Genomic DNA, 72,089 nt, shown 5'->3' on the forward strand with positions numbered 1-72,089 from the left:
GGGGTCATCTCTAGCTACCTATACTGGGAGGAGGAGTTCTACCTATACTTATGGGTGTACGTATTGCTTGGTCAGCTGGGCGAACCATATGATGTTAATATATGACAGCGCTCCTCTTCATCTGTATTGCAATCTGTGAATTTAACAAGAGCTCAACATAGTGCATTACTGTTGGACTGAAATGATTCAAGCAAACACCCCAAGTGCTTAGTGTTTCACCCGTGCTTCACTCTGTGCACAAACATAGACAAGTCCCCTTTAAAATATCAGTTCACCAGATGTCATCCACCTCAGATCCAGGTGGGTCTAGTGTATCAAATCCGCCAAAAGCTTTCCAATGGCAGGCAATTCAAATATTTAATCCAGTATCCTCATAAAAATACATAATAAAAACAATCGTAAAACCATAAAAAAATTGCAGCAGTGCCCTGCGCTATGTTGCGCATTCACGTAATCCGATGTATTGCAAGCCTATCGGGCTGATAGCTCAGCGGTGTCACCCTCAATGTGGCTGCAGCGTCCAGTATCCACTTCGGCGCATCCGCTCGTCTTTCTAGTATCCAAACCCAGCTGGCATTCAAAGTCTGTGTCCATTAGACACTGTCATTATATATTAATATTGATATCTTTGGACTTTGTGATAGCGAAGAGTCTTATCATTTTTAAGTAATCAAGCAAATTGATGTGCACAGGTGGGTGCCGTTTGTATAGATATATGTGGAACCATATGATTACCCTGCTTGATCTAAGCAGAATGTTTATAGTCTATGTTGCCCTTTGTTAAATATTGCATGTTCATTTCATACCTCTTCCTAGGCTACAATGTAACACAATAAGTTTCCCATTGCAACTTTTTTTTTAATCTTTGTCACAGGCTTTTCCTAATGCAAAGAAAAAAGTATCAACTTAGGCTAAGTTTACACTGGGCATTGTGTTGCGTAGCTGGTATAAACAGGATTGCGACAGAGGGTAAAAGGCACATTACACATGCAGCGTGAAGCATACAGTTCATGAAAAGTATGATCCACTGCAACTGTAAAAGTGCACATAGTCTAGTACTGCACAACACGCCTCACGTTATGTCAGTGGATTCCACTACACTGCATTGCACCAGTGTGAGCATGCCAATACAATATAATTGCATCGTGTTTGCTATGCTCTTTATATTGTCCAACTCTATGCACCGTAACGTATCGGTGTGAAAACAGACCTGACCTGAGGCAAAGCTACCTAAGGTTAGCACAGAGGCATGTTCATGCTGGATCCACACAGCTCTGTGTATTGTCCCTTCTTCTCCTGTTCCCCATAAACACTACTTGAAAAAAATAATTTTGGCTAAAGTCTAATTTTCAGACAGGAAGATGCAGGGTTGCTGGGATATTTCCTCCTATCACTTTCCCATTCCCATCTCTTCCCCACCCCATTCACTCTAATGGTGGCCACTAAGGATACAATTTTTCCTTATGCCTCCATGGCAGCACATTGGGTAGTGGGCCTGCCCCCCTACCCCCATAGGACCAGTGATTATTTAAATAGAGAATAGAGGAGGTGCTCGCTGTCTTTTTTGCTTGTCCTCACCTCAAGGATCAGTGCTGCAGCCATTGCAGAAAATTTTCCTTTTTTTTTTGCACCTACCTGACTGTTTTCCTGCAGTCCCCACACACAGCCTCCCTGTGTGATGATTCACCTGTTTGTCTTATAAATTAAGATTATGGTGAATGCCCCGTACTGCTGGTCTTGGGGGCATGCTATTAGTGAGTGGGCTGGCGTTTTTGTCACTAAATGTGCTTCCCATTCGGACGCTATCTGCACTCACCATAGCCCATCAGACACTAAACAAGTCGCTCTGGCGTGTGTCCAACCTTCCTTAAAGTCTCGCTGAACACGGACTGCGTGCGTTCCATCCTACTGCGCTGTGGAGCGCAGGAGAGCGTGGCATAGACGGACTGGACGTCCTATTTGCCCAGCAGTCTGTGACGTCACCGTCCGCATTCGGATTGGACGGTGACGGGCCTTGCTCCTCCCTCTCTCTCTAGCCGTCCTCCAGGAAGTATTTTTTAAGCTGGAGGCGGCGGCGGCGCGTGGCTGCCGTTTTTGTGTCCCCTTCTCCGCCAGGGTCAGGAGACAGCATGGAAACCGGACAGGCAACTGTGGGAGCTGAAGTTTCCATTGTTGCAGAGGAGTAAGTGTCATTTTTTCTTTCTAATGCCGGCTGCTCATGTATCCTTCCTCGTTTTGATGCCACATTCTGCCTTTGGGGAATGAATGCAGGAAGGGGGGATTCTTTTTGCAGCTGATGCCTTTTTTCTTTCTTCCTTATCTACTTAATCATATTCTCTCCTTTCAGCTACCCATCTTCAGCCTCATCTCATTCTGCGGACACGGATACGCCACTCACAGACCAGCGAACCAAGAATAGGTAGGTGCACAACAGGTAGGTTATCTGGAAAATGGGAGTGCAGTTTTTTTCATAGTCATATATGGCTATGTTTTTCAGCCCAGCGAGACGACGTGAGTCAATTCCTAAACCAGGAAGATCAAGGAGGAAATCTACTTCCCCATACTACTATGAAGACTATTACAGGAATTATCGCTCAAGAAGTCGCTCGCCTCCCAGGAGGGATTACCAATACAGATACCAGGATAATTATTATACCTATCATTCAAGAAGAAGTTCCCCACCTAGGGATTACAGCAGGGACTATCCAAGACACAAGGGATGTTGGGCCTGTGGAGAGGCAGTGATGCCGGGAAAGCTGGTCTGTAGAGATTGCTTCACGCAGCAAGCTGGAGAAACCGATCAATCAACAATGGATGTATCAGAACTAATAAAGAAAGCCGTTCAGGAATCAATGGAGTCATATATCTCGAACATACCGGCTACTTACGCTCAGACTAGCGCGTCAACTTCAGACACAGTACCCGAAAACTTAGCATCAGGAGGTTTTGACTTCACACTAGTACCGCCTTTTGTAAAGGCCGTAAGAGAAGCAATAGAATGGGAGTCGGATGATGAGTTGGAACAAAGCAGTAGTAAGAAAAAAGAGAAGAGATATTATCCCCATCTCAAGAAAGAAAAGGAGACCTTTCCATACCTAGTGGAAATCGAGGAGATGATTAGGGATGAATGGCAGCGGATAGAAAAGAAACCCCCCTTAGCCAATCGGCTGTCAAAGTTGTACCCATTACCGGAAGAAGAATGCAAGGTACTTGAAAACGCCCCTGTTGTGGATGCGTCAATTATGAGACTTGCCAAGCATATGACACTTCCCTTAGAAGATTGCATCTCGTTCAAGGATGTTCTGCTGAGGAAAGCTGATCAAGACTTAAAAAAGATCTATACATCCGCAGGAGGGGCTTGTAAGCCTGCTATCACCTTAGCGGCAGTAGGCAAGGCAGTAAGAGCATGGATTGAGAATCTAGAAGCAGCCATCAAAGCGGAGGCTGACAAAGATACACTAATTGCAGCTCTGGAGGATTTGAAAATATCATCAGACTTCATTGGAGAAGCATCATTTGATGTCGTAAGAGGAGCAGCTAGAGCCATGCTCTACTCAGTTACAGCTAAAAGAGCGCTCTGGCTCAGATCGTGGTCGGCAGACTTAAACTCAAGACAGGCTTGGTGCAGAATTCCCTTCGACGGTTCAACCTTATTTGGTGAAAAGATGGATGCGGCCATAACAAGGGTCACGGGAGGAAAGTCCGGCCTTCTACCACAGGATAGAAGATCAACCAAGCAAGGTCTCCCACCTACACAACAGCAAAACAGGTACAGAAATGCAAGAGCATACCGCCCAGGCAAAAACTTTAGAAGAGATTGGAAGGGTGCGCAGGTAGCTCCACCTAGAAACACTAAACAGAAGACTACAGAGACCCCATCCAGCCTCAAGAAGTCTTTTTGACGGTGTCCTAGTCCAGGATGTACCTGTAGGTGCCAGACTGAAGTCTTTCAGCCAGACTTGGAAGGAAAAGATAGACTCACAATGGGTAAACCGCACAATCCTGACAGGACACTCCTGGACGTTCAAACACATTCCGGAGTACCGTTTTATAACAACAAAGATTCCACTGACGCAAGAAAAAAGAGACCTCTTATTCTCTTAGGTCGAGGAGTTGATCAAAAAACAGGCAATATCTCCGGTACCCTCTTCTCAGAGAAACGAGGGGTTCTATTCCCCCCTCTTTCTGGTAATGAAGAAATCGGGAAAACTTCGCCCAGTCCTAGACTTAAGGAAGATAAATCAACACATCAATCTAGAGAGTTTCAAAATGGAATCATTACAATCGATAACTCAATCAATAGTCAGACGACTGGATGCTGTCGGCGGACTTACAGGACGCCTATCTACACATTCCCATCCAAAAGGACTTTCAAAAATTCCTGAGGTTTGCGATAGAAGAACAACATTTCCAATTCACGTGCCTCCCTTTCGGCATTTCGACAGCGCCAAGAACATTCACAAAGGTGCTGGTAGCGGTGATCGCTATCCTCAGAGTCCAAGGATTAAGAGTCTTTCACTAATTGGACGACATCCTACTATTGGGATCAAACCAAGGGTTAATTCTACAACACAGACAGATCCTGTTGGACACTCTGAAGGAATTCGGTTGGTTCATCAACCAGGAAAAGTCAGTTGACACCGACACAAGACCTGGTATTTCTGGGAGCTCGTTTTCAAACACATCTCAATGCCATTTCAATCCCACCAGAAAAGGTACCCATCATTCAGCAGAGAGTAAACAACATCAGAGCCGCCACCTCGGCCTTAGCCAGAAACTGTCTCAGAGTATTAGGCACATTGTCTGCGACCATTCTTATTCTGCCATGGGCCCACTGGCACATACGAGACTTCCAAATCGGCTTCCTCGACCAGTGGGACAGAATCAATATGAGCCAACGGATAACGCTGACCGAAGAGATGAGGAACAGTCTCTCTTGGTGGATAATGGTTCACAACATACATCGACATACACAGTTAACACCCGATCTGCCGGTAGTCATAACGACAGATGCCTGCAGGAGAGGATGGGGGACCACTTGCAAGGAACTGGTAGCCCAGGGCTCATGGACTCAGAAACTCTCGAATCAGTCATCAAACTGCCTAGAACTCAATGCAGTACTACATGCATTACACCACTTCCGGGAGCACATTACAAACAGGAATTGCCTATTACGAATCGACAACCGGACCGCAGTTGCATATGTACAGAGGCAGGGAGGTACACGGAGCCATTCACTACTCAAGATAGCAGAGCAGATATTCCAGTTTGCAGAGAGAACTCTGATCTCACTCAAAGCCGTTTACATCCCAGGAACATTGAACGTACAGGCAGATTACTTAAGCCGCAACTATTACGACAACGAGTGGACATTGGATCAGGACATCTTCACGAGAATATGCAATCGTTGGTATTATCCAGAAGTGGACATGATGGCCTCAGAGAACAATACCAAATGCAGAAGGTACATAGAGAGATACCCGTACAGTCAGGCGGAGGCAGTGGACATTCTCACAAGTCCATGGAACTTCTCGAGGGGTTACGTATTCCCTCCAATCCCGATAATATACAACCTGCTGAACAGATTACAACAGGAAGCAGTGTGGGTCATAGCAATAATACCGACATGGCTGAGGTGACCATGGTTTCCATTACTTTTGAAACTGGCAGCGGAGGAGCCATGGAATCTACCTCTGAAGAGGGACCTGCTATCTCAGGGTCCTATCTTGCATCCGAATCCCAATCGACTGCGCTTAGCGGCATGGCTATTGAGAGGGGAAGCTGGAACAGCTAGGCTGCTCCAAGGAAGTAATAGAGACATTACTTAAGGCCAGGAAACCCTCCACTAACAGGACCTACTATAAAATCTGGGAGAAATTTACATCTTTTGCTTCATTATCAGGCCTTGATCCACATCATCCCGGTCCTCAGGATATTCTATCATTCCTACAGACAGGAGTCGAGAAGAATCTTAGCTATAACGCCATTAGGGTACAAATTTCTGCTATATCTGCTCTATCGGATTACAGATGGGCTTTACATCCTTTAATTAAGCAGTTCATGTTGGCAGTAATAAAAATCAAGCCGCCAAGAAAACCTACATATTCCAAGTGGGACCTCCCTTTGGTCTTAAATTATCTATCAGCAAACCCTTTCGAGCCAATACAATCTTGCTCACTGTGGAAGCTGACGCTTAAGACAGCCTTCTTGGTGGCAATAACGTCAGCTCGGAGAGTTTCAGAATTGAGTGCCCTAGGATGCAAGGAGCCTTACCTAACCTTCTTTCAGGACAGGGTACAACTGAGACCAGTAGACTCTTTCCTTCCCAAGGTTGTAACACCATACCATATTAATCAAGAGTGGTCACTACCCGCCTTCAACGAGGGCGATAATGCAGTCCTACACTCTCTGGACATCTCCAGAACACTCAGAGCATACCTAGAGGCTACTAAGTCCTTCAGAAAGTCGGACCACCTCTTTATTATCCCATCAGGTTACAAAAAAGGGCAGAATGCCTCAGCCAGGACGATTGCCTCATGGTTGATAAAGACAATCCAAGGAGCATTATAGAGCGGTTGGTGTACAACCTCCAGAAACTATAGGAGCACATTCGACCAGAGCTATCTCCTCCTCGTGGGCGGCTTACGCTAACGTGCCAGCGGCAAAAATATGCCAGGCCGCAAATTGGTCCACGATAAACACTTTTATATCAATAAAATATATATATATAATATAATAATAAAATCACATTACAAGGTTGATGTTTCTGTACATACTCCTGTTGAATTTGGGAGAGCTGTCATCTCCAAATCTGTATTACAGTCATGAATCAATTTTCTGTGTGTTTTCAGCATATTATAGTCTCCCTCCCTTATTTATGATAGTTAAATCCCAATGTGCCGCCTTGGAGGCATAAGGAAAGCGGAAAATTGTATACTCACCTATCGGTAATTTTCCTTTCCTGATGCATCCATGGCAGCACATGGATCCCACCCGACTATTCGGTGAGGATCATAGTTACAAAGACAGCGAGCACCTCCTCTATTCTCTATTTAAATAATCACTGGTCCTATGGGGGTAGGGGGGCGGGCCCACTACCCAATGTGCTGCCATGGATGCATCAGGAAAGGAAAATTACCGATAGATGAGTATACAATTTTCCGCTTTTTTAGCCAATTTTACCAAATCTTTGTAGTATAATAGTAAATTGAGTGAATGCATTGAATGAGTAATTTAGGCAGTCCCTTATATTACATAGAAATGAAAAGATTGGGTCATTAGTGGCCACCATAAGAAGGACAACTGAAGTGAGAGGGATATGGAGGCTGCCATATTTATTTCCTGTTAAACAATACCAGTTACATGGCAACCCTGCTGATCTATTTGGCTGCAGCAGTGTCTCCCTCTAACCCTTTTAGCCATAGACCCTGAACCAGCATGCAGCAGATTTTTCTGACATTATTGGCAGATCTGACAAGATTAGCTGCATGCTTGTTTCTGGTGTTATTCAGTCATTACTGCAGCTAAATAGATCAGCAGGGCTGCCAGGCATCTGGTATTTATTAAAATAAAATAAATATTGCAGCCTCCATATACCTTTCACTTTAGTTGTACTTGAAATACTTGCGTGATCTGATGTCATTAGGTCACAAGTGACACTCCGCCCCTCTCCTCAGGAACAATGTCAGGGCTGTTTAAGATTGCTGAAACTTTTCATGAACCTGAGTTGCCACAGTCAAGTGATGACACATCAACCATGTGTGGCAAACAGCAGGGTCATAATCAGTGTTGCCAACTCATCCCTTTAATTACTGACACATTTAAGTTATACAGGTTCTGGGGCTATTTGCACATAATCAGTGCCTTAACTGCATCTACCTAGCCACAAAACCTGTATAATTCATGTGTCAGTAATTAAAGGGATGAGTTGGCAACACTGATCATAATATTCAGCTGGAACCCCAACACTCATCGCACCTTGGCTCTGTCAGGACTCGTCAGCACAATTTCTACCACATTGGCTTCAGCAACAGCAGGCGGGATCTCTTTCATTCAACTTCCTGCCTGCTTCTCTCCTCCCATGATGATGAAGAGCAAAGTTGGAATTGGGGGTGTCACATACTCCTGCTGCTTTCTAATCTAAATCTCCTCCCCCCTGCTGCATGATTGGGTAACTGCAACAGGGAGGGAGGGTTTATCGGTAGGAGGAACAGTACAGACCGTATGGTATGCTGAGCCTGTCTCTCATGACTTAAAGTGTACCTGACACTACTGATGTAAAAGATTTGATACTAACCTGGGCCTTCTTCCAGCCCCGTAAGCATCACTGAATCCCTTGTTGTCCTCCCAAGTTCCTCCGCAGAAGAGCCTAACTGGCGCGCCTGTTTGCTGGAGAATGGAGGCGCTCGGGAGGACGGTGAGGGACTCAGTGGTGCTTATGGGGCTGGAGGAAGCCCCAGGTAAGTATAAAATCTTTAACATTTGTTGTCTCTGGTTTGCTTTAGTGGGATTGGCATGGGAAGATGCTTCAGCACACCCTTACTTTAAAAGGAATCTGAAGAGAAAATAAACTCATGATAAAATGATTTGTATGTGTACTATTACTGCTAAGAAATACAAAATTAGTAGCACAGATATGAGTAATATTGTTTCCAGAAACTTCAGTTCTATGCAAAAGAGCTTCTCTGAGCTCGGCGACCAAACTTTGGTCGCAGACAGCCTTGTCTTTTGAAGCACTTATCTAAACTGTCTCACTGTATCTTGTTTGTTTAATCTCCCTGGCGGTATGATTATTTCCGGATTTTAGGTTCTCTACAATCCCTAAAACCAGGAAAAAAATCATGCTGCCAGAAAGCCAGCAGTAGCACTCACTCACCTCCCTGGACTCCCAACACTGCAATTTCCCCTCTGTCCTCTGGGGGTGCTGTACCTCTAGCGAGATCACTGTGTGATTCAGAGCCTCTGTGGAGAGGAAGTAGAATGGCTGCCTGCATCTGGATCCCCCGGGAGGTGAATGCCCGCTGCGTTCCATTGCTTTGCATTGAGCTCCCATTGGCTAGCCCAAGCTTAGCTCGGGGGTTACCACAAGGGAGGTTAAGGTTTTTCTGCAGAAATTCAAAGAATCATTAGGCTGCTTTGTTTCATCACTTAAAATGCTGTGTGTAGTATGTAAACTGCAAATATTAGAGAATGGTGCAATGTTATAAAAATATATATCTGAAAATAAAAATAGACTATTTTCTTTGCTACTAATGTTCTATTACTTATCCGTACTACAAAATCAATTCATTATATCACAATTTTATTTTCGCTTCATTGTCACTTTAAGAAGGCGCTCTATGCAAAGGCCTGGAGTGCCTGTCCATAAAAACAGCACTGTTGTTGATGGTACTCGCTCATGTGCAGTACATCAGCCCCTGTATGGGCAGGAGTGCCGCCACAAGAAGAAATATGACAAGCACTTGTGGGATATATTTAGAGGGCACAAGCAGGAACGGTGGGCTTGAGGATGATTCTGGAAGCCTCTGGATTGCCTCTACTAAGTGAAGTCACTTTTACCTAACCTCTCCTTACCGGTTTTACTTTAACCATTGTAACCTAACCCCCCCCCCAAATAAATAAATAAATAAATATACAGCACAGTCCCCAGCACCAGTGGGGATTGCCTGATGCAGGATACACGTGCTTGCTGGTTGCTTGAGCAACCAGCTGAAACAGCACAAACCCCCCCAGCCCCTGCTACCCCCCCCCCCCCCCCCCGAGATACTTACCGAGGCTCCAGCGATGTCTGGCAGTCTCTCTTTACTTCTTTGCGGGCTCCTAGAGGCTTTCCGGATTCCCCTGTGCACAGAAGCCTGAGTGTCAGCTGACCTGCATCAGGTCAGGTGACATGCCGGCTTCCATACACAGATGCCGCAAGCCAACTAGGAGCCTACTACAAGGTACAGGGGGACTGCAAGACATCGCTGGAGGCTAGGCAAGTATTTTAATGCCTGCCAGCCCCCTCAGAAAGCCCCTCAAAAGAGGTACCAGTAATCCTACAGGCATGCCGGTTAGTTGAGACGACCGGTTACTTACATTCTGGATAATGGGGACTCTGCTGTGTGTATATACAGTATATAGTTTTTTTTATTATTATTATTCAGACAGAATCTCTCCACGTGTAATTAAGTAGCTTGAGCCCACCATCACAGATTTGCTGCCCAGAAACAGCTACATTGGGGATAGGAAAGAAAAAAGGCAAGGCGATAAGACTGGCCCATAAAAGTCAACTTCATAAGAAAAAATGTTTTATGATTCAAACTTCACTGGTCCTTTCTATCCTGGTTCATTTTCCTTTATATTGACATATGAAAATAAGAAATATAACCATTTTAAAGGATGGGAATAAGGTTTAGCGTTAATTAAACACATTGTTCAGTAGATAAAATACATATATTTACATAGATCTGTACATCAGTCCTGAAAGAGGTACAAATGAGGAAGACAGAGGGACATGGCTCCCAAAGAGGGACTGTCCCCCAAAAGAGGGACCGTTGTGAGCTACACACTCGACTACATGCAGTACATACACTACACAATATAGACATATGACCATAGCTCCATCTTTGGGAGCCATGTCCCACTGTCCCTCTTTCTTCCTCACTTGTCCCTCTTTAAGGACTAATGTACAGACCTATGTAAATATAGGTATTTTTCTACTTAAAAATATGTTAAATTGACTAAAGTTTATACCAATCCTTTAAAATTGTATACTGTTTTCTTTGGACTATACGATTCAATTTTTCTCCCACAAAAGTGGGGAAAAAGTCACTGTGCCTTATAGTCCAAATGCAGAGTTCCTGACTTGTGAACGCCTGCCAATACGACCCTCCAACTCGCCGCAATGTCAGGTACTCCCTGCACTGTGCCCATGCAGAGGAGGACACAGGGGGACACAAGGGAGACACAAAGAGGCATAGAGGAGGAAACAAGGAGGACAGAGGCAGACACAAGAGGGACAGACGAGGACACAGGGAGACATGAAGTACTAAAGGGCATGAGGTACAAGGGGAATAATCCACAAGATGCCCCTTCACCATGGATGCACCAGGTATTAAAAAAAAATTCCCCCTGGTTTTTGTTCTCTAAACCTAGGTGCATCTTATGGTCAGGAGCGTCTTATAGTCCAAAAAATATGGTATTATTTCCATGTGTTATTATGAAGGGAAATAAACCAGGTTAAAAAGGACTAGTATGGTCTGTATTATAAAACAACATATTCTTCTTATAAAATCTTGATGGTATGCATGACTAGTGGCAGGGATGGGCTTTTGAGTATTAAACTACTTGAATTTGAAATTAAAATGAGGCTTGATTGTCTCCGGTGTAACCACGGGAGACGGGGGGTTATTTACCCAGAAGTCCGTCGGCTTCTATGCGTCTCAATCCACTCGCACGTGACCTATGGGACGCGTTCCCTGACTCACTACCACACTTCCTCCTTCAAGCCAGAAGGAGGAAGTGCGGTAGTGAGTCATGCAACGCGTCCGAGTGGATTGAGACGCATAGAAGCCGACGGACTTCTGGCTAAGTAACCCCCCCCCCCCCCCCCCCAGTCTCCTGTGGTCACAGCTGAGGCAATCAAGCCTCATTTTAATTTCGAATTTGAGTAGTTTAATACTCGAAAACCCATCTGTGACTAGGGGTGTTCTGGGGGTGTGGCAGAGGCATGGCTTAAAGGGGTTCTCCGGTACCTTAAAGTGGATCCAAGATAGACTTTTACTCATTGCATAATCGTGTTCCTTTCATATAGTTTATAGAGCATTCCTCAAACCAAATACTTTTTTTGTTTTGTCTTACTACTCTAATTCCCTATAAACTAAACATGCCTCGCCCACAGCTTTTTCACAGTGCCTTGGCACTGTAGCAAGGGCTTATGGGAGCTCAGTCTGGGAAGGGGAAGGAGGAGGTTACTAGCCAGAGATTTCAGAGGCAGAGGGGAAGAGGGAGGAGGAGAGGGACTGAATTTACACACAGGCAAACTGATAGCATCTCCAGCCCTCAGCCTGTGACAAACAGAACATGGCTGCCCTCATTGTATCACATAAATACATAATCATAAACTGTTGAAGCTGTTTGCAGCTAGATATGGTGTGTAAACTATCCAAACTTTAGATAAGGTATATAGACAAGTTACTTATTATAGTTAGTTTTTCACCTCAGATCCGCTTAAAAAAAAAGCTAAAACTGACACTTACCTGGGGCTTCTATCAGCCCCCTGCAGCTGTAATGTCTCGCGCCGTCCTCCGATGCGCCGTTCCCCGCCGCCGGCCCCCGGGCTAATTATTCGTCTAACTAGACGAATAGAACTGCTGCTGCGCGGCTGTGCGTGTCAGCGGGAGCTTACTGCCATGGCGCAGTAAGATTTTGTGTACTGCACCTGCGCAGTAAGCTCCTGCTGACGCACACGGGAGCGAGCACGCGTGCGGCTACAGCCGCAGTTATATTCGTCTAGTTGGACGAATAATTAGCCCGGGGCCGGCGGCAGGGAAGGGCACATCGGACGATGGCGTGGGACATTACAGCTGCAGGGTGGCGATAGAAGCCCCAGGTAGGAGTTAATTTTTCGCTTTTTTTAAGGTACTGGAGAACCAAATGTTGGGAGGTATAATATGACTATGGTAGGGATCAGATTGCCCTCCGAGGGACAAAACAATATACTCTGTGCAATGTTGCGGAAGATGTTGGCGCTATATGCATACTAAAAAAAAAAAAATAATGCCAGCGCTCCTTACATGACAACCGCATTAATAATAAATAATTAAGAATCCTTCTTTCACACCAGCACTAGTATTGTCTGTACTAACCATATTTCCCGCCCACCCATTAAGAAGGTCACGTGAATTAGTCACCTGAGTTTGACGTCACTTCCACCCAGTGTGGATGGCTGTGCGCGTTCCCGATGCGGTGTGACACAAGGCGCGCTCCCACGGGACAGAAGCGGTGAGTGCTCAGTGCTGAGCAGAGCGGCGCTGCGTGCGGGAGGCACGCTCTCTTATGTCCTTACAGCCTGCCTGGCTCTTTACTTTCTCGCTGTCATCCTTCATTTACGGGTGTGGTAAGATTTACGCATAACTTGTGCTTTCCTGCATTGGTGCTGGTGACAGAACCTATCACTGCAACTGTCAGTGCTGGAGCTCTGCTGTGATTGGCGGGGCCCAGTTGTGCTGCACGTTTTCTTTTCCTTTTCAGGGGGCTGTGCCCCTAATGGCTGCTAAATTAGGAGAATATGCATCATATTTGGCTACAGTCTCATGCATAACTTATTATGGCTTATTTACGCCACTAACTTTTAATAACTATTTCTCCTAAGCTCAAAACATCAATGTTGCCTTTTTTTTTCTCTTGAATCAATTTTTAAATTGCACCTGTTAGTGCAGGAAATGCCTTTGCTTTCTTAACTTAGGATTCTGCTGTCTGTCCTACTTATTGTTAGACACATTTACCTGCTTATTCCTTAGGGCTACTATCCTGAAAAACCCTAACATTTAAAACATGGTGCCTTGAAATTTAATGTTGTCTTTCCACTAGTCCAGATTAACCAGTTAAAGGGAATCTGACTTGAAAATGAATTTATGATATAAGGAATTTTATGTGTAGTACTGCTAAGAAATAAAACATTAGCACAGATATGAATCTCCTATTGTTTCCAGTACAGGAAGAGTTAACCTCTTTGGCGGTAATCCCGAGCTAGGGTCGGGCTGTAAAACCGCAACTCAGAGCGGTAATCCCGACTTCTACTCGGTGTAGCCACTAGAGGCTGTGTGCAGAGCAATGTGTGCAGCGGGCATTATTGCATACTTGTCAGGGGATCCCGACGTTGGCAGTCATTCTTCTTTCGCTCCTCTGAGGCTCTGCTTCCTCCGGGTGAGATCGCCAGCTGTCGTCATGACAAGAGTCGGCAATCTCACTTTAGAGTTGCAGCGCCACCCGGAGGCTGGAGGTAAAACTGCAGCGCTGGAGCCAGGGAGGTGAGTCATTGAACTGCTGCAGATCTCGCTGGCGGCATGATTTTTTTTTCCCAGGTTTTAAGGTCTGAAAGGGTGCAAAAAAATTGCACCGCTTTTAGACCCTAAAATCTGGAAAGAATCAAAACGCCAAGGGGGTTAAGAAACTTCAGTTGTTATCTATGCAGAAGAGCTTCTTTGAGCTGTGTGACTTTATAAAGTCTTTTGAAGCACTTATCTCAACTGTCTCTCATTGTTTCTTCTTTGTTTATAGTTTTTCTGCAGAGAAAAGTTCAAAAGATCACTAGCCTGCTCTGTGAAATCATTTAAAATACTGAGTGTATTGTGGAAACTGTAATTATTAGAGAATTATGCAATATTATATAAAAGAAACAAAAACAAACAAACTATAAACCTGAAAATAAAAATGACACTATTTTCTTTACTACTAATGTTCTATTAATTATCCGTATTACACAACCAATTCATTATATCATGAGGTTTTTTTCCCCTTCAGTGTCACTTTAACTGAAGTCACTTTAGGGATGAGTGATCTCATGAGTGATACTCATATATTTTATTTGCCCATTTCTCCCAGTTTTTACCTTGTTGAAATTATGTCCCTAGTACAATGTATAGCGCCAATATTTTATTTGGAAATAAAGGTTCATTTTTTTCAGTTTCGTGTTCAGATTTGCAAAAAATAACAGTAATATACCCTCTTGACATATATATTAAAAAAAAGTTCAGTCCCTAAGGTAATTTTTTTTCGTTTTTTTTGGTGTGTGGGAGGTAAGGGGTTAATCTTTAAATGTAAGTGTGGGTCTTTTTAAAAAGAAAAAAAAAATGTATGTAGGTGTAATTTTACTATTTGGCCACTAGATGTCCTCGCGCATTACTTTCCTTTGCACACCATTAGTATGCGAACAGGAAGTAATGCCTGGACCTTTACTTCCTTAGTTACAATGACCGCAGGCATCTCATTGATGGCGGCGACCATTGACACAGGAACTTGCATCAATGAATGGGGATTGCATTCCCATACATTGATCCCCCCCCCCCCTCTAACAATTAGCATCGAGAACCCCAACAGCGGCAATAAACCAATATCTACGCCTCTAGGCCGGGAACAGTCTTCCTGCGGGGCGTAGATATACTGCTGCTAGCGGCTAGTGGTTAATGACCATTGCAATGTGGTGCATTAGGTAGAAGCGATGCAACGCACTAAGTATAAAAGGGGCCGGATATTTATGCATTGTGCGCTTTCAACATGTGTTAATCTATGTGAATACTCCTAATACCATACAAAACTAAACAAAATTCAAAATAGGCCAGCCCTGTGTATAGCAAAGTTGCAATAATGTAAAGGATGTCTTTAAAATGACAGTCCTATGAATATATTCTCTATATACAGGTAGTCCCCGGTTTACGAAATCCCAGCTTACGAACGGTCGCCGACCTGCCGCAACCGGGGACTACCTCTTCTGCTGCTGGTTTTAAAGCAGAGTAGGTGCAGCGGAAGGCAGATGAGGTACATCTCACCTGTTCCGCGGTGGTAGAAGGTCCCAACGTGCTGCCCGGAAGCTGCACGGCCCGTCTTCTCTCTTCGTTCACTGCCCCCTCCAGTGGCTTCACATGCGTCGCATGACGCAATCAGGAAAATCACCCTAGTGGCGGCGCCTCCGGATGCGTCATTATGTGACGCATGAGAAGCCGCCGGGGGGACAGTGAACGAAGATAGAGGACGGGCCGCGCAGCTTCCGTGCAGCACGCTGAGACCTTCTACCACCGTGGAACAGGTGACATGTCCCCTATCAGCCTTCCGCTGCGCCTACTCTGCTTACAGAATGGGGGCAGAGGTGGCTGTCCCGACTTAAGGACGGGTTCAGGTTAAGAACGAACCGACAGTCCCTATCTCGTTCGTTAACCGAGGACTACCTGTATGCAAGAAGTTTTGAAGTGGGTTGATACCATTTATTGGCTAACTTAGAGATAAATAAGAGCAAGCTTTCGGCTTTTGAGCCTTCGGCAGACTGAATCCAGTATGCTTTATGCTTACAAGACAGCTATACACATGCAACATCAAAGGGGATACATGGATTTTATAGGAAACCTAAATACATGTCATATGATGCCTTCATTGAAGCAAAACACCCAAACAGGGCTTTGAGTAGTTGTTAGGTGATATATTAAAACCAGATGAGACCCTTTATTTACTCAATGCTCACACAACTGAGACTCTGCCTGGCACACAAGCATTGTAAATTTCTAGTTCAAGAGTTAGCTGTTATGCGTTTGGAAACTTGACTGTTGCTGCAATAGTCAAGTGATAATTGCCCCTCCTCACTCTGCTGCAAAGTATGGTAAAGTGGACCTGAACTCAGAACGTCCTCTCTGCTCTAAAAGATACACAACAGCAAAATAACCTTTAAAGAGAATCTGTACTCTAAAATTCTTACAATAAAAAGCATACCGTTCTATTCATTATGTTCTCCTGGGCCCCTCTGTGCTGTTTCTGCACTCCCTGCTGCAATCCTGGCTTGTAATTGCCAGTTTTAGGCAGTGTTTATAAACAAGACATGGCTGCTAACCAGAATGTGATAGGCTGAGAGGAGCTCAGTCTGTGACTCACACAGAGCCTGCAGGGGGCCTGGAGAGGGTGTGTAGAGCTTCTATCCTATCACAAGCAGACCTGCTCATTCCAGCCTGAGTGCCTGAGCCCGACAAAGCCGTCAGAGGAAAAAAGATTAGATAATATAACGGAGATAATACAGCCACTGTGCAACTAGGAAAGGCTGCAGTAAGACAGACCACATTAGAACAGGTATAGGAACTTATAGGATAGAACAGGGGTCCCCAAACATTTTGGGTCGAGGGCCGGGTCAACATACTTCAGACTGCTAGGGGGCCGGAGTATACATAAAATGATGTCTTTGCGGGCCAGACAGTGAAGTATACCCAGGTGACAACCTGCAGTCCAATTGGACAGCAGTGTCACCTGATGGGGAATTTGATTGGAAACCAGCGAATTACTGCTTTCTAGCTTCTATGTGGATGGGTGGTGGCAGCACTGCTATTGTATATGCGGACCAACAATATTCAAAAATGTAGCTGACCAGATCTATAAGTTATACATTTTTGCTATCATTCATAAAGGTGCAGTCGGTAGTGCGGGAAAACACCGTTCTTCTGCGCAATCGGTACTTAAGACTTCAGGGTGGTCATTCATAAAAAACTTGCCTGTTGCGATACAAGTGCAGAGGTTTTCTGGAGAAAGCTGGCGGTAGCGTGGCGGAAGACATGCGGAAACATAAAAGCTGCCCGATTCCCTCCGTGCGCTCCTCTGTCTGATGCTGCTTGGGAGGTCCGTCCCATTCATTCACAAGTAATCCGCCCGCCTATCGCTACTGTTGAGCCAGCGGTATTTTCCTTCCGCATACCGCTTGCTCTAATCTTTATGAATGGATGTGTTTGTTACTTTTTCTAGATTAATCTAGAAAAACTCCGCACAAGGCGGAAATGTATCGCTCTGTCAGCTTTTCATGCGGAAAGAGCCTTTATGAATGGGGATTTTGCTGAGTGTTCGGTAAAGTCACCGGTATTAAGCATTTTCGCATGCGGAAATGCTTTATGAATGATAGCCTTAGTGTGTGGGGGGCCGGCAAAAAAGCCTCAGGGGGCCGCATTCGGCCCGCAGGCCTTAGTTTGAGGACCACTGGGATAGAAGAAATAAGGCTGAAAATTTTGTTAGTCTCTTTAAGCAAAAAAAAAAAATTTCTTTGTTACAGCTCATACAAATCCTAAAATAAATCTGCACTGTTTCTACTTCCTGATTCATGGAAGCAGACCTATTAACAGCCTGTGCTTTCAAATTGGCTTATCTGCCATCTCTGCTGTGGCAGTCATGTGACACAGGGGAGAGCTCAAATTACAGCTTGTGATTAGACACACGAGGGGGAATTAAACATGCTAAACTCTCTAAATACATAACAGGGTGCATTTCTCTGTTTTCCTTCTGTCCTGTGCAAGCTGGAATGATCAGCATTTCAGTGACCATCTCTAGTGTGTCTGTGACATAAATTTCTCTCCTAGCTAGCTGCTCAGAGATCCTTCCAAAACTGCATGCAGCCACAAGACTTCCTAGTTGTACACAAATTGTGATGCAATGGGAATAACCAGATGGCAGGCACACTAATGGGCATCCGGGGCTTTACTCAATTAGGTAAAGTGATGGTTTACGCCTATGCATAGATGGCATAAGAAGCAGCAGGTGCAGCTGAGAGGATCACCAACAACAGTTTTGGTTAACAATAAAAAGATGATTTCCAGCCAAGTTCCAATCAGATTATTTTGAAATAGAATGAATTGTACAATGTTCACAGCTTTGTAATGGCCTCTAAACTGAACCTGAACAGTGGCCTTCCTTTTTTCATTTAACCTCCCTGCCGGTTATCCCGAGCTCAGCTCGGGGTAACCTGCCGCGGAGGATTCCTCAGGCCCTGCTGGGCCGATTTGCATAATTTTTTTTTTGTTACACGCAGCTAGCACTTTGCTAGCTGCGTGTAACTTACGATCGCCGCCGCTCCCCGCCGATTCGCCGCAACCCGCCGCGACAGAGGGTGTCCCCCCCCCCCAAGACCCGTGCGCTGCCTGGCCAATCAGTGCCAGGCAGCGTCGAGGGGTGGTTCGGGACTCCCTCTGACGTCACGACGTCGATGACGTCGGTGACGTCATCGCGCCCGTCGCCATGGCGACGGGGGAAGCCCTCCTGGAAATCCCGTTCAGAACGGGATTTCCGGATGGGTATATGCGCCGGCGGCGATCGGCGCATTCGGGGGGACGCCGCAGGGAGGGGGGAAGCATGTAGCTAGCGCTAGGCTAGCTACATGCTACAAAAAAAAAAATAATGCGAAAAAACACCCTCCCTGCCGTGCGCAGCATTTTTTTATAACGGCAGGGAGGTTAAAAATTAATAAATCTATCTATGTTCTCCTTTGAGCCAGGAATACATACCTGCCATTTAGTTTTTTTGTCTGCTGCTCCTGTCCTGAGATATCCTCCCTTCTATACCTGCAGCAATCATAGGTACTCCTTGCTGTGTCTCCCATCTCTCTAGTGTCAAGTGTCATCTGAGAGACACTAAAGCCCCATATACAAACTCAACAGCGGTCTTTTATGCAGCACAATTATCAAACAACGTTTGTTGTGAAACAAGTTGAAACAACCAAAAAAAGTAGATTGCTATTGTTCAAACAACTGATAAGACGTATATCCAACAGTTGGATTGACGTCTTATCAGTCTTATCAGTTGAGTGAACAATAGCAAGCAACTTTTTTTGGTTGTTTCAACTTGTTTCACAATAAACGTCGTTTGATAATTGTGCTGCATAAAAGACCGCTGTTGAGCGTGTGTATAGGGCTTAAAGAGAATCTGTATTGTTAAAATCGCACAAAAGTAAACATACCAGTGCGTTAGGGGACATCTCCTATTACCCTCTGACACAATTTCACCGCTCCTTGCCGCATTAAAAGTGGTTAAAAACAGTTTTAAAAAGTTTGTTTATAAACAAACAAAATGGCCACCAAAACAGGAAGTAGGTTGATGTACAGTATGTCCACACATAGAAAATACATCCATACATAAGCAGGCTGGCAGGCTGTATACAGCCTTCCTTTTGAATCTCAAGAGATCATTTGTGTGTTTCTTTCCCCCATGCACTGAAGTTTCAGGCTGCTCGTTTCTTCCTGCAAACAGCTTTGCCCTTGTCTGTAATTCTTCAGTATGTGAAAGCCCAGCCAGCTCAGAGGACGATTTATCCAGCTTGTAAAAGAGAAGAGAGAAGCTGCTCTAATCTAAATAATACACAAGCAGTGTGCATAGAGGGGCCTGGAAGGGGGAGTTCATAGCAGAACCACAACACTGAAGAACTTGGCAGCCTTCCAGACACAGGCTGACAAGTCTGACAGGGGAAAGATACATTGATTTATTGCAGAGACTGTGATAGTAGAAAGTGCTGCAGTAAGCTAGAACACATTAGAATAGCTTTTGGAACTTGTAGGATGATAAAAAAACAGGATGCAATTTTTGTTACGGAGTCTCTTTAAAGCCTATTTCTCCTGGACTGCAAAGTGGTGTGTTTTAACGCGTGTCACAGCCAACCTACCTGGAGTAAGCAGCTTTTGGTTGCAAAATAATACAACTGAATGGAAGCATTTGTAACCACACGCTTTAACATTTTTACATGGTGCGGTTATTGTGTCATTTTAAAATTTAACGCAGTGGAACACGGCGTGACCAAGCGTCCAGGAGGACGCGAAACGGCCGTCGCTAGGCCCACATCAGTCCCTCACTCCCACCTCCTACACTGACAGGCCCACACAAGGAGCCGCAAGGTACTATATATGTGCAATATTATGCAGATCTTGTATGCAGTTATGAATACGCCATGCACAGAATACAATGTTGATGTATAACACTGGCAATAAATCTACATGCTTAAGACGGAAGATGCACGCTATCTGTTTCTATATGCATAAAATTTTAAAATTTAAACCATACAGGAGAGGTACAGCATCCATGTACTTGAAACCTAACCCAAAACCAAACAAGGTAAAATCGAATCATAAGGATAAAGATAAGGAAGATAAAAGAATATAGGTTTAGGCTGGTTTCACAGTGGGACGTTAAAGTCCCATGTTACAGCAGCCAGTAACGCAGCCTAACTCACAGCACTGTAAAATCAATGGGCTGTTCACAGTGCACATGTTGCGTTACGTAGTAACGCAGCACGTTTAAACAAAGTGCTGCATGCTGTACGTTATATTCAGCTAAGCCACGTTAGACTGTTTGCACATGCTCAGTAATGTTGGAGGACGAGGTCTCTCCTCCTCCCCCCCCCCCCCCCCACCCCCCACGGCTAATTAATATTCACTGCACTCTGGTGACTCGTGGTGGGACTGTAGTGTTGTTCCGGATCATGAACTAATCGTTCGTTTGAGCCGGATCTTTTTTGTGAGTCGAATCATCCGGATCATTACAATGAAAGATTCGGTTCACAGTGGATGTCTGTCTGGAAGAAACAGGAACATACAGAATGTACAGTGCAGGGAAAGTCCTGTACTGCTAGTCATTTCACCCAGTCTGCTTCCCTAGTAAAATGATTCAAATGATTTGGTTTAAAGATCCAGATCTTTTCAATTATCCGATTCAAATGATCCAAATCCTTAAAAAGATCTGTACTTCCTATCACTAACCTGGAGCGGCTGCTTTGAGAGCTGCATAACGCAGCTCAATCTGACGTCCAACTTCAACACCACCATGCGTTGCGTTAGGGGCACGTTATGCGACCATAACGTCTCCTAAAACGCAACGTCTTGGTGGGAAAGTAGCCTTAAGGAAGCAAAGTTCTCGACTAGTATCTTTCATGGGACAAGCGCTAGACAGGGCTTTCTGCCCTCTGGATTTCACTACTGGGTGGATCAGTCTGGTGCTGCCATATGACACGCAAAGTAGAAACAAAAAATAGATGCATCGCAATATTTCCAGGATTTCTAGCATAACCATACAAATGATGGGTCTAAATGAGGAAGTGGGACTTTGATGTTTACAGGAAGTAGATGTAAGACCTTATCTCTAACAGGAAATACGTTTGTAGACCTCTTAACCCTTTATAAATAACTGCACAAAGTATCTTTAAAGGACCACTGTCATGAAAATCTTAAAATTTAAAATATATGTTAACATATAGAGATGAGTATGTTTCAGAGTAAAATGAGCCATTAATTACTTTTCTTCTATGTTACTCTCACTTACAGTAAGTAGTCGAAATCTGACAGAACTAACAGGTTTTGGACTAGCCCATCTCCTCACAGGGATTCTCATGGTTTACTTTATTTTCAAAAGCACTTGGTGAATGGCAGTTGCTCAGTCCAGCTGCCAAAATGGTGTACAGCGAGCAGGGAGGCTGTCCAGCATCATTTATATAAATCTTTCAGGGAGTTTCTGTATAAAGAGTAAAGGTCATGCTGAGAATCCACTATGGAGAGATGGACTAGCCCAAAACCTGTCGGTAATGTCAGATTTCTACTACCTACTGTAAGTGACAGCAACATAAGAGAAAAGTCATTTATGGCTCATTTTACTCTTGAAGATGCATGCTTATTTGTATGTGTTTTAAATATATTTTAAGATTTTCATGACCGTGCTCCTTTAACTTTGGAAAGTTGATTTCCATAAGTAATACTTACAATGTAAACTAATCAATATATTTTTTTGCTGTTCTTTAGAAAATGTGTAGACCATTTGTGGCCAGCAGCCCCAGGTTTTAACTCGGTATTAATTGTTAGCTAGTGGTTAGGTCTCTTCCGCGAGGGCACGTCAATGTCATGGAAGAGTCTAGTGCGGAACAATCTGCGCGCAAACTGTTTCTGGAAACTAACATACTCCATTTGCTGCATCTGTCTTGAATGCAAGTTGTGTAATCTGCCTGTGTTTTGGGCTCTGCACATCTATGCAGCTGGTCCATTCGGGTGCAGCCTCCATTTGTGAGCGCTGCCAATTTCCTCCTTTTGTAATCAATATAATCGCTTTCAGAATTTGCTATATACAGTGCCGAGTTTAGTTTGGCTTTAAAGTTATCCGTAACTAAAGCTCGGGATACAAATCAGAGCTCCCCCATCCCCCCCCCCCTTTATTGCTGAGCGCAGCCCCCTGCACATCGGAGCCACACTGCTCCTTTTCTTGAAGCGTGGGTGTGCATGAGCAGTACCATGGAGCCCATGGCTCCGGCCTAATACACATGCGCGGGCAGGATCGAGCAGCTATTGCGCAGCTGCCCTGGAGGAAGAATAGCTCCGATATTAGCAACAAAGTATTGTCACTAATCTTCTGGGGGGCCTTGAACAGCGACAGGAGACATCAGAGTAGGGAGGGAAGCCTCAATAGGTCCTAAGGCTTCCCTCTTTCTGTAAGTATCTAATTTTGTACCTGAGCTTCGGTTCGGGTACTCTTTAACTCAGGGCTGTGGAGGCGGTACAAAAATCTTCAGACTCCGACTCCTCAGTTTATGAAATCATGACTCCGACTCCGGGTACCCAAAATGGCTCAGACTCCGACTCCTCGACTCCAACTCCTTAGTCTAATACTTAACAGGGCTGTGGATTTTGTACAAAAATCATCCGACTCCTCAGTTTATGAAATCAACGACTCCTGGTGCCCAAAATTGCCCCGACTCCTCGACTTCGACTCCAACTCCGACTCCTCAGCCCTGCTTTAACTACCGACCGCGTCACGCCGACAGGCGGTCCTGGGGCTGCGGCCACGCCTGTTTTGCAGGAGATCGCTCTCGCTGATGCGCATGTTTCTGGTTGGTAGATGGAGCTCCACCCCGCCTTCATTCTTCCAACGGCTATTGCTGCTAGGAGACTTTCACTCGGTACAGCGCTGTGTTCTAATGCAGCGCGCTGTACTAGGGACAGCTGTGTGACATGGCTGTCCTCTCCAGAGGCTCAGGGGTGATTGGCTGGTGGGGGGAGAGAGGGCAGGTTTGGGAAAAAAGGAAATTTATTACAAAAACATTAACATGAATATTTGTAAAACACACACCCACACACCCCCCACCAACAGAAAGCTCTATTGGTGGAGAGAAAAGGATCAGACCCCACCAACAGAAAGCTCTGTTGGTGGAGAGAAAAGGGGGAGGAATCACTTGTGTGCTGAGTTGTGCGGCCCTGCAGTGAGCCCTTAAAGCTGCAGTGTCCTATTTAATGAAAACCGGCCTGGTCATTGGGGGGGGGGGGCTTAACACTGCGGTCCTCAAGTGGTTAAAGGCCTTAAAGGACTACTGTAGCCCCCGGAATAAAAAAAAGTTTAACTTGGGGCTTCTAACGTCCTGTGCACTCCCAGGACAAAATGATCCTCCGCTTCCCCACCACAGCTCACTTCAGGATTTTGCAACTTTAATTTCTCAAACCACTGCGCCTGCGTGGCTCTGGCCGCACGTTGCCTCGCTCCCACTGACGTTGCCGGGTTCGAGGACGCAGTGGTTTGCGACATTTAAGACACAAAATTCGGAAGTTAGGTTCCCCCCACCCCCCGGGGTTTCAATGCTCCTTTATTCCTTCACAGTTCCATACAATACATCAGTTATCGAACCCCCTCATCACCTTTCTAAGTGCTCTTACAATACTTCCACCCTCTATACCAAATGTTGTTCTACTAACCCTGCCTTCCTCCATATCCTATGGCAATTTCCACCCATTGAAGGATTCTGGAAACCAGTAATCCAGTTTCTCCATGACACTGTGGGCTCTCCGGTGTCCCTGGACATTAAACTCTGCATTTTAAACCTTACTGATGACGACTTATCTACATTTAATACAGTTTTATTGTGAACTGTATTTACCGCCAAACAGTTTGTGGCATTTAGATGGTTATCCCCCATACAGCCCGCTCTGGAGAACTGAAAGTCTAGAGCAGGGGTCTCAAACTCGCGGCCCGCGGGCCATTTGCGGCCCTCGATACAATATTTTGTGGCCCTCGCCGGCAAAAGCTTCCTTATAGTTCGCTTCAGTGCTCCCAAGTAATCCGCCACATCCCGCCGCTAAACGAGAGCCCCCAAATCGCCCGGGGGGCAATCCGCCGGCATTTCCTGAAAGGGGCAGAGCTTTCAGCTTCAGCTCTGCCCCTCCTGACGTCAATCGCCGCACGGCTCGCCGCCTCTCCCCGCCCCTCTCTGTGAAGGAAGAGTGAGGGGCGGGCAGAGGCGGCGATGCACCGCGATTGAGACATTCCTTATGCGGCCCAGCCTCATCCTGACTTTGCCTCCTGCGGCCCCCCAGGTAAATTGAGTTTGAGACCCCTGGTCTAGAGTGAAGGCTTCTCTGCCCTTTAAGAAACTAATATTTCATCACAGGGGGCATCCCAATAAATTTGCTTAAATATGGAATCGCTGGATGTGAAACCCGCATTTATGAATACAAATCTGTATGTTATTTGATACTTTTATAGTTATTTGAATCCCTGCATAAGCGTTTTTTTTTTTGTTTTTTTCCCCTAGATGGGTCTCACTGTTGTGATATTACTTGGATTTTATGTATATGTACACTGCGTGATTCTGAAATGTGTTTTTTTTTTTTTTTTATCTTGGTGTCGTTATGCTTGATTTTTACCCACTGCTGAAAAGGTTCTGTGTACCATTGATGTAATTTGTCAATAAAATATTTGGTTGATAAGACCTTAATCTTAAGGCCCTGTTCCCAATGCACAAGACCTAACATACTTTTCAGATTGTATGCTATTTTTAAATTGCGGTGTAATGTGCTTTCTTAAAGAAATCCTGTGTTGCTTTTCTCCCTAGTATGATGCACAGTTTTTTTAATGTAATTGCTCTTCTGTCCCAGTGTAAATAAATGGGGATCTGCAAGCACACCAAGATTTACAACTGGTGTTTGGTGCCTTGGGGGTGCAGTGCTGTAGCCTGGGGGAGGAGTTTTTTTCCTGCTTGGTGTCTATCCTCCTGAGGCCAGGGAATGTATCAATATTGTATTGATATGTTATTTACCGTACTTTATTTTATCTTTTTGATAAACGTGTATGCATTCATTTTATTTGTATTGCTTTTCTCAGACAGGTCAATGAACCGTATCCATGCCAGTCTGAATAATCTGTAATCCCAGATATGGCTGGGGGGCGCCGGGGCCCAAACCGGACGTCTTACTGTCGCACACCACTTTCTGATCCAGGGTCTGCGGGTGGCTCAGTTCATGGTGGAACGTCGGTCAGTGGAGTGAGATCTAGAGCCAGGTACAAAAAGGCAACAATAAGCTGTTGGTGTTCTCTGTTGTAGCATGCATATAGGGCTGTAACCTAGTTCTATACAGCACTCAACCCTGAACTGAAGCCTACAAAAGAATAAAAGTATGCACCACCCACCCATGCAAGTATGGCTCTAAATGTGACTTTTACAAAAGCAACAACAAATGGATCAAGCTTAAAGAGAAGCTGTACTCTAATATTCTTACACTTAAAAGCATACCATTCTATTCCTTATTTTCTCCTGTGCCCCTCTGTGCTGTTTTTGCCACTCTCTGCTGTAATCCTGGCTTGTAATTAACCGTTTTAGGCAGTGTTTACAAACTAACCAGCTTGTGATAGGCTCACATAAACAGTGTGTGAGTCATACAGTGTGTGCAGGGGGCCTGCAGAGGGTGTGTATCGCTTTTATCCAATCACAAGCAGCCCTGCACATTCCACACATTCAAGCCTTAGCCTGACAGACACGACAGAGGAAAGGAGATAAGATTTATTACAGCCAGTGCAATTAGGAAAGGCTGCAGTAAGCCAGAGCACATTAGAACAGGCATAGGAACTTATAGGATAGAAGAACTAAGGCTGAAAAATTTGTTACAGAGTATCTTTAAAATTTGGACAAAATTGCACTAGTTATAACTGAAAATATTGCAAATAAATAACTGTTGCTTAAACAATACAAAAATAAATAGTAGAAGAAATCTTAAGAATTACACCCATATCAATATAACTAAACTAGTAATTATGATCCACACTTTCCTCAGAGCATTCAGTGCACCTTCTTAATCTGTGAATTTTGCATGTATAGACAAGATCCAGCAGGAAACAGCTTTTGCATGTTTGTACTGATGCATATTCTTTGTATGCTGTTGTCAGTATCTTCAGACTATTTAATGCAGTAGGGGGATGCCTCTGGATGATCTTCACCCTCCACTGCTTGCCGGAACAGTTGTTTCTTCAAGACTTCAAGACCACACTCCTCCATCCATGTATAATTACTGCCACACTGCACAGGCGCAAGTACAGCCTGTTCAGTAGCACAGACTCGTGCAAAGAGGAAAATAAATATACTTTAGCGTCTCAGTGCTACTGCACTGGACTGGTGGTGAGGGCGATGGTGGAAGCCCTCTGGACTATCCAGAGGCTTACCACTACTGAGGTAAGTATTCAGTTGTGGTCTACCTCCCCCTCAATTACCCTTATGAAAAAATTCAGGTAGAATTTTCTTGCTGACTTGTGAATCTTTGCATTCTCTTTCTGACTGCATTGCAGTGTTGTCTGTTCCTCAAACTTTTTATTTTCTCTCTTTCCTAGGAGCACCTCAAGCACTGGCTTGTCAAGCCCTCCTTTGGCTGCCCAGACCGTAGTACCTCTTCGGCATTGCAAAATCCCAGAATTGCCTGCAGATCGCCATCTTTTGTTTGAACTGCAGCTTTTTTTGTGTCACCTCATTGCCTTGTTTGTACACTACATAAATATCTACAAGACTGTTTGGTGGTACCCTCCATCTCACCCCCCTTCACATACTTCTTTGGTAAGTACTAGAAGTTTGGCAAGCATATGCAAGCAACAGCCGACTGATCATTATGGTGGGGACCATTGTGCTAAATCCAGGAGGTGACATCAGACCAAACTGGCCATTTGTTCATGAATCGTGAAGGTAGTGACTTATGTTTCTGTGATGTGCGATTCTTAAGGTATCCTCTAAGTCAGCAATAGCTGCTGCTCCCTGCACATAAAAGCCTAATGTAATGAAGCAAAAAAATTAAGAAAATTGCAGAACATTTTTTTCTTTAGGAGCCTTATTAATGTTTTGAATAGTAAAATAAATGTATAGAATGCTTGCATTTTCAAACAAGTGAAAGATGGATTTTTATATTCTAAAAGGTATGATGCCTCTTGCAAACTGCATGCGATTCCAATTTTGACACTATTTTACATCCGATTCAGATTTGTGATTTTGACTCTACCGCGTGGTAGATACAGCTTCCCTGGCTCCGGGCTCTCTGACGCTAGAGCAACAGCCAGCCGCCTGACCTGCCCTGTCACCTCTCTCTGCAATGTTGTGCACACCAAAACAGGAAGTAGTATGTGTGACATCGCAGAGCGTGGAGACAGCGTGGATCAGGCGGCTGGCGCTCTACCATCTGAGAGAGCCAGGGAAGCTGTATTTTCTGCCGGTTTTAAGGAGCTTGTTGATGGGGTAGGAGGATTGGAGATGGATTGGGGGGGGGGGGGGAATAGAAGCTTCTTCACACTACTATCGGCACTGCCCCTGGCTGAGACACCCTGCCGATAACACCCCTTACAATTCGCCCAGCCAGCCGATCACTGTCACACAGGCAGAGGAGCGCTCCTGCAGTGTACAGCTTCAGCTTGCGCTATTATGTGAGAGCCGAGCGCTGATTGACAGCAGGCAATGGAGCACTCCTGCCTGCAGTTTGTTTACAGCACTAACGTTTGACAGCTGGATGGGATTTCAAAACACTCAGACCCCCACCTAAATTGTTGTGGGGAGAACACGAGGATGGTTGTTATACAGTGTTCTCTAATACAGTTGTTCCAAAGGTAGCAAAGTGGAAGATTTTTGCTCATAGGTGAGGAAACTGTCAAAATGTTCTGTGACTAACTTGGGATTTTATTTTATTATTTTTTTTTATTTTTTTTTTGTAAACCGATCCTGTCTACTTTCTCTTGTTACAGAATTTCCACTTGATTGATTTCAATGTTTTAACCCTCACAACAATTGTGCTTGCAAGAAGATTGATTGCAGCTATTGTGCGAGAGGTGAGTGTTGCACATTAAGGCATTCACTAGTTTTTACAAAGACTTAAGCCCAGTAAACACTATGCAATTTCCTGTCAGATTGACAGGTCCATTCAAAAAATTCCAAAAAGTTGGATCAACTTCTGATCAATAACGCAATCGATTTTCCACTGTAATTGAAAATTGTTTGAATCATTGATCGGGAGTTGATCCTACTGGCATGAAAATACCGTATGGACCCATCGATCTGATGGAAAATTGCGTGGTGTGTACTGGGCTTTACATTTGAGATATCTTTAGTCTACCAGACTTTGGATGTAAAGGTACCTATAGGCAATGAGGAGATGGGAGAGATGTTCTTAATTATAAGATCAAGCCAGACTGTAGTTTTTGTTAGGATACCTGCTGTGGGTTTTTTTTTTTTTTTTTCTTTCTAAACTACTCTGTTTTGTTCAAGTTTGCTATCCACTTTCAACTTCCTTATGGTTTCTCATACTGTTGCCTTTTTTTCATCATTTCAAATTATTAACTTCTCATATTTTTCTGGCAGAAGTTACAAAAGCGAAACACAGCACACTGTGTAGTGGAAAGTTTATGGGTGTTGCCACATTAACTTGTTGCAATCATTCATTCTTTTGTCCGAAGCAATTGCAGTCTTTTTCTTTAACAACATCTTCATATAGACATCAGACTGTTAGGCCCCATACACACATCAGACTATAGTCTTTTGAAAATGAAAGATCACAGACCAATCTTACCACCCTTCATGTAGTATGAGAGCCATACTATACACAGTCTTTTCTATGGAGCTGAACTCCCCATCAGACAGAAATCTTGGCAAGATGCTGCACACACAGATGCTGTACAGACACAAAAGATCAGTATCTGCAAAAGATCTGTTCCTGCCAAAAATCCATTCCTGCAAATTGCAATGATAGTCTATGAGATCTGCAGATCATCATACACACATGATTTAACTGACATTCATCTGCAGATCAGATCCAACAGGATGGATTTTCAGATCTACAGATGATTGCTTGATCTGCAGATGAATGTCAGTTAAATCATGTGTGTATGATGATCTGCAGATCTCATAGACTATCATTGCAATTTGCAGGAATGGATTTTTGGCAGGAACAGATCTTTTGCAGATACTGATCTTTTGTGTCTGTACAGCATCTGTGTGTGCAGCATCTTGCAAAGATTTTTTTCTGATGTGGAGTTCAGCTCCATAGAAAAGACTGTGTATAGTATGCTCTCATACTACATGAAGGGTGGTAAGATTGGTCTGTGATCTTTCATTTTCCAAAGACTATAGTCTGATGTGTGTATGAGCCTTAAGTTTGTGGTGGTGTTTCCTTGATTGATTGGCTGGCTGATTGTTCCCAAGCAATTTTCCCTTCCATATCTCTGCATGTACCTGTACATCCATGCATTTTAACATGATTCTTCCTCATCTTTTTTTCACAACCCTTTGCATCCCCGAGAATCCAGAGTACCTTTCCCATCTGCAGTCTATGAAAGCCATCTTCTAGGCTGCATTACGGTGTTTCTGTTTGAGAGTAGCTCTCTAGAAAAAAAATTGCCTTTCTCAGTGTCATAACAAACAAAAGTTTGCCTTCTTAAAACAGAAAGGTATTTGCGATTATTAAGGTTGGAGTGAGCAGATGCATCAACGCTGAATATGCAAATCATGCTTTGTTGTCCTTGTAAGCTAAACACACCTCCAGAACCACTAGAATGCAATGATGTGTCAGCTTGTTGTACAGAGCCACAATAATCTAACTTGCATACAGACTGTTACCCAGAACGTCATTTCGGACAGCACCCCTGGATGAGACCTGTCTCCCTCCCCACCGTGGACAGGAAACTGTTAAAAGAAGAATTTGCATAAGCCACATATAAGATACTACACCTGCCACAGTACCTCAGTTTAGTTTCCTGTCCCGGACGGGATGCATGGGAGAGGTCTCCAGGAGTGCCATCCATGTCAGGCGGCAGGGGCAGCGTTTTCCAGAGCTCCAAGCAGCGCTGTTCAGTGAACAGTCGGAGCCCTGCAGCGTGGAGGAGGCTTCTCCATCGGAGGCAGCGACTTTATGCGCGCATGTGCGTGCATTGAAGAGAGTTCACTTCCGGTTGAACCGGAGGTAGTCATGCGCTGGCGTCCTGCGTGATCTGAAGTCTGAGCCGGGCGGCAGGGGCCGCGGCGGTGATTAGGAATCAGCATACAGCTGATTCCTTGGCCCGTTCAGACTGCACGTGTTTCCAGACGCGTTTTGGAAACGCGTGCAGGAGGCCGACACGCACGACATCAGACAGTGCATAGAGTGCACTGTCTGATGTTCCAACTGCATGCGTTCCGGACCTGTGCGGTCCGGGAACGCATGCTGCACGCAGATTTTGTCAAAACGCGCGGCTGTCCCATTCACTTTTCAGTGATGAGATCAGCCACACAACGCACACAAACGCGGATGGCGTGCGTTCGTATGCGTTGCGGTCCGCACGCGTTCCGCACGCATGGCCATCCGCATTTGTGATCTGAACGGGCCCTTAAGGTAAGAAGCTGATTAAGCATATGCTTAGCCGGCAGGGGCTGCATGCATAATTAGATCAGCTGCATCAAATCAGCAGCACAGGTATAAGTTTGTAGCATCCATGATGCACTCTGGTTTGTGGCTGGGATCATGGAAGACGCCTCTGGGTCAGCTCCTGCATAATCTGCTAAATCTGCCCAGGATCCCTCTCTGGCAAGTAGATGTGGTTATGTTTCTTCTGCTTGGCTGGATGTATATTATGTATAGGGGGATTTGTCTAATGGCTGGCTATCATTTATTATGTTTTATACCCTCCTAAAAGACATAAGACTGAGAAGGTTGAAAAGTCTGACAAATCTTCTACTCAGTCCAGTCAGCATGGATTAGCAACTCTGAATTGTACCGGTATTGTACAGAGAAGGTCCACAGACAGCAATAGGAAATTAAAGATTCTGCTATTGCTTCTACTGCCTCAGCTGCTTCAGATAGGCCTGGGACTAGTAGTGCTATGGATTATTTGCCTGTTATAACTAATCCATCATCTCCTATGTTGTCTGCACCTCCGACTATGCCTCCTTCTTCTAAGAGACATAGGCCTGTATTCATAGAGCACTCCCGCATGCGGTAATGCCCAAAACAGCTGACTTTACCGACCATTTAGCAAAGTGTGCATTCATAGAACCTGTTTCCGCATGAAAAACTGACATTCCTAAGCAGTGCGGGAAATTACCGCCTTCTGCGGAGATTATCACAACACCTGTCGCTGAAGGTTAATTAATAAAGATTAGAGCAGGCGGAATGTGAGCGGAGAAACGCGGCTGTTTGGAAAATGTGATAAGCCAGCGGATAACAGCCAAGCTAATGTAGAGACAGACCTCCCAGGCAGCTGCAGTGAGAGCAGAACAAAAACTGCATCCCAGAATACCCAGGCTGTGTTTTTTAACCCCTGGGGTACCTGTTTTCAGATAAATTTTACATCAGAAAGCCTGCATGTGTAACATTTCTTGAAGTTCTTCTAAGTTGTGGCAATTAAATAGATTGTTTAGAAGAACTATTAGGGCTCTTTTCCACTATGAAATGCGATTGCGATCGCGATTCCAGTCGCGATCGCAATCGCGTTTCAATTTCCACCATGCGATTGCGATTGAGCTGCTATACTCATTGTAGTTCAGCTCAATCGCATACAAAATGCGGCAGGGCAACGATTGCGCTTTGACCAAAATCGCATCGCAATCAAATCGCACTAATGGAAATTGCTGCTGCAGTTTCCATTAGTTTAATGTACCTTGCGATTTGCGATCAGAAGCAAATCGCAGGCTAGTGGAAAAAGGCCCTTAGAAAGATTCAGCGCAGATTCAGGGTAAGGAGAGACAATTTAAACAAAAATACACATGTAAAGGGATGCTGGGGCTGCCTCCTTTATAATAAATCTGTCTCTGCACAGAGCAAATGTATCAAACTAGGAGGAAGATTTGAGTAAAACTGACTAAGGGCCTTTTTTTCACTACCCTACGATTTACGATTTGATTCTGATCGCGAGGTATATTAAACTAATGGAAACTGCATTCCATTGGTGCAATCTGATTGCGATGCGATTTGCACAAAGCGCAATCGTCGTCCTGCTGCATTTTTGTATGCGATTGAGCTGTACTATAAGTATAGTAGCTCAATTGTATAGTGAAAATTGAAGTGCGATTGTGAACGCAAATGCGGTCGCGATCACATTTCATAGTGGAAAAGAGCCCTAACCGAAACGTTTTTCTCCTGAATTAATGAAAGACTTACTAATGGCTATGCATGAGACAATGGGTATTAAGTCTGAGCAGAAATCTTTGACACCTTTGGATCAAATGTATGAGAGTTTGGCGGATCCTCATTCTCGGTTTATTTCAGTCCATGCTACTCTTAGGCTGGTTTCACAGTGGGACGTTACAGCAGCCAGTAACGCAGCCCTACTCACAGCACAGTAAAAACAATGTGCTGTTCACAGTGCACACGTTGCGTTAGGGTATAACGCTGCACGTTAAATGAAAGTGCCGCATGCTGTATGTTATACCCCATAGGGCTGTGTTAGATTGTTTGCACATGCTCAGTGACTAGCCACATGACTAATATGCACTGCACAGTGGTGACTCCTGGTGGGACTCATAGTGTTGTCCGGATCATGAACGAATCGTTCATTTGATCCGGATCTGTTTTGTGAGTCGAATCATCCGGATCATCACAATGAGAGATTCGATTCACAGTGGATGTCTGTCTGGAAGAAACCGGAACATACAGAATGTACAGTGCAGGGAAAGTCCTGTCCTGCTAGTAATTTCACCCCCAGTCTGCTTCCCTAGTAAAATGATTCAAATGATTTGGTTCAAAGATCCGGATCTTTTCAATTATCCGATTCGAATGATCCGAATTTTTAAAAGGATCCGGACTTCCCATCACTATCCTAGAGCAGCTGCTTTGAGAGCCGCATAATGCGGCTCAATCTGACGTCCAACTTCAACCTTAACCTCCCTAAAACGCAACGTCTTGGTGTGAAAGTAGCCTAAAGATTATGATTAAGAAGGAGTGGGATAATCTAGGAAAGGGTTTTTTGGCCCAGATCATTATCTAAACGTTATCTTTCTCCTGAAGATCAGGGTTTTGGGGAACCCCACCTAAATTAGATCCATATTTTTAAAGGGTATCAAACAAAACTGACTTACTTTTTTGAGGATTTCTGGGAAATTTTGAATAATTTCCCTAAAGTTTTGAATGCTTTCAATTTATCTAGTGGACGCTTCAGATGATACGGTTAAACTTACGGCAAGAACTATGGCATTAGTTAATTCAGCCAGAAGAGGTGTATGGGTAAAAACTTATGACCCTCTAGACAGAACGGCAGAGACACACACACACACACACACACACACACACACACACACACACACACACACACACCCACACCCACACCCACACCCACACCCACACCCACACCCACACCCACACCCACACCCACACCCACACCCACACCCACACCCACACCCACACCCACACCCACACCCACACCCACACACACACACACACACACACACACACACACACACACACACACACACACACACACACACACACACACACACACACCCCCACACACACACACACACACACCCCCACACACACCCACACCCTTTCCAAGGTAAACAGTACTTTTGTCCCTCTTCTAAGAATGAGTCAGATCCCTAGTCCTCTAAGGGCAGGAGATGGGCTCCCTACGAGTCACAGAAGCCTAAGTCAAACTTTACTTTTACCAAGAAGTCAGATAAGCAATGACGCTAGTATTCCAGTGATATGGAGAATTGCAAATTTCAAAACATGGCAACTACAGTGCACAAAATATTGGTTATTTAGGCTTCTTTCACAGTGGGACGTTACAGGCGCACGTTAGAATAGCTTGCAACGCAGCCCAGCTCACAGTAATGGAAAAATCAATGGGCTGTCCACGGTGCCCACGTTGTGTTACAGTGTAGCGCTGGACGTATAAAGAAGGTGCAGCATGCTGTGCGTTATACTCGGTTTTAGCCGCATTAGACTGTTTGCATATGCTCAATAATGTGTGTTTTTGTTTTTTTCGTGCAGGAGAGGGGAGAGTCCGCTGTTGTGGCCAGCCACATGACTAATTAATATGCACTGCAGTGTTTACTTCCTGGAGTGGCCGCTTATTGGCTGGTGGGACCGCGTGATGCGGAGTTTTCCGATCACATGCTCTCCACAGTCTTTTGCCGCATGCGCTGTTTTCGTCCGATGGTATGCGTCAAAAAGTATGCATCAAGAGACTCATAACGCGGCTCTATATAACGTCCAACTTCAAAGCTCACGTGCGTTGCGTTAGGGCAGGGGTCTGCAACCTTTGACATAAAGAGCCACTTGGACCCGTTTCCGAAAAGAGAAAAAAACTGGGAGCCGCAAAACCAGATATGACCCCCATATGCACAAATCGTTAGCAGATATGACCCCCATATGCACAAATCGTTAGCAGATATGACCCCCATATGCACAAATCGTTAGCAGATATGACCCCCATATGCACAAATCGTTAGCAGATATGACCCCCATATGCACAAATCGTTAGCAGATATGACCCCCATATGCACAAATCGTTAGCAGATATGACCCCCATATGCACAAATCGTTAGCAGATATGACCCCCATATGCACAAATCGTTAGCAGATATGACCCCCATATGCACAAATCGTTAGCAGATATGACCCCCATATGCACAAATCGTTAGCAGATATGACCCCCATATGCACAAATCGTTAGCAGATATGACCCCCATATGCACAATATTTCAGCAGATATGACCCCCATATGCACAAATCGTTAGCAGATCTGACCCCCATATGCACAATCCTTCAGCAGATCTGACCCCCATATGCACAATCCTTCAGCAGATCTGACCCTCATATGCACAATCCTTCAGCAGATCTGACCCTCATATGCACAATCCTTCAGCAGATCTGACCCTCATATGCACAATCCTTCAGCAGATCTGACCCCCATATGCACAATCCTTCAGCAGATCTGACCCTCATATGCACAATCCTTCAGCAGATCTGACCCTCATATGCACAATCCTTCAGCAGATCTGACCCCCATATGCACAATCCTTCAGCAGATCTGACCCTCATATGCACAATCCTTCAGCAGATCTGACCCTCATATGCACAATCCTTCAGCAGATCTGACCCTCATATGCACAATCCTTCAGCAGATCTGACCCTCATATGCACAATCCTTCAGCAGATCTGACCCCCATATGCACAATCCTTCAGCAGATCTGACCCTCATATGCACAATCCTTCAGCAGATCTGACCTCCATATGCACAATCCTTCAGCAGATCTGAAAATAAAAATTTACTCACCTAGTCAGAAGACCTCCTGTCACGATCTCCTCCTGTCCCGACCTGGTGGCGCGCAACTCCCACGATCCTCTTCCCACGTCACGTTCTGCCTGCAGGGCTATGGGAAAATGGCCGCTCGAAGCCCTGCACTGCACTGGTCCGGCGGCCTCTCTGATAGGCTGCCAGCCAGCAACAACAGCACACGTCACGAGCGCCGCAGCCACTGGCACCGGAGCCGCCTAGGAGCCGCGGCGAAGATCAAAAAGAGCCGCATGCAGATCCGGAGCCGCGGGTTGCCGACCCCTGCGTTAGGGGCACGTTATGCAACCTTAGCGTCGCATCTAACGTCTTAGTGGGAAAGAGCCCTTAAGGTGGTTTTTGGAGGGATACAGAATAGAGTTCAGCCAGCCTCCTCTTCAGAACTTTTGCATTACTCCCCGCTTGCAGGACCAGATAAAGTTTTCAGCCCTACAATTGGAAGTCCTTTCCCTGTTTAGGAAAAAAGGGTAATTCGAGAAGTACCGAAATGTCAGAGGACAGGGATTCTATTCCCCTGTGTTTTTCTAGTAAAGAAGCTACAGGGAAATTATCGGTTCATACTAAATTTAAAGAGTCTAAACCAGAAGGTAAAATACAGAAAATTCAGGATGGATTTGATCTATTATTCATCTCTTACAGAAGGACGATTTTCTAGACCGAAAAGATGCGTATCTTCAATTACCGATGCATCTGTCTTCTCAATAATGCTTAAGGTTTGCCATCCAGATGGAGGAAGAGGTAAGAATTTATCCGTTTAATGCTTTGCCCTTCGGATTATCCTCAGCTCCAGGGTTGTTTATGAAGGTAATGTCTGGGGTTCTGGCTACACTTAGACAGAGAAAAGTTAACATTTTGGGTTACCTTGATGATTTTCTGTTTTGGTGGACATCTCCCAATTCGGTAAGAGATCAGATTGTTACGACAATAGTCTTACTACAAGATCTAGGTTGAATCATTAATTGGGAGAAATCTTCCTTAAATCCTACACAGATTATACATTTTTTTTTTTGGGGGGGGGGGGCTATTTCATCAGACACAGGGGAAGCAATTAAATTCTATCATGGCTCATTCCACAAGAGGAATTTTGACTTCTTGGGCAGAGAGGGCAGGGGCCTCTATAGATCAGATTTGCAGAGCTGCGACCTGGTCAAGTCACAATACGCTTGTAAAGCACTATCGCCTTAATGTATCTGCCTCTGCAGGTTTATCCTTCAGAAGGAAAGTTTTGCAAGCTGTGGTCCCACCCTAAGGCTTTATCTCTAGTACATCGTCTCATCTAGGGGTGCTGTCCGAAATGACGTTCTGGGAAAAATCCCTTTACTTACGGTAAAGTCTTTTCCTGTAGTCATGAGGACAGCACCCCTGCAACCCGCCCTTATTTGGGTAGAAAAGATAAATACGTTTGTGTAAGCATCGTTAAATGTCCGTGTCCTCTTTTTTATTAACTGAGGTACTGTGGCAGGTGTAGTATCTTATGTGGCTGCCTATTGCTTATGCAAATTCTTCTTTTAACAGTTCCCTGTCCACGGTGGGGAGGGAGACAAGTCTCATCCAGGGGTGCTGTCCTCATGACTACTGGAAAAGACTTTACCGTAAGTAAAGGGATTTTTTGGATTGGTTAATCCTCATCAATGCATGGCAAGGATTAATGTAGCTCTACGGGTAGGACATGAAGCATCCAGTGTTAAAGATTACACAGCAAGCTCATTGTGAAACAGAATTCCTAGGAGTGTGTAAGGGGTTACAAAGGACCAAAAAGCCCTCTTACTAAAATGTTATGCAAAACCATATTTGCGATGATTCAGATTGGAGTGAGCATATGATTTATCATTGGTATTATTAAGAAACTACACTTTCCTCCTTAGCTCTGTCCAGGTTAAAAATCAGAAAGCCCAAGTCCCTTGGAAAAGTGAAAGGAAAAAAAAGTTAGTTGCACGTTTAGAGGTATGGTGGTGGGGAGCAAAGTACTCGGTTGCCAGCTTGTGTGTATTTTTGGTACAATGCTTTCAGATTACCGGTATGTGTATTTTGGAGGAAAAACCGCTGTCAGATTGTGTGTTTTGGGGGGAAAATGCTGCCAGATTACTTGTATTTTGGGGGAAACGTTGTCAGATTAGTGTATTTTGGAGGGAAACCGCTGCTAGATTAGGTGTATTTTATAGGAAACACTGCCAGATTACATGCATTTTGGTGGGGAAACACTATGGCTGCGCTCAAACTTTCTACTTGCACCACTGCTGAGGTTATGTATGTTTGGACCCACCCATGAATACACCCATGTTCTGTTGCGTGGCCATGCTCATTTTTTGCGTGTCACATATCCTCTGTCAGTACATTTTTACATGTTTGTCAGTAAAAAATAATGCAAAAGGTTGGCAATACTGGTCCAGTTAGGAGAGGCTTAACCTGTCCAGAAATTCAATCAGGCACCAGTGGAGTAGGGAAAAAAAAAAAGCTTGTCCATTTAAGACGGCAAAAAAGAATGGCTCGGGGGCAGGGATTCTTTTAATTTATATACTGTAAATGCTGGCCTATCGAGCGTCAGGGGCAGAGCCACACACATTGGTATGCTGCCATGTTTGCCCAGGAAAATATTATTGGCGTCTTTGGAGGAAAGTTCTACCCTTTTTTTTTTTTTTTTTTTTTTTTTTTTTCATATCATTTCCGATTTGGTGCCTCCTATGTGCTACAATATATCCTAGATGTAAGACTTTGTATGCCTTAATAATATAGGAAGCACCTGACCTCTAACTGCTTAACAGTAACCGGCACAACTGCCATCTACGTGTTTACTATGTACCTGCATCAGTATTTTACTTCAGCTTTCATTTTGAAATATGTCTGAAGAAGGGGATTAGATCCCAGAAAGCTTGCATAATTTAACTTTATCAGTTAGCCATTAAAATGTATTACTTTTACAAAACTTCGTTTTTTTTTTTCTACCTACATACCATAACCTCCTTTTGCGGTAACCTCGAGCTCAGAGCGGCAACCCTGACCTCTGCTCGGGGTAGCCGCCGGAGGCTCTTTGCAGAGTATAGCGTGCAGCGGAAGTGTTTCTACATACCTCCCAGGGATCCCGATGTCGGACGCCATTCTTCTTCCTCTCCTTTGGGGCTCTGCTTCCTCCTGGTGAGATCACCAGCTGTTGTCATGACGACAGCCGACAATCTCACTTTAGAGTTGCAGCGCCACCCGGTGGATGGAGTCATAACTGCAGCGCTGGAGCAAGGGAGGTGAGTGATTGCTGGGCTGTGCAGATCTCTCTGGCAGCATGATTTTTTTTCCAGGTTTTAGGGTCTAAAAGGGTGAAAAAAAATTGTACCGCTTTTAGACCCTAAAATCCAGAAAGAATCATACCGCCAAGGGGGTTAATAAACACAACAAGGAACACATTTTAAGTTTGGCACATAATTATGCCTTGTTTGTATGTAATTAATTTTCTTTTTTGTTCTGTAGGCCTCCCAAGGAGGAAAGGTTTCCTTGCCGCACTCATTATTTTTAGTAGCAACACGGTTTGCACTACTTACTGGAACAGGATGGAGTTTGTGTCGTGCCATTATACTACTATTCAGGACACACTCATTCCTCAACCTGCTCTTCTTATGTTACCCGTGAGTAAATGTATATCTGTGTAGAAAACCAAAGCGCCTATCACATACACTGTATTTACAGAAATCGCATAGAACTGCTCTTGGGCTACTTAGGTTGGCAGAGGTTCTAGAGGAGAGGAGCTGAAGTCTCTCCAAGAGTTACAGTTGGCAAAAACACAACTATTTTGTAGGGTAGACAGAGCCCTGACTAATTTTTTTAATTGCTGTAACCTATTTCCTAACCCTGCAACTACCGATTTTCATATTTAACCACTTAAGTACCAGCGGTCTCTGCCTCCTAAAGGACCAGAGACCGCTGGTACAATAACGACGGAATACCGATGAATCGCTGCACATACCCGCCGCAACCGCTGTCCAATGAAATCGGGTCCTGACCGGCTCACAGGGCTCTGCAGTCTTAGAGACTGACAGGGCGAGTGAGCTGCGATGGGAGACTGTCACGGCTGAATGTGTGCTACGGCGTGAATTGAAATCTACGCTCTGGCAGCCAGATCAGTATCAAAACAGGGCGTAGACTTCAATTAGCATGGTCCTTAAGTAAAGTTGCAAAGCTTCGTGGAGGTTCCAGGAAGAGCTATCCTCTCCCATGAGAATATGGGCAGCAACTAACTCACACAAAGGTTCTAACACCTTTCCACACTATTCAAAAAAGGAAAAAAACTGTGCTTTTATTTTATAACAGTGTTCATTTTATTCTAGTTAGTGCAGGCCATTATAAATTATGTCCACTGTACAGTCTCAAAGGAGGCATCCGAAACTATAAGTGGTGCATAAGACCTGCACTGAAAATTGTCAGCCACTAAGTGATTAGTATTTACCACCCTTGACTGGGTCGTATTGGATCACAGTTGGGATTGCTGTAAGGTTTGTGAATTAGTGGTTGGTTGATCTGATAATTTTATCGAATTGGAGCCAAAACTGCCTCCCGAGCAATCCTTCTATTCATTTCCAGGGGCACTATGGCGAGAAATTGTAACATTTAAAATACGTGCAAACATAGACAAATAAGAAGTATGTTTTTTTTCAGAGTAAAATGAGCCATAAATTACTTTTCTCCTATGTTGCTGTCACTAAGGGCCCGTTTCCACTTGCGCGGTGCGAATTAGTCACGGAAAACGCAAAAACGAATTCGCGCAAAGTTTGGATGCGGATTTTACCGTGAATTCACAGGCGTTTTCACATATGTTAATGGCTATTCGAATTTAACCATGTCAGTGCCTGTGTGCTTTTACATTGATTTTAATGCGAAAACGCCTGAGAATTCGTGGTAAAATTTGCATACGAAAACGCATGCGAATTTCCTATTAAATATATTGTATGTTTTTTTTATTTATTTTTTTTATGTATATTCTTTTTTTTTTTTTGTGTTATTGACTTAAAAAGGGGCCACACTGCTGTTTAATTCATGTTAATTCCTTAACTGTTTGTTAGACAAACCACATTATGTTCCAATATGACCTAAGTAAGAAGTGCCGTCTTTTACCATAGACCAGTTTAAAAAATATTTGATTGATGACGCATATATCCATTGCTCTTACTACATCCTTGGGGGTTCATTGGAAAAGCCTTTAGTAAGTACATTGAATTTCCAAGATTTATGGGTAGCATTCAGTGTGTGACGTGCAAATAAAATATAGCAATTAGATTAGGATGGATGTTACATGGATAGGATTTAGACTGCAAAGTTGCATACACACTCTGGAGATTTTTTACTTACAGTTCAAATTGCTGAGCCTAAACTGTAGAGATGTAAATAATATAGAAAATCTGTACTTTGAATCAGTTTGCAATATCTCTTCTGAGTTGTTAAACTGCTTCCTCACTAAGGCCTCCTTCAGGCGGAAGGTTGAACTGTGCGCTTGCCAAGCAGTTCAGTGTCCGGTCTGCCGGCCACCAGTGCGACTCGAGTGCAATGTAAATGCAGCTGAATTACAGCGGTAGTAACGCCACACTTGTCAAGCCTGACACGTGGTGGTGGTGGTGTTACCCGGCAGCAGAGAACCGCAACATATCGAGAGTGAGCACGGCTGCAGTCGTGCTCAGACCGGAAGTCTGTTGGGGGGGAGGGGGCGCCCGTCTACTGCCGGTACCAAGCTCTAGCAAGTGCCTGGCTGGTGCTGGAGAGCAGCTGACAGACTGTGAATTCACCACCTGTGAGTTGACTGTCTGAAAGAGGCCTTTGTGGATTTGACACCGTATAGATCCTGTGTATTCATGTATTTGAATTGCATTAGAGGTCTACCTCTACTATGTGATTTGCCATTCTTGCTTTTCCCTCTCATATCTTACAGATTTGGTATGTACATCCCCTTTTTGCATTTGGGATATGATTTCCGCCGTTCAAGCCTTTTTGCAAATGTCCCTGGTACCCGGGTTGGAGACATGAGTTCTGTAGATAAGGCAGGACGGGATTATCTAACAGTGCTGCAGCACATGTGGAGACCCAGCACAGATCCTCTTCCAACACATGCATGCTGCCTCTCTCCTGACCTTATCCGAAGTGAGGTGCATTACCTGAAGCTGGACTTCAATTGGCGTGTGCGGGAGGTGCTTCTTAGCTCCATGTTGTCAGCCTACTATGTAGCCTTTGTACCTGTCTGGTTTGTCAAGGTACTAGCATTGCATCTTATGCTTAAAACTCATGAAGTGTTTGGGTGTGGGGCACTTGTAATACAAGTATCAGTGTATTTTAAGTTCTAAGCCCACTCAGTTCTAAGCCCACTCAAAATAAACATCAATTCATGCCAGGACATCTATATCCATTAGAAAGACTTCAGCAAATAATACCGGTTTTGTTCTCTATCTGTCTGGAATTATAGCTCAGCTGTACAGACGGTGAACTAAGTTGGGGGTGTCTGTAGAAGAGCTATGAACAGACATTTGGGGTTTTAATATACCTTTTAGCTGTACAAAGTCCTAATTGCATAAATAAAGCACTCCATATGGAATGAAATGGGGATATGAAAATGTGGAGATATTCCACTAACAAAACAGCGGGCTGTTGCATTGCTGCAAGGAGACTAGACGTGCTTAGAAAATCATGGCTGGCTGCAAAGTTAGCTGGAAAGGTCATTTTAATAACAATAAGTTACAAATGGTGTGTATCCTAGCTACAGTATACACGTAATATTTTTTTTTTCCTTTGGTCAACAATATCAGTTCCAATACCACCTGTCAAGTATACTTACAATTCGTGTTTTAGGTGTTCTCACCTCACCCTACAGTTGCAGACTATAAAAGCCAGCGAGAGAACAGCATAGGAAATTATTTTTGCCGCTGTGGAAAGTTGAGGAGTACCAGCAATGCCATATTGCTATCACCAGACAGACTGGTGGCATTACATTGAGTGCTGGACTGTCAGTTTTTTTTGTTTGTTTGTTTTTTTTTCATCTTCCATGGTGGTAGCACGGATTTTCAGTGCAGCCTTTGTGCTTTATAAGCACATCCTGTATCATTGCACCTTTATAAAATGACCTACATTAAAGGAAACCTGAGGTGAGAGACCTACGGAGATTCACATATTCACATATTTCCTTTTAAACAATGAACATTGTCTGGTTGTCTTGCTGATCCATTGCCTCTAATACTTTTAGCCATACATAGAATGTGAACAAGAATGCAGATTGGCCACTTTTGTCATCCAGACACTACTGACTAGAAAGACAACTGGTATTGTTTAAAAGAAAATAAATATGGCAGCCTCCGTATACCTCTCAGGTTCCTTTTTAGTCTTGCATGCCTTTTTTCCTTGCTCCTAGGGATAGTGGTCTGATTTGTAACGTGTCTCTGAATTTGGAACAGAACTCTAATTTTAAACTGATGTGCACTGTAGCAATGGGGGGGGGGGGGGGGTTCTTTCACACACCCTTGTCGCCACTTCTGTGCGCTGACCTCCGCATTGCATTCCCTCTCGTATATGAAATGAGGAATTACGGTAGCTGGGGAGCTGAAGCACAACAAGGAGGGCAGTGCACAGACTTGGCGACATAGGGGAGTTAACCGCCTGCATCAGTTTAAATTTGGAATTGTTTTTCAAATTAGAACTCGCTCATCCCTACTCATGACCTTCGGCTTTTTGCTTAAGCAGGGTTCCCAGGAAAGCCATTTATCTTTTTTCTTTGTAAAATATTTCTAGTGTATATGTTACATTAAAACATTTTATGCATGCAAACTTTGAATGTAGGTGCAACGCTTGTAAGATGGGAATTCAAGGGTTGGTTTGTTACAAGTTCTTATTGTACTTGACTTGTACATTCATTGTCCCAGTGTATGTTGGGCTAGTACACATAGGTAGTGCTGCAGAGAGGAAGCTTATTTCTGCTCAGTGAATAGCGTTCTGATGAAATGTTTGAAGGACATCAGAAGTGAGAGAGATATGGAGGCTGCTATATTTACTACTTTTTAAACAATTCAAATTGCCTGTTTGTCCTGTTGATACTCTGCCTTGTAATACTTTTAGCCATCGCCCCTGGACAAACATGCAGGGTTAGCTGCATGCTTGTGTCAGGTGTGGGATTCAGACGCTGCTGCCAAGAGATCGACAGGACTGCCAGGCAACTGGTATTGTTTAAAAATGGCAGCCTCCATATCCCTCTCACATCAGATGTCCTTTAACTTAATAGAGCAATATGTGCCTTGGTGAAAGAATATTGATTCATTTTTGTAATCGATCTTCTGTACAATTGTACAATCACTTACTGTATTTCTCTGTCTGTGTAGAACACTCAGTATTACGACAAGCGATGGTCTTGTGAACTGTTTCTACAAGTCTCTCTCAGTACCTCTGTGATACTTACTCAGCACCTTTTGCCTGCTCGATACTGTGATTTACTACACAAGGCAGCAGCTCACCTTGGTTGCTGGCAAAAGGTGGATCCAGCTCTCTGCTCCAACGTGCTGCAGCACTCGTAAGTACAACTATTTTCATATATGTGCAAGTCTGTAATTTCACCAGTTTTCATAAAAATAGAGGTTATCATTCCTATTAAAATAAACCATGTGATAACTTTCTATGATGGGACTTATATGAATAAAGCTCACTCTGTTTCAACACTTAAAGCTAAACACCAGGCAAACCACTCTTAGTTGTGCTCAGCTTCTTCCCTAATGGTACAGGTTCATACTTGTTGCTTTATTTTCGTAAATAAGCAATAGGCATGTGACTGTCTACCAGTTATAGAAAGAGAAACCTTCATGCAATTGCTACAGGGTTTCTGTTGCATAGGCTATTGCAATGAATGACCAGAAGTTCCATGAATTGTTCGGTTCTGGAACCATTGCTTATTCATGTTCATAAGATTACGGTGAGCTGTAAAAAAAAAAAAAAAGAATACATTTTGAAACTGGGGGCATGAAAGTTAGATGTATAGTCTGGCAAAAAGGCCTACTTGCACTGTTAAAAACACACCTGCAGTGTTTATTTAAATTATTGAATTTGTGAAAAGGTTAACTTTGTCTGTGCCTAGTTCAATAAATAAGCTTCACCTGTGCCTTTCCTGTTTTTGGATTTAAAAATGGCTCCCTGGCCTGTTCAGTGGTACAGAGATTAGCGTGTGATGTGATGGGTACATGATTGGGCTTCCTTACTCACAAGGTCTCATGATTTTACAGCATCGACGAACATGCAATACTTAAAGTGTACCCGAGATGGGGCAGGAGAAAAAATATATATACATACCTGGGGCTTTCTCCAGTTCCATTCAGACTGATCGCTTACTTGCTGTCCTCCAGCGACAGCTGGATCCTCCACAGTTGGCCCCAGAAAGTCCTCTAGTCTGCGCAAGCGCAGTCTGGGTGTTGTCGGGAGCATTCTGCGCCTGCTCAGTAGTAATGCCCAGGCACATGACGCTACCGGTGATGTGAGCGCGATAGGGGCAAGCGTGCAGCTGCTCAGTATATCCCCACCTTACCGATGGTCTTACCGGAACGAATTGCGGAGGAGGACAGAGAGGGAGTGATCAGCCTGGAGGGGGCTGGAGGAAGCCCCAGGTATGTAAAAAATGTTTCTCCTGCTCCATCTCAGGTTTCCTTTAAGGAATTTTGTAGGCAAGTCTAAATACAATTTTAAAATGGATTAAGACTATGCCATTGCCACCTGCCTTAATTGTGATGGCTTTATTTTCCTGAAAACTGTTGAGACCATGCGGGGTCTTTTTCAAGGCTTGATGTTCTGGACAACACTCTTGCAGGCTGCCAAATTTCCAATGAAGTTTGGGGTCGCCCAGAAGGTATACACTGCTAGCAAGCAGGTATATCTGGGTGGATTTCCTCTGGCCCTACTCCAAACTTCTTTGGAATTTTTGGCAGCCCACCATATTATCAAGAACATCACACCTTGAATAAGAGACCTTGCATGGATTTGAAATGTTGGCATTGTTTTCTGAACACTAAAGCTATCACAGGTAACCCAGGAGGTGGCGGCATATACTTTTGAGATAGTGGTGGCGTCATTCACTCTCCTTAAGTCTTGGGCAATCCATATTCCAAGCCTGTTGCCTTAACTGACAGGAGAATGAGACTAGCGATTTTGAATATGGATCCAGTTTAATTTAAGTTCCATATATGATGTATTACACTTTTCCATAGGAACACATTGTCAAGAACTGATTGACTTGTGTAATTGGGGCCCATCATTGTGATTCTCATTTCCCAGAACAACTTACTGAGACTCTGTGTAGGATACAACCAGTTTCTTTGTCTTTCCAGACTTTAGAGAATATCTCAGGTTTATATTGGCGTAACACAGCAAACCTGCAGGACACAGAAACCCTCTGCAAGTCGCAGAATACTCTGTATTAGAGCTAGCAGCCAGTAGATTGGGGATACAATGACATAGGTTATTAGTATTTATGTCAGTCATTTTCTATACACCCTCACACACACCTTGTGCCAAAGCTATATTTTTAATAGAATATACTAATGCTAACTCGGTAATATTTGCTTGGCAGGTGGATGGAGGAATGCATGTGGCCACAAGGAGTGCTGGTAAAACACAACAAGAATGTCTACAAAGCAGTCGGTCATTACAATGTAGCTATTCCATCTGATGTTTCTCATTTTCGTTTCCATGTAAGTTTTAATATCCTTGCACATTAGTCAGTTGAGCAAATGCAAAGTATAGAAGACAGCTTTCCTTTTATCCTGCATTGTTGCTGAAAGGCTGCTTATAAGTACATACATGTAACTGTGTAGTGAGCCACTCCAAGTAGAAATATACCACATTTTTCAGACCATAAGACACACTTAGGTTTAGAGGACAAAAACTAAGGGGGAAATATGAAAAGAAATACTGAACCTGGTACGTCCATAGTGTGGAGGGAGAGGGAGGTTTGTGGATCTTCTCCCCCCCCCCCCCCCATTATTGTGTCCCTTTTGTACTTCTTGTCATTCCTGTACCCCCATGGTGCCTCTTGTCATCCTCCCCTCCTGAGCTTCTGCAGCCTCGTGCACAGTAAATTTGCGCAGGGTAGCAGTAGCGCATCTTGCTTGCTCAGTGTCTCCATGCAATGAGCGGCATTCCCCCTCACGGCTTCCCCTAGAGGCGACTTCTGATTGCGTCATTACACGTGACAGGCATTAGGGTAAGCTGTGAAGGAGAGAAGGCATTGCTCATTGTGTGGCGGTGCCTTGAGCAGGTAAAGCATGCACTGCTGCTTTCCTGTGCATATACTCTGCATGTACATCTCCCCTCACCCCCACCCTCTCCATAGAAGATAACAAACCACTTAACTGGACCAGTCATACTTGTCAGCAACAGGCTGCTGGATACACTGCCACCTGAAATGTTTACAAGCAGTAATTGTGGGCAAGAAAAGAAAAGGGTCTATATGTGGGCCTTTAGTCACACTCCTTACAGATCGAAGAATGCAGCTACTGCTGATTGAGAGATACAGAGAGAAGACAAAGATAACCAGAGCAGAAGTCTCTTCATGTAACGCAGAGCTCCCCAACCCTTTCCTCAAGGCTCACCAACCGTGCATGTTTTGCAGAAAACCACAAACATGCACAGGTAAGGTAATTGGTGTCTCAGCAGAGCTGATTAACTAACTACCTGTGTGGATTTCTACAAAACATGCACTGTTGGTGGGCCTAGAGCAAGGTTTCTCAACACGTGGTACGCGTACCCCTGGGGGTACGCACAGTTGCTTGTCACTTCAGTCAGTCCATCTTCCTTCCTCCTGCTCAGAGCTGCTGCTTACAGCTCCCCTCCAGCTCTGTGCAGTGCGGGACATCTGAACTTTGCTGATGAGATAACACATCGTTATCAGTGGAGAGAGGAACTATTGCAGTACACCCCCCATCCCCCTTTCAGGCATAATGAGCACTTCCAGTACCCCTCCCTAAGGAATGTGAGGAAGAGAAGAGAGATACACATCACCACCTGCTGCAATACCAGAGACAGTAACTGCGTGATAGAGCAGCGTGAGTTGGAGGGAGATGGTTGGTTGGTTGCAGTGTGTGTGTGTGTGTGTGTGTCACATACTCTGCCAGCCTCAGCCAGCACCCTCTCCTATTTCTTCATCAGCCTCAGCCAGCACCCTCTCTCATCACCCTCTGTCAGCCTCAGTCGGCACCCTCTCCTATCTCTTATCACCCTCTGCCAGCCTCACCCTTTCCTATTTCTTCATCACCCTCTGCCAGCCTCATCCAGCACCCTCTCCTATCTCTCATCACCCTCTGCCAGCCTCAGCCAGTACCCTCTCCTATTTCTTCATCACCCTCTACCAGCCTCAGCCAGCACCCTCTACTATCTCTTCATTACCCTCTGCCAGCCTCAGCCAGCACTCTCATTCTCGTGTGTGTGTGTGTGTGTGTGTGTGTGTGTGTGTGTGTGTGTGTGTGTGTGTGTGTGTGTTGCGGTAAGGGGTACTTGGTTTAGAAAAGATCAGAAACACTGGCCTAGAGGACAGTGTTGGGGAACACTGATGTAACGGATCAGGAATACATACCTAAGAAAAGCGGTCCACTTCAGCACTATGAGAAGTTAAGGAAACTCCCAAGGGGTTGCCTAGACTAGAGCCTAAAGGTTAATAATTGCTCAAAAAAATTTAAAAGTTAACTTCAGATAATGGGCAGTCTGGTAACTACATGTATGTCATACAAAACAAACCATTCTATTGCACTTGAATTGTGTAAAGTGTCTTTAAAGTTGTCCATTAACGGTACAATTTTTTCTTTCGATGTACTTTTTTTTTTTTTTTTTTTTTTTTTGTATGATCTCAACTAACCTGTAATTATCGATTTGTTTCCAGAAACAGGTCAAATTAGGGCATTTTCTCTCTTCAAATTCAATCGTAAAATCCAACTTTCAGATCGATAACCTTTTCAGTTACAATCATCCAAAAGAATCGTTTTCGCCACACAGTATGCAGTTTTCTGTACAACTCTATTGTAAAAGTGTATCCAAAGATCGCATCTGATGAAAAAAATTGCACCTTACAGGCCCTTTCACATGAGCAGTAGATAGGCAGTGAAAAGACTGTCAGACTCTCACAACTGCTTGCTGATGCCTGGTAACTGTTCACTGAGCATGCAGTTCTACTGTCCATGTGAAAGGGCCCTAAGGCAGTTAATTATTAAGTTGGCTGATTGCTCCCCTGCTACTGGGGCACAAAGAGCAACTTGTCAACAAGGTTTTTTGTATTTGTTTTTTATGTAAAAGTTTGTGTAGATTAGTCAAAAGCTCTTACAATGGTTAGACTGTTCTAGCACTCTGCCTTGAGCTAGCTTACACCGTCCTTTGAATAAGTTTGTGTTCAGGCTACAATGCATTTCAAGTCCCAGAGGCTACTAGTTAAAGGAAACTTGAAGTGAGAGGGATAGTGAGGCTGACATATTTTAAACAATACCAGTTGCCTGGCTGTCTTGCTGGTTCTCTGCCTCTTAATACATTTAGCCATAGATCCTATACAAGCATGCAGATCAGATGTTTATGTCAAAAACCTGAGATTTGCTACAGTAGTGACTGAATCACACACCTGAAACGAGCATACCGCTAAACACACCAGCAGGACTGCCAGGCAATTGGTATTGTTTAAAAGGAAATAAAAATGGCAGCCTCCATATACCTCTCACTTCAGGTTCCCTTTAAGGAGAAATTTAGAGCGGATTCACAATTGGATCGTAAAACACAATTGCATAACGATTGCAGGTTTTTACAGCAACTTTACTGGCAATTCGCTTTGCTATTCATGTTTGGGGGGGATGGGGATCGCAAAGTGATTGCTCCAAAAATGCTGCATGCAATACGTTTGCAACTTATGCAAACGCAGTGAAAATGGTCCCATAGGGATATTTTGTCACAGCGCTTTGCTGATCGCCGATGATTAGCAAAGCGTTGAAATGCTCCTGAAAAAACGACTCTGTGTGAACATGTCTGAATGGGAGACTTGAGGTGATCTTGAATTGGAGACAAAGATCAATTTATACTATCAACGGCAACTTTCAAACTCATGCTAAATTGACAAACTGAACTAAGTGCTTGTGTATCCAAGTGGTTCAGTCGCATTTGCATTGCACCTCCATCATATCTAATTTTGTAAATCCTTGTTTTTCCAGGCTGCATTTGCACTGTGATCCATGTACAAGTTTTTAGAAGGTATCCTTGGCACTCTGAAATAAGCTGCTTGTATATACACTAAGGGCCCGTTTCCACTAGAGCGAATCCCCATGCGTTGTCTGCATGCGAATTCGCACAGCCAATACAAGTCGATGGCCCTGTTTCCACTTGTCCGTTTTTTCCAGCGTTTTTTTGTGCAGGATTTTTCTGCATGGTAGAGCCTGCAGAATTCGCCTGCGTGAGGAGTGCAGGCGATTCGCAGGCTATGTATTTGATAGGGAAACTGCACATGCGGTTTTTGCTGCGATTTCGCGTGCGAATTCGCATGAAAACTAATGTAAATTGAACCAGGCAGTGACATGGTTAAATTCGCATATACCCTGCCTATGCGAAATCGCGGCAAAAACGCACGCGGAATCGCATCCGCATGCGATTTCGTCAGCGGTGGAATCCCAGCGATTCGCACCGCACTAGTGGAAACGAGCCAACACAGCAGAACAGACTTATGTCAGGATACTGCAATGCAAAATAGACATGCCCCAATTGCAGCTGAACCATCAGTGTTCACAAGCCCCTTACCAAATTTCAGGAAGTGTTTAGTCAGTGTAAAAACAGCTGTCATTCTTTTTAACTATATTTTAATGATTTCCCTTTCTCAGTTTTTCTTTAGTAAACCACTGCGAGTACTCAACATATTAACAGCCCTGGAGGGATTGCTTATCTTTTACCAGCTGTATTCACTCTTCTCATCAGAGAAATGGCACCATACCATCTCGCTAGCCCTTATTCTGTTCAGTAACTATTATGCCTTTTTTAAGCTGCTCCGGGACAGAATTGTACTGGGAAAAGCATATTCTTATACAGGAGCCTCTGATACAGAACAGAAGCTGAACTGACTTTCCCTTCACCAAAGCTCTGTATTTTTGTTATAACTGCTTTGTTTATACGTGTAATTAAAAGCAAAAGGATATTTTTTTACACTCAAATTGGCTGGTGTTTGTTTGAAATGTAAGGCATACCTTATCTTGGACCTCAGAAGACGTTTGTTCAAAGCCCCAGGCTTCTTTCTCCTTATATTTGACTACTACATTGTTACATGCTGCACAGTCTTTCCGATGCAGCATGGCTGCCATTTGTAGTCAGTGTGTGTGTGTGTCTGTGTCTGTTCTGCGCTGCACGGGAGTGAATGTAAAAGAAGCCATTTAAAAGAATGGGCCTGTTGAGTATAGTGTGAAATTAGTCTTGAGGTGATAAAGAAACCACCATCACTAGGTTAGGCCAGCTCTAGCCTATAACTCCAGTCTCCCCGACCCTTACTTGTCGGTAAGTAGTTGTCCAATTCAATAAAAAGATTGCCTGACACTCTACGCTAGTGGTCCTCAAACTAAGGCCCGCGGAATGTGGCCCCCTGAGGCTTTTTTACCAACCCCACACACAGTAAATGTAATATAATATATATATATATATATATATATATATATATATATATATATATATATATATATATTCATATTCAGCTACACCTTTAAATATTGGTGATCCGCATATGGAATAGCAGTGCTGGCACCACCCATCCACATGGAAGGTAGAAAGCAGTAATTTGCTGGTTTCCATTTAAATTCCACATCAGGTGACACTGCTGTCCAATTGGACTTCAGGTTGTCACCTAGGTATGCTTCACTGTCTGGCCCGCAAAGGCTTCTACATCATTTTATGTATACTCCGGCCCCCCAGCAGTCTGAAGTATGTTGACCCGGCCCTCGACTCAAAACGTTTGGGGACCCCTGCCTACGCCGACTCCATGCTGGGGTCAGCTGTAACCTTACAGCTGTCCCCCATCATGGAGTAGGCGTAGAGTGCTTTTACATTCTGCTGTTTTAGATTGTGGTTTGGGTATCCATTTCATCACCTGCACCTGATGCTTATGTATGTTGTGCGTCTCTGAGGAAGCGGCTTGTTGGCCATGAAACACGTGTCAGGCAATCTTTTTGTTGAATTAGACTTCTGAATTATGTCTACACCCTGTGTCCGCAACTTACAAGATTTGTGATTGAAGAATAAAGGGTGAAATTGTTCCTAAAACCCTGTATTGCCTTGCTTGGACTTTTGCATATTGTGCACTACTCCGGGGTGGAACTGAATTGTTTGTATTTTATTTTGGCTATCTTCCTTGATGCGGCTAATCTTGTCAGTGTTCTCAGAAATGTAATAAGAAAATGGGTAAGCACTCAGATTCAGTCTCTGCTGTGAAAGTTCATATGCTACACTTAATCCCAATGGATAAAATATACAGCTCCGGCGGGGCAATAATTGCCCGCCCCCACTGTGAAATGACTCTGAGCAAAAATAAACGCTTCACATAGCATAAAAGTACTAAATGTGGTTTATTAAAAAGTTAAAATCAAAGACTAAAGTATAAAGGGCAGCGTGCGGATGCGTCAAGCTGGGTGATGGTAGTTAGACAGCCGTGTCTGAATCCAGCGGCGGTGCTTTCGGGACTACAAGCTGGGGCTGCTACGCCAGTGGCTGGCATACATAGCCCATATAGCTAATAACCATCACCCAGTTTGACACATCCGCACGCTGCCTTTTGTACTTTAGTCTTTGATTTTAACTTTTTAATAAAACGTGGGAAACCACATGTAGCACTTTTACGCTATGTGAAGCGTTCTTTATTTTTGCTCAGAGGTGACAACAGGCCAGAGAAGGAGCCCAGAGGTGGAGGCTGCCGAGCGGTGGAGTGGCCGAGCGGTGGCCTATACCCCTAATATGAAGTTGGGCCCGTTCTGGCCATATTATCTGGTGAGTCATTCCAAAGTGGGGGCGGACAATTATTGCCCTGCTGGAGCTGTGTATTTTATCCATTGGGATTGAGTGCAGCATATAAACTCTTACAGCAGAGACTGAATCTGAGCGCTTACCCATTTTCTTATTACATTTCTGGAGCTAATCACAAATGGCAAGGGAGCGCTCCACTGTGCATTGACTAGCGTTATTCAGTCTCTTTCTGTTGTCATTACTCATTGTTGTTTTGCTGGTCTCTTGAGCGCTTGTATACATATTCTTTGTAGAATGATCTCAGAAACATTGCATCTGCATACTTGTTCAGGGTCTAGGGATACATGTATGAGAAGCAAATGATCAGCAGGACAGCCAGGCAATGTGTATTGTTTTAAATTAAATATGGCCGCTTTCATATCACTCCCATTTACGGTTCTCAGTTGTGCTAGAATTGCAGCTGTCCTGTTACTAGTGTTTACTCTAGCGCAACTAGTTGCTTTCAGGAAAGGCCAAGCTTGGTGTAATTGCCTTCTTAAAACAGAAGGAAATTTGCAATAATTTAGTTATAAGTGAACATTTGTGGTTACCCACAATGCACTACTACTAAATATGCAAATTATCCCTTTTTGGCCTTGTTAAGCAAAGCAAGCATCCAGAACCGCTGGTGTATAGCAAGCCTATAGCTTTAAGTTTTACACAGCCATATCAAACCCACATGTAGACAGCCTGTTTCGGACTTTTGGTCCTCATCATTACATGGCAGGGATTGATAAGGCTGTATGAAATATAGGGCTTGGAGCAGTACAACAGAGTAACCAAGCAGCTCAGGGTGACCCAAACTACTAGGAAAGGCCAACATAGGCTAATCGTGCATTAACATCTCTGCTTTGCCTCATGAGGAGTGGCCATGGCCTAGATTACATTGGAGAAGGTTCGGCTGTCTGGGTCTGCTGCTGTATTGAGCATGGGCCATGTCTCTCCCCTTACTTGATATTTTTGCCCAGGGCCACATTGTGGCTAGAACTGGTCCTGGAGACTGGTTGGGCCCCATTTATAACATGTAAATGAACAAAGAGAAAATGAGAAAACTTGGCACTGAATCTAGAGGCTATCGCTTTGAATTGTCCAAGGAACACTCATACAGGATCAGACAACACAGGACCCTATATGGATTGAGTGGTCTTTTATTTACATCTAAATATATTATACTGCGCTGAAAATTGTACTGTCCCATCTCTGAATAGAGATATCATACACCCCATAATTGGCATAACCGTACTGTATGAGTGAAGTTAAAATTGAAATATGGATCACATATCTTCACCTCTGACATTAGAACAAGAAGGAAGAGGAGAAAAATTACATCAGCTATAATTTTATCTGTGAGTTTCGTCTACTCTGTACCTGCAAGGTAATAGCACATTTGGATGTAGGGGAAAGAGTGCATATAAAAGAAGAGGAAAAACAAAAAAAGATTAGAAAGAGGAACTAGAGAAGAGTAAGACAAAGAAAGCCTCTGCTGCCTGTTCCGGAAAAATGCCTGTTCCGGAAAAAGATGGAAATTTCCCCCACCTGCTACTTCCTCCTCCTTAACTGGTTCCAGACCAATGCAGTACAAATCTACGTCCAGCAGGTGCTGCTGCAGCTCTGACTGGACGTAGATTCAACGTCGCAATGAATCGCCAATGAATGCCGTCATAGAGATGGCAGAGAGAAGTCTGCGTCGATGGGGCAACGTCAAAAGCAGCAGATATGTGCAGCGATTCGTCGGGAGGCAGCGTTTACCGTTCCAGCAGTCTCTGGTCCTTAAGGGGGCAGAGACTGCTGGTATGGAAGTAGTTAAGCCACCTGGATGAAATCTTGTCACATTTCCTAGAACAACCACTATTAAAGAGACCCTGAAGTCTCCAGAAAACGCAGTTTTTATGTTACAATGTTGTTAGGCATGAATGCCCCCTCAAACGCCTCATCCCATTGGCTGAAATCTCAGTTAATCCCTCCCGAAATCCCCGGGGGGAGATTTGGGCAGTGCTTCTGCATAGAGGGAGAGCTTTGAGCAGTAGCTCTGCCTCTCCTCCGTCACTCTGCACAGATTTCCGCCCCTCCCAGTCCTTTTTAACGGGGAGAGGCAGCGATCAACGCTGATTGAGGTGCGTGGAGGCAGAGCTACAGCTCAAAGCTCTGCCTCCCTGGGCAGCAAAATCCACGACCTGGAAAGTGGTGGATTTTTGCCCTGTGGTTTTGGGGGGATTAATGGAGATTTCAGCCGTGGGGATGCAGCGTTTCAGATTTTAACATAAAAACTATGTTTTCTGGAGGCTTCAGAGTCTCTTTAACCACTTGCCGACCGCCCCCAGCCGATGGGCGGCGGCAAAGACTGGGCCCAAACGACCGCAATACGCCCATCGGCGGGGGTGGCATCAGCGGTGGCTGTGCGGCGATCGCGTCATCAATGACGCGATCGCCGCCGGCAATAGGCTCCGCCCACCCTACTCGGAAACCCGCCGGCCAATCAGCAGCGCCGGCGGGTTTCAAACTTGCGTGATCTGGCCAATCAGAGTGTATAATACACTTTGTTATTGTAACAAAGTGTATTATACTGGCTGCCTCCTCCGCTGATGGTCACTCGTCGTGCGACCATCAGAGAGGACAGGCAGCCAATAGATAAGTGCAGCAAAACACTCTTTGCCCCACACAGACCCCCCGATCGCCCACCCCAGCCCTCAGAACCCCCCCTGACCACCCCAGCACACCACTGCTAGCACCCCACCACCCACCTAAAAACCCATCAATCACTCCCTGTCACTATCTAGGGACGCTATCCCCTAGGGTAGGTCCCTAACTGCCCCCTAGGGTACCCTGATCACCCTCCCTACCCTCAGATCCCCCCCAGACCACCCCCCTGTATACTGTATACGTTTGTATACAGCTGCCTTACCCACTGATCACCTGTCTATCACCTGCTTATCACCTGCCTATCACCCCTCGTCGCCACCACCCATCAGAGCAGACCCTAAACTGTCCCTTGGGGGCACCTGATCACCCACCCAGACCCTCAGATTGCCCTCAGCCCCCCCCCCCCCCCCCCCTGCTGATAACCTCCCCAGTGCATTGTTTACATCTATTCTCCCCTGTAATCCCTCACTGATCCATCGTCACCCCCTGTGTCTGCCACCCACCAGATCAGGACCCAGTCTGCCCCGTGCGGACACCTAGTCAACCCCCCACACCCTCTGATCGCCCTCAGACCCCCCCCCTCCCCTCCCCCCCCCAATCACCTTCCCAGTGCATTGTAATTGATTGTGCTGTAATTGCATTTGATTGTGCTGACATTCAATTTCATTGTGCTGACATTCAATTTGATTGTCCCGTGATTGTATTTGATTGTCCCGTGATTGTATTTGATTGTCCCGTGATTGTATTTGATTGGCCCGTGATTGGCTTTGATTGGCCTGTGATTGGCTTTGATTGGCCTGTGATTGGCTTTGATTGTCCCGTGATCGGCTTTGTCCCGCGATTGGCTTTGATTGTGCCGTGATTGGTTTGATTGGCCTGTGATTGGCTTTGATTGTCCCGTGATTGGCTTTGATTGTCCCGTGAATTGAGTGCCCTGTGATTGGCCTGCGATTGGCTTTGATTGTCCTGTGATTGTTTCTGATTGCCTCTGATTCCCCACTCACCACCACCCCCCTGTCACTATCCTAGTGATCTAAAAACAGTGATCAGTGAAAACTGTCACTTTTTTAGTATCACTAGTGTTAGCAGTTAGGCCAGTTAGCTAGGCCCCTTTGTAAGTGTCAGTTAGTGCTCAGCCCACTGCACCACAGTCACTAATTAGCGTCATCACTGTCGCTAATCAACATTGGTACTATATAGTATCTGTAAGTGATCATTACTGATCGCAGTCAGATCTATTAGGGTCACTAGGATCCACAAAAAAAAACGCAGTGTTTGCCCGATCAGGCCTGATCGCTCGCCTGCACTTGCGTTCAGCCCGCCCTACCGCAGTGACAGAATTTTTTTTCTGATCACTGCAAAAAACACTGTACAATAGCTGTGGCACTGTAAACCTCAGTTTTGATTTATTTTTTTTTATCAAAACTCAGTGACCACAGCTTTCTACCTCTCAAATACTCCCTAAATTTAGCAGCCCACCATGGCAAGAAAGGGGTATTCCGATGATGACGTTCTCAGGTACATGGCCCAGTCGGATGAGGACGATTGGGACGCCTCATTCGACGAATCTTCCGGGTCAGAGTTTGAACCTGAATTGAGCAGTGGCTCACTGACCGATAGTGATGACGAGGTTGAGGTCCCGGCTAAAGCCAGGCGTACCACACCCCATGTTGTTGGACCGCAGGTGGCGCAGGATCAGCCTCAAGGGCAGCAGAGTGGTGTTCGTGCTGGTCTGAGATTTCATGGTGGGGCAGGCACCAGCAGCACAACATCTCCTGGACCTAGCACCAGTACTTCCGTAAACCCTGGTGAAGTGGCGAGCACCAGCATGGAAGTTGAAACTGGTTCGGTGGCACGTGCAGTAAGATCCCAGTCGCAGCCACCAAGAAGACGGGCCCGTACTACCCCTAATTTACCAGAGGTGCTGGCAAACCCAAATTGGCAATCCCCTGATTCCGCCGCACCCGTACTTCCCCCTTTCACCGCCCAGTCTGGAGTCCAGGTGAAGACAGATAATCTAGGATCGGCCCTAGACTTTTTCTATCTGTTCTTCACCCAGGATCTCTTGGACTTAATTGTGGCAGAGACCAACCGTAAGGCCACACAATATATAACCGCCAATCCGGAAAAGTTCCTTGCCCAGCCTTTTCGGTGGAAACCAGTCCAAGTTTCCGAAATGAAAATTTTTTTGGGCCTTCTCCTTCACACGGGACTAGTAAAGCAGAATGTGTTGCGGTCTTATTGGTCTACGGACCCAGCACATCATGTTCCCCTGTACTCTGCTGCCATGTCCAGGACACGATTTGAGAACATCCTGCGCTTCCTGCACTTCAATGACAACGAAACCTGTCATCGAAGTGACCACCCTGCTTTTGACCGGCTCCACAAAATTCGACCCCTCATAGACCACCTGTCATCCAGATTTGCAGATGCTTATACCCCTGACCAGGACATCTGCGTAGACGAGTCCCTCATACGCTTTACCGGGCGCCTTCGCATCAAACAGTACATCCCAAACAAGCGCGCCCGGTATGGGGTCTATGAGGGAAAAGACTCAAAATTGGAGCCGGTCGGATGCCCTGACTACCTGGGGAGCAGTGGAAAGGTTGTGTGGGACTTGGTGTCACCCTTGTTCCAGAAGGGGTACCATCTTTTTGTGGACAATTATTACACAAGTGTGGCCCTCTTTCAGCACTTAAAAATAGAAAAAATCCGATGCTGTGGCACCGTGCGGCCTAGTCGCCGGGGCTTCCCCCAACGGCTCATTACCACCAGACTTTAACGGGGGCAGAGGGCCGCCTTGTGTGCTGACGACCTGCTCGCGGTGAAATGGAAGGACAAGAGGGAGGTTTACTTCCTGTCCACCATTCACGCAGACACGACAGTTGAAATTCAACGGCGAACTGAGGTCATTGAAAAACCCCTTGTCGTCCACGAGTATAATACTAACATGGGAGGGGTGGACTTCAATGACCAGAGGTTAGCGCCCTATTTAGTTGCCCGAAAAACAAGACGCTGGTATAAAAAAGTGTCTTTTTACCTCATTCAATTGGCAATTTACAACAGCTTTGTTCTCTACAGTAAGGCTGGGAGAACTGGCTCGTTTATTCAATTTAATAAACAGATCGTGATGGAACTCCTGTATCCAGGAGGTGCCGTGGCCCAACCCCAAGATGCAACTAGCCGGCTGCATGGAAGGCATTACGCCTATCCAATTCCGACTACCCCAGGTCAACGAATCCGAAGAAAACGCTGTCGTGTCTGCAGCAGGACTGGAATAAGGCGTGACACCACTGTTTATTGTCCCACCTGTCCTGACCAGCCTGGCCTATGCCTAGGGGAGTGTTTTGAGAGGTACCACGAGCAGGTACACTATTAGAGAGTAGGGAACTCCACACACAGCGGTAGGCACACAAGGGTCTCTCAGTGCTATTTCACACTGCTGCGATGCGTTAGGGCAAAATGCCTAGCAAAAGTCACACTTTGCGGTCCCCCCCTACGCCAGAAGTGCTTGACTTAACGCTAGTGCATGCCTACGTTACTGCGTGGCTTCTGTGGCAATATCGATCGGCCCGGAAGTCATGTTAGTCTATGGCGACGCAGTTCATTACTAGGCCGAATGCTACTCTTGTGGTATTGCCTGAAGGTCTGTTTTGGACGATACGGTGCGGCGGGCTCGACCCACCGGATATGTCAATATGCAGTGTGAAACCAAACATCGGGTTTCCAGAGACCCTAATACACAGGGCTGCCAGAAACCTCTCCTTTCACTTGGGACAAATTGCGTAATGTATTTCGCCACAACTCTGTGCGATTTGCACTTCGCACATTGTTCCATGGGGGAGGAGAGGTTTGTCCTCTGGAGGTAAGTTAAAAAAAAACAAAAAACAGGTAAGCAAAGAAGTTAATGTTTGGTTTGCAATGTTAAGTTTTTTATTAAAAAAGTTCAAAGGTTATTAATGTTAATGAAGTAATTGCTTTGCTGCTTGCTTGTTTTTTGGTTTTTTTTTCTCTTTTTCCATCCAATAACCTTCCAGGTGGACCGAGCGAACGACTAACCAGCTGCAGTACTGATGGTGCATCCTGACAGAACGTTGCACGTCTGTCAGCTTACACACAAGTCGGTGCATGCAGCGCTGCAGGACGAGATTTCTCCTCCGCAGTCAAAAAGATACGTTTGCCGAGGCATATGGGCCGAGGAGTGGTGTTGGGGATTCATATGCTTTGGCAAACACTTTGTATCAAAAAAGAACTCTGGCAATGATTTGTTCATCCACATCGATCGGTGTGAATGGATAAATCAGGTTTGCCAGGGCATACGAGCTGGTGGGTTTGGATTTTTGGGGCGGCAGCTCCTATGTCCTGGCAGACGCCTTCCCCTCCTTTTTGTATTGTTTTGTCTTTTTTTCTTCTCTCTTTTTTTCTATCCAGACCGACCAATCAGCTGCAGCACTGATGGTGCATCCTGACAGAACATTGCGCGTCTGTCAGCTTACACACAAGTCGGTGCATGTAGCGCTGCAGGACGAGATTTCTCCTCCGCAGTCAAAAAGATATGTTTGCCGAGGCATATGGGCCGAGGAGTGGTGTTGGGGATTCATATGCTTTGGCAAACACTTTGTATCAAAAAAGAACTCTGGCAATGATTTGTTCATCCACATCGATCAGTGTGAATGGATAAATCAGGTTTGCCAGGGCATACGAGCTGGTGGGTTTGGATTTTTGGGGCGGCAGCTCCTATGTCCTGGCAGATGCCTTCCTCCTCTTTTTTTTTTTTTCAAAATTTTTTGGCAGATATTTTTTCATCCACATTGATTGATTGTTTGACGTTCATTTTTCCTTTCAGCCCACAGTGCATTACCCTTATGCCCAATATAAGGAGTATAGCAGAAACTCCTAATACTGGCCATACATGTAATGATTGCAGAGACCCTAAAATGCCAGGACAGACCCCACGAATGATGCCATTTTGGAAAGAGGACACCCCAAAGTATTCCGTGAGGTGCATGGTGAGTTCATAGAATGTTTTATTTTTTGTCACAAGTTAGCAGAAATTGTGGTTTTGTGTTTTTGTTTTTGTTTTTTTTCACAAAATGTCATTTTCCGCTAACTTGTGACAAAAAATAAAATTTTCTATGAACTCACCATGGCCCTCATGGAATACCTTAGCGTGTATTCTTTCCAAAATGGGGTCATTTGTGGGGTTTGTTAACTGTCCTGGCAAGTGGGCGGGGTGCTAAATTTTGAGCACCCCTGTAAAGCCTAAAGGTACTCATTGGACTCTGGGCCCCTTAGCGCAGTTAGGGTGCAAAAAAGTGCCACACATGTGGTATCGCCGTACTCGGGAGAAGTAGTATAATGTGTTTTGGGGTGTATTTTTACACATACCTATGCTGGGTGGGAGAAATACCTCTGTAAATGACAATCTTTTGATTTTTTTACACACGATTGTCCATTTACAGAGTTATTTCTCCCACCCAGCATGGGTATGTGTAAAAATACACCCCAAAACACATTATACTACTTCTCCCGAGTACGGCAATACCACATGTGTGGCACTTTTTTGCACCCTAACTGTGCTAAAGGGCCCAAAGTCCAATGAGTACCTTTAGGATTTCACAGGTCATTTTGCGGAATTTGATTTCCAGACTACTCCTCACGGTTTAGGGCCCCTAAAGTAGTATAGGAACCCCACAAATGACCCCATTTTAGAAAGAAGACACCCCAAGGTATTCAGTTAGGAGTATGGGGAGTTCATAGAAGATTTTATTTTTTTGTCACAAGTTAGCGGAAATTGATTTTAATTGTTTTTTTCCACAAAGTGTCATGTTCCGCTAACTTGTGACAAAAAATAAAATCTTCTATGAACTCACCATACTCCTAACGGAATACCTTGGGGTGTCTTCTTTCTAAAATGGGGTAATTTGTGGGGTTCCTATACTGCCCTGGCATTTTAGGGGCCCTAAACCGTGAGGAGTAGTCTTGAAACCAAATGTCGCAAAAATTGTCATTTACAGAGATATTTCTCCCACCCAGCATGGGTATGTGTAAAAATACACCCCAAAACACATTATACTACTTCTACTGAGTACGGCAATACCACATGTGTGGCACTTTTTTGCAGCCTAACTGCGCTAAGGGGTCCAAAGTCCAATGAGCACCTTTAGGCTTTACAGGGGTGCTTACAATTTAGCACCCCCAAAATGTCAGGACAGTAAACACACCCCACAAATGACCCCATTTTGAAAAGTAGACACTTCAAGGTATTCAGAGAGGGGCATGGTGAGTCCGTGGCAGATTTCATTTTTTTTTGTCGCAAGTTAGAAGAAATGGAAACTTTTTTTTTTTATTTTTTTTGTCACAAAATGTCATTTTCCGCTTACTTGTGACAAAAAATAATATCTTCTATGAACTCACTATGCCTCTCAGTGAATACTTTGGGATGTCTTCTTTCCAAAATGGGGTCATTTGGGGGGTATTTATACTATCCTGGAATTCTAGCCCCTCATGAAACATGACAGGGGGTCAGAAAAGTCATAGATGCTTGAAAATGGGAAAATTCACTTTTTGCACCATAGTTTGTAAACGCTATAACTTTTACCCAAACCAATAAATATACACTGAATGAGGTTTTTTTTATCCAAAACATGTTTGTCCACATTTTTCGCGCTGCATGTATACAGAAATTTTACTTTATTTGAAAAATGTCAGCACAGAAAGTTAAAAAAATCATTTTTTTGCCAAAATTCATGTCTTTTTTGATGAATATAATAAAAAGTAAAAATCGCAGGAGCAATCAAATAGCACCAAAAGAAAGCTGTATTAGTGACAAGAAAAGGAGGTAAAATTCATTTAGGTGGTAGGTAGAGGTGGGCGAACAGTTTGGCTGTGTTAGCCGAACTGTTCGGGCTGCCCAATCTGTCATTTATCTATGCTTCTTACTACTTCCGGGTCGCAATGACCCGGAGTAGTACGTCTGCGCTGCCCGGCGGAGCGCGTCCTAGCGACGCGCTCCCGTTGCCGGGCACTTTCTGCGCATATGCGTGACGTCACTCATGACGTCACGCATATGCGCAGAAAGTGCCCGGCAACGGGAGCGCGTCGCTAGGACGCGCTCCGCCGGGCAGCGCAGACGTACTACTCCGGGTCATTGCGACCCGGAAGTAGTAAGAAGCATAGATAAATGACAGATTGGGCAGCCCGAACAGTTCGGCTAACACAGCCAAACTGTTCGCCCACCTCTAGTGGTAGGTTGTATGACCGAGCAATAAACCGTGAAAGCTGCAGTGGTCTGAATGGAGAAAAAGGCTCTGGTCCTTAAGGGGCGAAAAGACTGGTCCTCAAGTGGTTAAGATAAGTCAGGCCTCTTGCACACTAAATACGATTCTGATTTGTGGTTTTGACACTATTTTAGATTTTACATGCTATGTTTTCTGCGTTTTTCTTTTGTTTTGATAGCATCCAGGGAAAATCGGAATCAAAAATTAAAATCGCAAATCCGATTTGCAGTGTGCCGGGGGCTATGTCGTCTATGTAAAGGTAGGGCTTTGGTTTCTTTAATCCTGTTTGTTTGAGAGGGAGGAATTAAACCAGACCATTTTAAAAGGATTTCTCTCCTTGCAGGAATATGAAGCAATTTTTTTTTAATACATTAAAAATGAATTACTTGAGACGTTGCTGTAGTAGACCTCTGCATAGTCCAGAGGCTTCCACGGTCCTCCTCATGCTCCACTATTTCGGACTTCTCAGTCTGAACATATTTGCCATGAGCTTGTTGGTTTGTGCTCACATGGCTAATGTGATACAATTATATTGTAATAGCACTGTCACACGGCTCCTACTAGCCAGACCATTTAGTGCCTCCCATTTTTCCACAGCCCACACACCATCCAATCTCGTGGATGCAATTGATGTGCTGGAGTAACTTGAATCGGGCAAACAAAGGCCAGGAGGGAATGCGTGAAAACAATCTATTACACACCATATTATGGAACTCCAAAGGAATAGACCCAGCACCGTCTTCAAGCGTATAAGCTCTTTTATTTATTTAAAGCATCAAAAAGACAAAAAGGGCAAGTCTGTGCGACGTTTCGAGAGGAGACTCCTCTCTTTCTCAAACTGACAAGCCCTCTAAATACATGAAACACAACCAGCTTGAAATAGTGCTTGCTCCACTAGGGAGCCAATCAAAATGGTCTGGACGCCCTATCATCAACCAATCAGGCTAAGTTCCTGCTTGTAAGCCCTTCCATCAGGTAGAGGACCTGATGGGGAACTGCATCTATTTATATACTCCAATCATTTTAAAATGGCCACTGCAGGGCCGACCAATAAGGGTAGAGCATGTTCTGAATAGGAAAAATGTCATTCAACCGCCACGTGGAAATCCGCATTGAAAATCCGCATGTGGTTAGATTGTATGTGTAAAAACCCGGAAGCGTAAATCGTCTAAGACATAGATGTTCCAATTGAATTGCCATGCGGAAATCCACATTGGAAATCTGCATATGGTTAAAGTCAATGCGTGTACGTCTTTACGCATATGCATTAAATCTAACCACATGCGGATTTTCAATGCGGATTTCCGCGTGGCGGTTGAATGACGTTTTTCCTATTCAGAACATGCTCCACCCTTATTGGTCGGCCCTGCAGTGGCCATTTTAAAATGATTGGAGTATATAAATAGATGCAGTTCCCCATCAGGTCCTCTACCTGATGGAAGGGCTTACAAGCAGGAACGTAACCTGATTGGTTGATGGGGCGTCCAGACCATTTTGATTGGCTCCCTAGTGGAGCAAGCACTATTTAACCACTTGCTGACCGTGCACTCATAACGCGCGTCGGCAAAGTGGCAGCTGCAGGACCAGCGATGCAGATCTGCCTCGCCGGCTGTAGGCTAATTAATCAGGAAGCAGCCACTCGCGCGAGCGGCTGCTTCCTGTCAATTCACGGCAGGGGGCTCCGTGAATAGCCTGCGGGCCGCCGATCGCGGCTTGCAGGCTAAATGTAAACACAAGCGGAAATAATCCGCTTTGTTTACATTTGTACACCGCTGCTAACAGTAGCAGCGTTGTACTAGATCAGCGATCCCCGGCCAATCAGCGGCCGGGGATCGCTGTCGCATGACAGGCAGGAGCCTGTTAGAGGCTGCACAGGACAGATCCGTTCCTGTGCAGCCTCCGATCTCCGGGGAAGGGAGGGAGGAGAGGGAGAGGGGGAATCCTGCAGTGGAGGGGGCTTTGAGGTGCCCCCCCCCCCCGCTAGCCACACACAGGCAGGAGCGATCAGACCCCCCCAGCACATCATCCCCCTAGTGGGGAAAAAATGGGGGCGATCTGGTCGCTCTGCCTGGTGTTTGATCTGTGCTGGGGGCTGTAGAGCCCACCCAGCACAGATCAGCGAAAACAGCGCTCGTCCTTAAAGGGAAACTTAAGTCAAACAAAAAAAAATGAGTTTTACTCACCTGGGGCTTCCAATAACCCCCTGCAGCTGTCCGGTGCCCTCGCCGTCTCCCTCCGATCCTCCTGGCCCTGCTGGTAGCCACTTCCTGTTTCGGTGACAGAAGCTGACAGGCTGGGGACGTGAGTGATTCTTCGCGTTCCTGGCCACAATAGTGCCATCTATGCTACTATAGCATATATCATATACCATATAGCAGCATAGAGGGTGCTAATGTGTCTGGGAATGCGAAGAATCACTCGCATCCCCAGCCTGTCAGCTCCTGTCACCGAAACAGGAAGTAGCTGCCGGCGGGGCCAGGAGGATCGGAGGGAGACGGCGAGGGCACCGGAAAACTGCAGGGGGCTATTGGAAGCCCTAGGTGAGTAAAACTCATTTTTTTTGTTTGACTTAAGTGTCCCTTTAAGGGGGGGTAAAGGCTGGGTCATAAAGTGGTTAAAGCTGATTGTGTTTCATGTACTTAGAGGGCTTGTCAGCTTGAGAAAGAGAGGAGTCTCCTCTCGAAACGTCGCACAGACTTGCCCTTTTTGTCTTTTTGATGCTTTAAATAAATAAAAGAGCTTATAATACGCTTGAAGATGGTGTTGGGTCTCTTCCTTTGGAGTTCCTGTTTGCTGTTCCTGAAGACAGAGGGACAACGACCAAAAGCACCTAGATGGTTGGGTGCTGCCTGTAACTACTTGTCCGCACCATATTATGGATAACCTGCCACCACCTTTCAATTGTAAGGGGCAAGGTCCCTTATGACTATTCTAAGCCTGCGAAAAGAAAACATTAACACAACCTAATCTTATTAAAACAATATGGTTTCTCTGGGTAGCGTCTCTCCAGAAAAGGTTCATCTGCGGTACTCCGAAACGGGTAATAGTTGTAAAATGACTGTCATTTTATTCAAAAAATATGTAATAAAATTATTACAGAAAATTGTTATAAGTAATATGAGAACAGTACTTAGCCGTATTAAAACAAAAGGGAAAAATTAAGAGATGGATACTTAAACAGGTCCGAGCATAAGAAAAAACAGATCTACTTGGCCGGGGCTTACTCCATCCCTGGCAGCTGATATGTCCCTCGCAAGGTCCCCTCCATTGCAGATGCCAACCTCACCAGGTTGGCATCTCCTGCTCCTGTGCGAGCGCACTTCCTGGGGTGTTTATGTGGCCTTGGAGCGTTGTGCGCAGAACGTTCCCAGGCTACTGGAGGGCGACAGCAAGCAGCGCAGAAGATGCAGACCTGGTGACGTCGGCATCTGCAACAGAGGGGACACCGCAACTGTGGCGAGGGACATATCGGCTGCCAGGAGCCCGGAGGAAGCCTCAGGTAAGTAGATCTGGTTTGTTTTGTTTGTTATGCTCGGATATGTCCTTTTTAAGAGATTGGGGATTTCTGAGACCTTTCTTTGTGGAAGTCTATGTGAAAGTTCTTTAAATGCTTTCCAGACCTTGGATATTGAAATCTGTTGCCGTTTATGGGCGCTTATCCCTACCAAGGCGTAGATTTCACCACCACACACTCACACCATTCTAGTCGCTCTGGTGCCGCTACAGTCTGTTCACTCAGCTGTCCTGGTGACAGCTCAGCTCTGTACCCCGGTCAGGAAGAAGTTTCATTGACTCCTGACTCTGTGATCACTCTTAGGGCCCTTTTCCACTAGCAATCAGAAATCTCAAACGCCAGCGATTTGCGATTTTCATTAATTCTGTTATGCGATTGCAATTTGCGATTTTCATTTGCATTGCATTATCATTGTAAAAATCGCTCCAGAAAGCGATTGCGATTTTCAAATTGAATCACTGTAGTGGAAAATTCTTCTCGTGATTTCTATGATAAACAACCCTAGCGATTTAAAAATCACTAGCGATTTGTGATTTTGCGATTCAGCAATCGCTCTAGTGGAAAAGGGCCCTTAGTCAATCATAGTAATAAAAACAAATTTTGTGGAAACCAGTTTCTCGTCCTTAAGGAGCCAGAGATGTTTGGTTCAGAAATGGTTGCACAGCATCACCGCTATTAAAGGAAACCTGTAACAAACTTCCAGTGTCCCCTGCCATGGCTCACTTGTTACCGCCAACTCACAAGTCATCGGCCACTGCGCTGGCCCTGGCCGCACGCATCCTATCCTGCGCAGGGGCAGTACGACAAAACCTCATACTGTGCAGGACGCTCCCAGCGACTTGAGTGGGCGCAGTGGCCCACTAAATATGGCAGCCTTCATATTCCTCTCACCTTGGGTTCCCTTAGCCAGCCTGGCGTTCTATTAAGATCGCCAGGCTGGCGACCGGACGTTTTTTGTTAGTTTTTTTTAAATTAAAAAAAAAAAAAACTATCGCATGCTGCCAACTAAAAGTTGGCTGCATGAAAGCCCACTAGAGGGCGCTCCTGTTGCGTACTTCTGATCACCTCCGGCGATCAGAAGTAACAAGAAAGGCCGCGATGAGCGGCCTTTCTTGTTTCGCTTCCCTCGTCGCCATGGCGACGAGCGGAGTGACGTCATGGACGTCAACCGACGTCCTGACGTCAGCCGCCTCCGATCCAGCCCTTAGCGCTGGCCGGAACTGTTTGGTCCGGCTGCGCTGGGCTCGGGCGGCTGGGGTGACCCTCTTTCGCCGCGGATCACCGCGCTGCGGCGGCGATCATGTAGCACACGCGGCTGGCAAAGTGCCGGCTGCGTGTGCACCTTTTTATTTGATAAAAATCAGCCCAGCAGGGCCTGAGCGGCAGCCTCCGGCGGTAGTGGACGAGCTGAGCTTGTCCATACCGCCAGGCTGGTTAAAGGGAAGGTTCAAGCAAAAAAAAAAAATGAGATTCACTTACCTGGGGCTTCTACCAGCCCCATGTGGCCATCCTGTGCCCTTGTAGTCACTCACTGCTGCTCCAGTCCCCCGCTGGCAGCTTTCTGACCTCGGAGGTCAGGGCCACATTGCATACATTTTTACGCATTCCAGCTAGTGCAGGAACAAAAATTTACGCGTTTCACCACTAACGCGTAAAAATGTATGTGTTAATGTTCCTGCACTAGCGGGAATGTGTAAAAATGTACGCAATTTGGCCCTGACCTCCGAGGTCAGAAAGCTGCCAGCGGGGGACTGGAGCAGCAGTGAGTGACTACGAGGGCACAGGATGGCTGCATGGGGCTGGTAGAAGCCCCAGGTAAGTGAATCTCATTTTTTTTTTTTTTGCTTGGACCTTCCCTTTAACCTCCCTGGCAGTAAGCCCGTGCTGAGCACGGGCTATGCCGCGCAGGGGGATTTCTCAGGCCCTGCTGCTGGGCCGATTTTGACATTTTTTTTTTTTGCAGCACGCAGCTAGCACTTTGCTAGCTGCGTGTGCCCTTTGATCGCCGCCGCTCCCGATTGCCCGCCGATTGCCCGCCGCGCCGCCCCCCCCCCCCCCCCAGACCCCGTGCGCTGCCTGGCCAATCAGTGCCAGGCAGCGCTGAGGGCAGGGCCGGATTTAGACTTCCCAGTGCCCTAGGCCCGGTACTGCCAACCGCCCCCCCACACACACGCGCGCGCTCAGGGTGCATACACACATCAGACCATAGTCTTTGGAAAAGGCAAGATCACAGACCAATTTTACCCCATTCTATGTAGTATGAGAGCCATACTCTACACAGTCTATTCTATTGAGCTGCACTCCCCATCAGACAGAGATCTTTGCAAGATGCTGCACACAAAGATGCTGTACACATGCAACAGATCAGTATCTGCAAAAGATCTGTTCCTGCAAAAGATCCGTTCCTACAAAATGCATTCATAGTCTATGATATCTGCAGATCCTCATACACACTTTGTTTAACAGATATTCATCTGCAGATCAGATCCACCAGGATGGATCTTCAGATCTGCAGATGATTGTCTGATCTGCAGATGAATGTCTGTTAAACAAGGTGTGTATGAGGATCTGCAGATATCATAGACTATCAATGCATTTTGCAGGAACGGATCTTTTGCAGGAACAGATCTTTTGCAGATACTTATCTTTTGAATGTGTGCAGCATCTTTGTGTGCAGCATCTTGCAAAGATTTCTATCTGATGGGGAGTTCAGCTCAATAGAATAGACTGTGTAGGTATGGCTCTCATACTACATGGAAGGGGGTAAAATTGGTCTGTGATCTTTCATTTTCCAAAGACTATATGGTCTGATGTGTGTATGAGCCTTCACTCAATATCATTTTGTCCAACACCCTGACTTAAAGGGAACCTAAACTGAGAAGGATATGGATTTTTCCTTTTAAAATAATACCAGTTGCCTGACTCTCCTGCTGATTCTGTGTCTCTAATACTTTTAGCCGCAGCCCCTCAACAAGCATGCAGATCAGGTGCTCTGACTGAAGTCTGACTGGATTAGCTGCATGCTTGTTTCAGGTCTGTGATTCAGCCACTACCCCAGCCAAGGAGAGCATTAGGACTGCTAGGCAACTGGTATTGTTTAAAAGGAAACATCCATATCCTTCTCAGTTAAGGTTCCCTTTCAGGGGCATACACACATCAGACTATAATCTTTGGAAAATGAAAGAGCACAGACATATCTTACCACCCTTCATGTAGTATGAGCATGTCTACACAGTCTATTCTATGGAGCTGAGCTCCCCATCTCAAAAAAAGCTTTGCTACATGCTGCACACCTATATGCTGTACAGACACAAAAGATCAGAATCTGCAAAAGATCTGTTCCTGCCAAAGATCCGTTCCTGCAAATTGCATTCAGAGTCTCTGAGATCTGCAGATCCTCATACACACCTTGTTTAACTGGCATTCATCTGCAGATCAGACAATCATCTACAGATCTGAAAATCCATCCTGGTGGATCTGATCTGCAGATGAATGTCAGTTAAACAAGGTGTGTATGATGACCTGCAGATCTCATAGACTACGAATGCAATTTGCAGAAACGGATCTTTGGCAGGAACAGATCTTTGGCAGGAACAGATCTTTTGCAGATACTGATCTTTTGTGTCTGATCAGCATCTTTGTGTGCAGCATCTTGCAACGATTTTTTCTGATGGGGAGTTCAGCTCCATAGAATAGACTTTGTAGAAATGCTCTCATATTACATGAAGGGTGGTAAGGTAGGTCTGTGATCTTTCATTTTCCAAAGACTATGGTCTGATGTGTGTATGCACCCTAACGATCACTTGTTTGCAGGAGGAAATGCCTGTTTTAGTGACTCGTGTATACCTATGAATGTTTTCTCTCTAAAAAAAATAATGAATGATTGTTTTTCCTGTCAGAGCAGTGAGTCCCCAATGCCTGGTACACACCAGATAGATGGGTTGAATCGATTTTCCGATCACTTATACAAAGTCGATTAGAAAAATGATCAGAAATCTGATTGGACCTGTCAGAAATAATTGATTTGACCCGTCTATCTGATGGGAAATTGCATGGTGTGTACCAGGCATGAAGTAGCAGAGCAGTTCATCTCCCTCGCTGCTCTTCTGTAATTACAGATCTGTTGCATTTATTTTCTATTATTTATTGTACTGATTCTTTCACAGTTTTTTTTTTTTATTTTTTTTTTTTACTGTTTGCCAACACGGTACAAATATATACGTTCTTTAATTTTTAGTGTATGTTATTACTTTTTGTATACAAAACAGAATGTAACAATACAAAAGTATACAACAGTACATTTGCAATTATAATTATAGAGAAGTTGTCTATCTCATACTACTGCAGACAGTACTGCTGCCTTAAAATGAGCCAGCAAGGGGTTAAGATTTAGCTTAGAAGGGGCTGTCATAAATCTCTCTAAGGAAAAAAAAAAACCTTATCTTTCTGTTTAAGATTTACAATCCAGGGGGAGAGAGGAGAAGGAATGGCTCAAGTCATTAAGGCCTGGAACCCACTGAAAACCGCAAACGCAAAACGCAACCGCTAGCGTTTTGTCTGAGCGGTTTGCAAGCAGATTCATGCGAGTTTTTGGTCGTGTTTTGCAACATTGTATTTTTTTCCCCAGCGGGTGCCTAGCGTTTTGCGTTTTGCGTTTTTATCCTGATTGGTCCTGTGAATTATTTTTCATTTTGTTACAGTGTGCTGAACCGCAAAACGCTAGCAAAACCGCTCAGTTTAGGTTTTGCTGAGCGTTTTCGCTAGCGGTTCAATACTTTACATTGAAGCGCTAACGCTCCCAAAATGCTGCATGTCCTGCGTTTGCGTTTCTGAGAAACGCAAACGCTCCTGTGGAAGTTGCCCCATCCATTAACATTAGCCCAGCGTTTTGGCAAACTGCTAGCGTATCGCAGTGCTGCCAAAACGCTGCCAAAAGCGCTCCTGTGGGTTCCAGCCCTAACAGAGTCTGACCAGCAATACATTGTTTAACTCAGCTTGAGTTGTAAAGTAGAAATAATTCTGTTAAAATGTTTACCTTACTGGATCAGAAATTATCTACAAGAGTCACAGACTGCACAGCAAGCAGTGATCACATGGTGATCCATGTTTCTCTACACCACTGGCTTTAAACTGAAGCTTGTATGTTCAGGAGATAGCACACCAAGAAGTAAGGAAAATACACATAGCTCTGGAATTCTGACTGTGTGTGCAGCAAAGCCGGGGCGGCTTCGGAGCAGGAGAAATGATTTATTTTGACATTCAGCCTCTTATCTCTCTCAGGTCCTGCCGCCCTTTTATCCTTCTGATTTTTTTACCGCCCTAGGCCATGGCCTTTGTGGCCTTTGCAGAAATCCGGCCCTGGCTGAGGGGTAGATCGGGTCTCTCAATGACATCACGACGTTGATTAAGTTGGTGACGTCATGCCGCCCGTCGCCATGGTGACGGGGGCAGCCCTCCAGGAAATCCCGTTCTTTGAACAGGATTTCCTGTTTGGAGATCGCCAGAGGCGATCGAAGAGGGTGGGGGGATGCCGCTGCACAGCGGCTATCATGTAGCGAGCCCTGGGCTCGCTACATGATTTAAAAAAAAAAAAACCTGCTCTGCTGCCCCCTGGCGGTTTTTAATAGACCGCCAGGGGGGCTAACTAT

At 44.9% G+C, this 72,089-nt stretch overlaps 1 protein-coding gene across 4 annotated transcripts; it reads left to right on the plus strand.

The window, feature by feature from the left end:
* The first annotated feature begins 12,913 nt into the window (after positions 1-12,913).
* On the plus strand, positions 12,914-51,176 carry TMEM39B (transmembrane protein 39B). 4 transcript variants are annotated; one of them, XM_068268881.1, is made up of 9 exons: positions 12,914-12,984; positions 25,615-25,791; positions 27,112-27,331; positions 28,501-28,584; positions 39,478-39,632; positions 41,924-42,242; positions 44,352-44,539; positions 46,580-46,700; positions 50,850-51,176. In XM_068268881.1, the coding sequence occupies exons 2-9, from the start codon at positions 25,667-25,669 to the stop codon at positions 51,084-51,086; spliced, it is 1,449 nt and encodes a 482-aa protein (XP_068124982.1). In that variant the 5' UTR covers positions 12,914-12,984; positions 25,615-25,666; the 3' UTR covers positions 51,087-51,176. The 4 variants fall into 4 exon arrangements, with proteins under 4 accessions (XP_068124982.1, XP_068124981.1, XP_068124983.1 ...); XM_068268880.1 differs by lacking the exon at positions 12,914-12,984 and adding an exon at positions 12,991-13,099; XM_068268882.1 differs by lacking the exon at positions 12,914-12,984 and adding an exon at positions 12,991-13,094.
* Positions 51,177-72,089: the final 20,913 nt, after the last annotated feature.

Source organism: Hyperolius riggenbachi, chromosome 2 (genome assembly GCF_040937935.1).
Source record: "Hyperolius riggenbachi isolate aHypRig1 chromosome 2, aHypRig1.pri, whole genome shotgun sequence".
Classification (NCBI taxonomy): domain Eukaryota; kingdom Metazoa; phylum Chordata; class Amphibia; order Anura; family Hyperoliidae; genus Hyperolius; species Hyperolius riggenbachi.

Coding starts and splice junctions, on each gene's coding strand:
- TMEM39B (XM_068268881.1), top strand. CDS start 25,667: ATGGCTGGGGGGCGCCGGGGCCCAAACCGGACGTCTTACTGTCGCACA. Junction 27,332..28,500: donor CCCCTTCACATACTTCTTTG/GTAAGTACTAGA, acceptor CTCTTGTTACAG/AATTTCCACTTGATTGATTT. Junction 44,540..46,579: donor TCCAACGTGCTGCAGCACTC/GTAAGTACAACT, acceptor TTTGCTTGGCAG/GTGGATGGAGGAATGCATGT.